We start from the raw sequence: 72089 nt of genomic DNA, 5'->3' as shown, positions 1-72089 counted from the left end.
GGATGGATAAAAGATACAAAGTATGAAATGAGGAAGCATTAAAGAACTTAGACTTATACATATAGTATAAGCAACGAGAATAAGCTAGAATTTGGTAGTAGACCTTAGTAACGATAAATCAAAGTAAGAGTTACGGTATAGTATGACCTATCTTGATATAGTAAAGTCGTACGGATGGATAACGGATCCATGGAATAAGTTATATCAATATTCGTAAGATCAACAAAGGACCGAGCGAAGAACTTTAGTATACGTATAGATGCCTAGAGGGACATCTTTTCAAGCTCTATTCACAGAGTAAAGCCTATAGATTGGCTAAACACTGGAGGAAAAACGAGTGAAGAGTCGCATAGGTGCACTTACAAGGTCAGAATCATACATGCTACATAAAAGAAACTAGAAACAATTACGAGATTGGAAGGATTCCGGCCACATGTCGTGGCATGAGAAAGAGGCCTAAAAGGGGGAATGCCCTAGCCTTTGGATTTATTCACAGAACAACTGCCTATATGGCAAGGAGAGTATTAAGTTATTCAGAAGAGCTATATGTTATGAAAATGATAAGCGCATCAGTCAACATTCGAGGACGAATGTTCCAATGGGGGGAATGATGTTACGCCCCACAATATTACATTGATATTACGTCCTGCAGTATTATACTATAATCATGTTACGCCTTGAAGTATTACATTATGGATGTTACGGTTCGCAGTATTAAATTACGACAATGTTGCACCCTGTAGTATTATACATTTAATTTGTCGTAAGGTAATTGACATCTATCCAAGGAAAAGATTATCTGGAGATTATAAAGATTATTCTATTTCAAACAAGTGAGGATTAAATTTGTGAAAGTGAGAGGGGAAGCAGGTCAAAGAAAATGAATTTTCGTCAAAGTTTTGCATGTTGGGATAAAATACGAATCGAGTGTTAATACACGATATTTACGGACAACTACCATACAAGATACCATGTGACCATGATAGTGGGATATATAAAGTGTATTAAGAATAAGTAAAATTTTAAATAATTTGAGACAATTCTTAATATACGGGTAATTGGTTAATTACCGAGTAACGGGACATTACCCAATTAACTAATAAGTAGATAAATTAATATATTTCAACCTCCAAAAAATGTGGCAGTTAGCCACAAGAAATGACAAAGAGCCATTATCAATGTGTCATATTATTCTATTGTCTGTTCATTGGTCTCAGAAAAAAATACGTATTTGATAAAGTTTATCCAAAAGGCATATTGAGTTTTATGGCATTCCGAGAAAATCTTATTAACATATTTCTTATGCATTCCATGCATTTATACATGTACATTGACCCATGATTCAGACGGCATTATATACGCGTATATATGTACATAAATGTATATATATGTATATGGAATATGGAAAAAGGTTACGGCGTTATATACGCACCACCACCTAATCAATTGGTATACGTTGATGATTTTGCCCACAGTGGCCGAGATGATATGATGGGATGCCCTCAGAGGCCTGATGTTATTATGAAACAGGTACCTATGCATGACATGAAATTGACACGCATATGCATGACACTATATTATTTCATGATTTACAGAGCTATCCAGACTTTCAGGTTGAGTCAGTTACAATATATTTATTCCATGTCTGTTATGTACTTATTTATGTGCCTCACGTACTCGGTACATTATTCATACTGACATCCCTTTTTCCTAGGGGCGTTGCGTTTCATGCCCGCAGGTCCTGATAGACAGGTCGAAAGTCGTCCAAGTAGGCTATCAGCTCAGTGGGAGGTGTTGGTGCTCTCCATTTACTCTGGAGTTGCTTATGTGGTCGGTATGATTAGGACATGTACTGATTAGTATGACGGGGCCATGGCCCGACCTTCATGACATTTATGTACTTTAGAGGCTTGTAGACATATGTTGTGTACGTGAAAGATTGTATGCCCTTGTTGGCCTATGTTTTGTGTTTATAAATCATCATGTTGGCATATTAGGAACGTATGTCAAGTGTATGTGATGATGTAATACAAAAGATATGTTTGGTAGGTACTCAGTTGAGTAAGGTACCGGGTACCCATCGCAGCCCATCGGTTTGGGTTGTAACAACTGCACTGTACAAAGTCATATCTAAATCAACTTCACCTTTTCCAAGGCTTCTCAAACTAGATCACTGCCCAACAACCTAGCCTCCCCATAACCAACCAACCGGAGAACAACATTGCCTCCTATATAAGGTCTCATAAGGAGCCATGTGGTTAATTGACTGATAGTTGTTATTGTAGGAGAACTCTACTAACAGTATAAACGGATCCCACATACCCTCGAAATCAATAACACAGACTCGTAATATGTCTTCCAAGATTTGAATAGTACAGTCAGACTTCTTGTCTGTCTGGCCATTAAATGATGTACTCAGCTAGACCTATATGCCTAAAGGATGTTGCACTGCTCTCCAAAAATGCAATTTAAACTAAGTGCCTCGATCCAAGATAATAGACAGGGGAACACCATGAAGGCGAACAATCTCTCGAAGATAAATCCGAACCAGCTGCTTTGAAGAATAGGTAGTCATGACTATAATGAAATGTGCAGACTTGGTCAATGAGTCCATAATGTCCTACACCGCATAAAATCTCCTCAATCTCTATGGAAACCTAACTACACATTCCATAGTGATGCGCTCCCACTTCCACTCCAGAATATGAAGCCTTAGAACCAAACTATTAGGTCTCTGATGCTCATACTTAACCTGCTGATAGTTCAACACTATGCAACATACTCAATAATATCCTTCTTCAGCCTCCACCACCAATAATGCTACCTCAAATCGTGATACATCTTTATGGTACCCTGATGAATAGAATACTACGAGCTATAGGCCTCCTCAATTATCAGTTCTCGCAAACCATTCACACTAGGCATACAAATCCGCACCTAAAGCCTCAATACCCCATAATTACCATGTTACACCCTATATTTTGGTACATGAAAATACAACATAAATAAATTAATGAGAGCCTGAAAGTAAGGTGTCATGTCTCGCAGTACTACATTACGATGATGTTGCACCCTGTAGTGTTGTACGTTGAATTTGTCATAAGGTAACTGACATCAGTCCAAGGAGAAGATTATTTGGAGATTATAAGGAGTATGCTATTTCAAACAAGTAATAAGTAAATTCGTAAAGGTGAAAGGGGAAGCAAGTCATAGAAAATAAATTTTCGTCCAAGTTTGGCATGTTGGGATAAAATACGACTCAAGCTAAAATACTCGGTATTTATGGACTAGGACCATACAAAGTACTACATGACCATGATAGTAGGATATACGAAAGTGAGTAGAATTTTAAGTAATTTGAGGTAATTTTTAATTATACGGGTAATGGGTTAATTACCTGGTAACGGGATATTATCTAATTAACCAATAAGTTGGATTTAGATTAAAGATTCTTTCCACTCCCATGTGGCAGTACCCCCATTTACATTTGATGACTCTTAATCTCTTACATATCTGTCACACTTACGGAATTAGGTGAATTAAGTTGTTTATGGGTTTTATTTAGTGGTAGTGGACTTATACTTAGTCAATAGTGTTTAACGGCATATTGACATCTTCTAATAAATATGACAATGTAATTCCTAGTGTGGGGAGTGTTCAAAGAATTGCTATGTGGGTCTTCGTATATGTAACAAAGTTTCTATTTGTAGCATTTGATTTCTGCAATAGAAGGTGATGATTATATGTTGTTGAGTAAACGTTATTGAATTATTTATCCAAAAGCTAGACAAATTGCCCATCGTGTACTTGGAAGTGGGGGGTTACCTTTGTCAGAAGTGCTAGCTTCCCTCGGAAGATTGTATGTGCTCAAAATGTATTTCATGTCCTCTTTGGCATCGAGTACGATTTTGGCTGTATATGCATCCAAATGATTTGTTGTGACAAAATAACCCAGAGAAGTTGTTGTGGCAAGTATTTGGCATTCAAGCTACTCTTTTGTGCTTCTATGGAATAGCTGAACATGAGAAAATGATGTGGGTTGCATTGAAGCTTGTAAGTCTTTATTTTATTGTAATTGTTTGGTAATTTAATATTCTCGTAGAATGAAACAGCTAGAGAGCTTGTCCAAGCATAATTCCTTGAAGTTGTCAAAAAGTCCTCGTAACTACCACATAATTGCAAAAAAATGGATGCTTATGTTTTATATGAAAAAGGTTGCTTCCTACAGAATTTTGGAGTAGACCTCTTGTTGTGGTTGGTAAAATGATACACAAAAGACGGGGTGTTAGAGCGATTGTTAAGAGAATCGGTCCAGGTATGTTAAGGTTATCCATTCTTTCTTTCGGCATCATCCATATGATACGAATGAAACGTGCAAATGCACAAATTTTATAAATGACTCTACTCATAGAAGTATTAGAGATATCTATGTTCTTGAATTTCCATATGTCATAATATTTTATCATCTATTCATGAGTCTCAGAAAAATATGAATGTTAAAAAAAAGGTTACTTTATGATATTGCTTAAAGACAAAATGGTCTTATGAAATTCCGAAAGATTTTATTAACGTACTTTTCATGCATTTCATACATGTACATTAACCCATGACCAAATGGTATTATATACGCGTATATATGTAAATATATGTATATGGGATATGGGAAAAGGTTACGGCATTATATACGCACCACCACCTGATCAGCTGGTATATGATGATGATGTTTCCTACAGTGGCTGAAATATGATTCAAACGGTGTTATATACGCGTATATATGTATGTATATATATGTATATGGGATATGGGAAAGGTTATGGAATTATATACGTACCACCACCTGATCAGCTGGTATACGTTGATGATTTTGTCCATAGCGGCCGATATGATATGATGGGATGCCCTCAGAGGCTGATAATGTTATGAAACATGTACCTATGCAGGACATGACATTCATATGCATATGCATGGCGCTAAAAGTAATTTATGATTTACAAAATTATTCAGACTTACAGGTTAAGTCATGTACTTTATATATCTTCCATGTCTCTTATATATTTATTTATGTGCCTTACATACTCGGTACATTATTCGTACTAACGTCCCTTTTGCTTCGGGATGCTACGTTTCATGCCCGCAGGTCCCGATAGACAGGTCGAGAGCCCTCCAAGTAGGCTATCAGCTCAGCGAAAGATGTTGGTGCGCTCCATTTGCTTCGGAGTTGCTGGTTTGGTTAGTATGATTTAAACGTGTATTATTTTGTATGGCGGGACTCTGTCCCAACCTTTATGACATTTATATACTCTTAGAGGCTTGTAGACATATGTCGTGTACATAAAAGATTGTACGGCCTTGTCGGCCTATGTTTTGAGTTTACAAAGGATCATGTTGGCCTATTAGGCCCTTATGTGATGTGTATATGATGATGTAATAAGAAAGATACATTACGTTGGTACTCGGTTGAGTAAGGTACTGGTGCCACGACTGCCCATCGGTTTGGGTCGTGACACACCAATAGTCACCTCCTCAGCATCATCGTGTTGCACCGTGTTCCATATGATAAGCAAGCGGGGATCATTATACACCTTGATGCGCTCAAATAAGGATGACCATTATACAACATAAGCAAGAACCCTGCTCGGCTCCAAAATATCAAACTATGCTGATTTCTGTAGTACTAGTCAAGCATCCGCAATCAATACACAATGCATCTTCCACAAAAAATACCCTTCTCAGGCGATACCAAAATAGTGCTAACATTTGAGATCTCTCCGCTACCTCAAACACATGACATTCGTGTCAAAACTGAACCACAACGTTGACCCATCAAATCCCATTGCCACACAACTCATTGCATCCACCATACCATAACTGTAGAAGACACCAAACTCAAGTTATGGTCAAAACTATCATAACTTTTCGAGACCCATCTGCACGTAATCAAGCCATAAAAGTTAAATCCAGCTATATCATCCAAATAAAAGAAAACTGTGAAGCCTAGAAGTATTGCCACAAAACGCCTCTATGGCCTTATCATACCGAAGCAAACGATCATTTCCCCTACTATGTTGATCTAAGCCACTACTAAACTGACCATACTTCTTCAGGTTTCCTCTTGACTTGCCTTCAAAATAACACCTCTCTTTACCAACACATAATAGATCTCAATCAACACTCATTCCCAGTGACCTCAAATCACAAGACCACATCTTCTTAATACCCAAAACCCATTTTACACCTTCTCAGCACTTAATAGTACCTCCAACTGATACACCCATTCGTAAAAGACCTTCTGTGAATCCAAAGATATTTCTTCTATCTCTCTAGAGCTACATCATGGACTCGATAATAATGTAAAAATGCTCCAAGTCTCTTTTACAATCTACTGCAATTCTCCATCCTTAGCCATGAACCCAGTAGAACTATCCTTGAGTGTTGCCCAGTCTAGCCTAGTCCCGAATATATAGCCAAACAACTAATGCTCTATTAGCACCTAAATACCCCAAATAAAGCAAATGAATGAATCCTTTCCCTTTCACATCACACCCACCAAGGAATATCAAGTCTGAATAATCCTACAACCTCCCTAAATCGATAAGGTGAAAGGTAATACACATCCATCAAGTTCCTTGCTTGAGTTCCCCCAGATGCCTTCCTTCTCGAGTCATGACTAATACATAAATATATCAAAATCCAAAAACTATAAAAACACGTGATCATGCAACCCAATCATCGATGGTAGGCTCCCCCACATGGATTTATGCCAAAATCACATAACCCAAGAACCCACATTGACTTCCCCTCTTTCGTTACCATAACCTCGCAATGTTACTATTATAAGCTCATGTTGCACTAATCATAACACATCCAATATTATCAGTCCCAAATACACACTCAACCTCATGACAGTCGAGCCATCTTCCTCAAGCAATCCAGACCCAAATCGTTGTACATGCCTCCCATTGAAAAAAAGGTAAAACTTTTCATAGGAACTTCACAATAAGTCATGTAGCCCCTAACCTTCTCACATGAGATATTCCACCCGTGTAACCTCATATCAACATCCTCCAATGCCATTTTCATGGGTATAACCACTATGAAATCACTTAATCCTCCTGAGTCCCCACTCGTCCACCAGCCGTATGAATTCATTCATCCCATTAACATTATATGAAGGTCCATCAACACGTTTAAGACTAGAAACCATACTGCACCCCAAAATGATAATCAATTATTTACATTCCCTCTGCAATCTAAGCAAATTCTTTTTGTCATATTTCAACTTTCTAAGAATAGAATCCACCATGCCAAATGGAATGCACAAACTTAGTCATTAGTCCATAATGACCCAAATCACACCAAACTTTCTCAAAGCATGTGGCTACCCTACCACAAAAATCCATAGAGATACGCTCCCACTTCCACTCTAGTTTATCCATCTTTTGAAGGAAACTACTCGGTCTCTGCTACTTATAATTGACCTGCTAACAATCTAACCATCGCGAGACATATCCAACAATAACATTTTTAATCCTCTACCACCAATAATGCTACCCAAAATGATGATTCATCTCTGTAGCACCTGAACAAATAGAATGGCATAAACTCTAAGCCCTCATCCAGGATCATCTCCCTCGAACCATCAACATTGGAAACACTGATTCAACCCTGAAATCTCTACGCACTATCATATCCAATAACTCCTTCTTAAGCGCCACTTTCTAACATTGTATCCGAAGGACAATCAAAAGAAAATGGCCATACTGACAAGGCTTAGTGTGCTCAACAAGGACGACTACATAACAACATAAGAAAAAACTCTTCCTAGTTCGAAAATATAGAATATATCTCGCAACTCCATCAGCCAAACCCCGGATATACATTGCCTAAATGGCTCTCCTGCACTGGAATAAATACCAACTCCCAATCATGAACTGCATAATCCTCCTCCTGAAGTATTCTCTACAACGACACATAAGCAAACACTCTACCATTACGCACCAATAATGCGTTAAGACCCACACGTGAATCATTATAATATATTGTTCATAGCACTGAATCTGTGGGCATCACCAACACTGGGCTGAAATGATTAAACACCCCTCCACTAGGCGATGATAGTAGATTGTCCTCATAACGTAGGGAAAAACATCCCGCACCATATCTTTAATATCACCAAAACTCGTTAGTGCAATATTGATATCGAGTGCTTGATATCGAGTACGAATAAATATGAAAGAATTGAAGATATAGGCTTTCTGTCACGACCCAAACCGATGGGCCGCGACGGGTGCCTGAGTCCTACCTGTCAAACACCCCTAAGCATACGTCTAAGATATGAATCTGAATAACATCTGCTGTATTACGAAAATAACATACGTGAAGGGAACCTACCAACAAGTCATATGTACGTATACATTCAGAATACAGTGAGTGAGCCAGCAAGGCTGCTATAGACAGCTATACATCCAAAACAGAAGGCTGATAAGGCCACATACATCCCAACTAGACACACCGTCCACAGACCTCTAATAGAAATATAACTGTACAAAGACGGGACCGAGCCACGTCATACCAATATAAATATATATATATATATATATATATATATATATATATATATATATATACATACATACATACATACATACATACATACATACATACATACATACATACATACATACATACATACATACATACATACATAGGGCCGTCAGTTTGCCTACCTACACCTACGAGCATGAAACGCAGGCCCCGTGAATTAGGGCGTCAGTACGAAAAATGTACTGAGTATGTAAGGCATGAAAATTAGTACATAAAAGAGATAGATGAAACATGGAATAAGGAAACACATTTTTAAATCTGAATAACTTTGTAAATTCTGAAACGTTTATAATATCTTGCACATGCGTATAAATGTCATGCCATGCATAGGTATGAGTGTACATAATATCATCAAGCCACTGAAGGCATCCCATCATATCATTACGGCCACTTTGGGCAACATCATCAACATATACCAACTAATCAAGTGGTGGTGCGTATATATTGTCGTAACCTTTTCCCATATCCCATATACATATATTTACATATATATGCGTATATAATTCCATATGGTCATGAGTCAAGGAACATGTATAAATGAGTGAAATACATGAAAAATACGTAATAATCTCAATATTCCTTCCAGATAAACTTTTTCAACTACGTATTATTCAGAGACCCATGAACAGAAGATAATAATATTTTTCATGGGAATCAAGAATATAGACACCCCTAGTATCTCTATGAATATAGTAATTTATGGAAACTATGTGTTTGCTCGTTTCTTCAGTATAATTCGGACCATGCCAAAAGAAAGAAGGGATGGGCTTTAACATACCTGTTTCTTGAATTATTTGAACGAATCTGCTTCTGCGAAATTCCTGAACGAAATTTATACTTGGATTTAAAATTGGAATAGAATTTTCTTCTGCTTCTAGCGTTTTTGGCTTGGATTGAAAATCAAATTTTGGACGAAATGTTTTCTGCTCAACGTTCTTGGTTTCAAAACCAAGAACAGATTTGTTGGCTTGAATGAAGACTTCTTAGCTTCTAACCTTTTCAATTAAGAAAGAATTCCTTGTTGTTTCCTTTTTTAAAGTGACTAACGTCACTTTTTGTGTCCCTTTTTTCTAAGACTTGGACATGTATCTTACTTGTGGATAGTTATCATTTCCTAGGTTGCCCCATATGTTAATTAATTGCTTAGTCATTTCATGTGTTGCCACCTGTCTTTTGGAGTATAATTAATTAAGTTTTATTCACTCATTAGTTAACCGGGCAATGTCATGTTGCCCGATAATTAATCATTTACCCGCATAGTTTAAAAATTACCATAAATTACTTAAAATTCTATTTATTTTTTAAAAATACTTCATATATACTTTATATATTATACTACCAATGTCATATGGCACCTTGCATAGTACTAGTTTATAATTATCAGATATTATCGCTCGACCTGTATTTTATTCCAAATTGATCACTTTCAACGAAACTCAATTCCTTTAATATGTGTACTCATTTATCCTTCATAACACTTAATTATCGCTTGTTATAAATAGCGTAAGTACGTTAACGTCAAGATGATCTCATCCTCGAGTCTACGTCGGTTAATTGAAAATAAAATTTTAACGTACGAAAACGCGAGATGTAACACTTTCCTCCGAAATAAAGTTGCACAATGAGGAATCAAGAAAGGGAAGTTCTCCTAACAGCCCTATAGCCTCTCAAAGATAAGTACAGATGTTTCGGCACTAATCCACAAGACTCTATTAGACTTTCTCATGACTAGTGAGGCCTAAGTAAACCTAGCGCTCTAATACCAAGCTGTGACGACCTAGTTCCCACCATAGATTCTGATGGCGCCAAACACTACCGTTAGGTAAGTCAACAATTAATCAACAAGCTTACCGATAGTGCATAACACATATATAACAATGATAAAATAAATAAGCAGAATCATTCTATTATCATAGTATTATACTGATATTATCTTGAATGTTCGAACCTGGGTGAAATATAAATCCGAATCATTATAGAAATACAACTGAGAATAATAGCCCAGATCCCAAAACCTTATGTCACAACTGCATGAGCATCTACTGGAATATACAATACTACTGCAATAACTATTTGGAATAGGAAATAGACAGAGTACAGTAAATAAATAGGAAGAGGACTCCTTTTCTTTTGATCGTGACATCGAATTAAGCTCACCACAAAATCTCCTCATCAGCTGCGCTTACACGCCTGTCTGACCACCAAATGTACTTGTTTTAGTAGCTACAAAATTAGTGCAGAAATGTAATATGAGTACATAAATCAACCATACTCAATAAGTATCTAGTCTAAATTCGAAGAAGTAATGGCGAGGGGTTGATATCAACACTTACTAATTGTCCAGTAATCATAGTAAATAAAAGTAGACAGGTATAAATCATAGCAAATAAAATCAACAAAAATAGATATATGTGTATAAAATGATCCTCTATAAAAGAATAAATGCAAAATCCTCAAATACCGAATACTTCCTCGAATGGAATATGTATGACCAATGTCAAAAGTAAACCTCAAAATCCGAGTAAGCATATTCATATAACCACTAACTATATCAAAATATTACGTAGGATTCAGCTAAGAGAACGACCCTATCTAATAAGAGTGTTTCATAGAACTGCCAAGGTAAATGACCCAATCCCAGAAATGTATCTCATAATCACGCTGAGATGAACAGACCACTCCTATGAGAGTGGTGGTACATGATACTACTGAGGTTGTGAGGCCCAATCCATAGATACATCTCATAATATTGCCGAGGGATGAATGGATCAATCCACAAATGTATCTCATAATCCTACCGAGGCAAATATCCCACTCCCATAAGAGTAGTGCTGAGGCGATCAACACGATCCCATAAGAATAGTGACTCTCTTGACCGGTCATCATCCCACTCACGAATATATGTGGTGTTAAGAAATCAAGAAACTTCCAAACAAATGAGCACAATACAGGAGTGCTCGATAAAAGAAAGTATAATTTCTGCGGCTAATCACATAGCCTGCAAAGTTATATGAATAGTAAATCTCGATACTCTATAAAAGTTCAGTATAAAGCTAAAACATAAATTATAGCATTCGTATCACTAAAACATGGTGTGGGTCTTAGTCTACCCGGACATGATCAAGAATCTAAAATACACACAACCGCTCGTCACCTCATACATGCATAACTCCCATCACACACAGCAGGTAGCACGTGTAGAACCTACAGGGTAATTCCCTCTTACATGGTAAGACATGACACTTACCTTGATCGGGAATCCGATAATCAGTTCCACTCTTCTCTACACGTTAACCAATGCAAAATGATCCAAAACTAGGCAAAGAACGTTCAAACCAATCAAAATATACTCAAAAAGTCATAGTTTAACAATTAGAATTAATTCTCAACCCCCACAAGAAAATTCAACAAAGTCAACCCCCAAGGCTCGCCCACCGGGATTCCAAAAATCATCGAAGATAAATATTACTCATAACACCATGATATCAAATATATAATTTATTCAAAAATCCATACCCAATTTCATGGTCAAAACTCAAAATACCATTCAAGGTCATCTTCAAAAAATCTCACATTTAGAAACACTTACCCTCAATAGGTTGGTCAAATAGCCCTTCACAATTGCTCCAAAATCAGCTCCAACTGATCCCAAATACAAAAATTAGACAAAATCCCGAAATTCCAACTTATAAGGTCTGCCCAGGCATTACACCTTGCCAACATGGCATGTTCCTCACTTTTGCGAAGCACAACTCAAATTTTTCTCCAAAATCCTCCTCGCAATTGTGTGAATAAACCCGCAAATGCATCCCTTACCAAGTCAACTTTACGCAAATGTGACGGCCAAGTGATGGATCTCTCTCTCATCCGACAAAAACCAAAGTCAAATTCTAGCCTGACTTTCGATAGTTAATTTCCACACATACCATAATCGATTCCGATAGCACCCATTTTAGGTCCAATGACCTCATCTCAACAAATACAACTATTCTACTGACATGCCACACCAATACAACCTAAAGCCATAAACCGTGTGATCCGGGCACCAATGCTAGGAACCAATCACCCAAAGGACAACAAAAGCATATTAAATCAACATAACTCCGTCGCGATACGTGATCCAATCCATATATCGGTCCACATGAAATGCCTCGAGTCATAATGCTCAAAATCAGCAAGTATACACAAATCAACATCAAATACATGAAGTGCATGACTATAACCATGGAGAAATGAATAGCACAATATACAATAACCTAGAAAGACCATAACTAAGGTGCAATCAACCATTAAACACCCCAAGAACCATCTCGCATAAATTTCGCCACAAGACCCAAATAGAACTGCATCATGTGTGCAAATAACCAACAGATCACATCTTATCGTAGCATAGAAGAGTAACACATACAACATATCACAACAGTGTTGAGTTAACAAATTCAATCCGGTGTAGAATACACATCCTCATTGTAGACATGTGATTTTTGACCCTCCCCAAGATTTTTTGATATTTTAACATGTAAATACTTAGTTTAGGTATAATATAGTTATTTCAACTAATTTTGACTATTTTACTTTATTTTATCACAAAAAAACAAAAATTACAAAAAAATAGTTCATTTATGTTTTGTAGTCATTTTTAATCTTGAAAAAAAATCAAAAAAACAGTTTCATTTTAGGTTTATCTTTAATAGTTTATTTTAATTAATTCGGAGTAGGCTTACATTTTTATAAATGCCTTATACTATTTTAAATAAGGAAAACTTAGGCCCTTAGTTAATAAAATCTAGATTTTTTGAGAAGGCCAATTTTAAACTAATTCAAAAGAGTTTTGGCCCATATTTAACCACAATTTTGTCATGGAGAAGGCCCAAGTCTGTCGAGGCCCAAATTTTATCTTAACCCATCAGCACCCTATAGCTACACAATAAAAAAAAACTAAGAAAATTAACCTAAAAAGACTACAAAAAACAAGACCTAGACCTATAGGACCCTAGACCTAACACCTAACACCTTACACACAAAAGAATCCGTCGTTTTCATCACAAGAGAACCCCTCCCCCATTCTGGTTCTTCTTCAGCGAAAAGAAACGATACCCCCTCCACCGTTCTGGATCTCATCTTCTCCTTTAGAGAAGAAGAGCCCATTTCAATGGCTTATTCTTAACCAAACACCCCTGAACATCACAACAGTCACACCTCCTTTTTACTTACACCCCCCGAAAGAGGGTATAAGGGAGTTTTTTCCAACTTAAAGTTACAATCGAAATGGGATTAATTTAGTAAAAATTCAGAGTCGCCACTTGGGATGATTTTATGGTGTCCCAAGTCACCGGTTCAAATCCGAAATCGAGGAAAGATTGGCTCTGTTTTTACAGTCTGCGAACACAAAAATCCGGGTAAAGAATTCTGTTAACCCAGGAGAAGGTATTAGGCATTCCCGAGTTCCGTGGTTCTAGTACAGTCGCTCAACTGTTATAATCGGCCTATTATCTGACTTTTAATACATGTTTTAGCCTATGATACGACTTTAACTTTATAACCGCTTTCATTTAATATTAGGAATATTTCAACGTTATTTAAAACACGTCTTGCACCACGTCACATAAATGCACCCGCGGTCCCCGACATATTTTATCTAACATTGTTGAGATTTGGATTTGGGTCACATAAATGCGCACCCGGGTTTAGGAAGATAATTTATTAAAATAACACGCCTAAAGCAACTACGCATTTTTTAAATTTGCGAGAGCCATGGAAATTCAACTAAATGGCATGCCTCGAATTCTAAGGATTCAAGCATTAATTAAGCGAGGGCCATGCATTTTTGAGGTTTTATTTGGCATGGCGCACCTCAATACAATTTAAAGAAAATTTGAAACTAAACTTTGAGGGCCAAAAAAAGTACATTTGGCTTAATACGGCACACCCCCAAACTAAGCTAATCCACACTAGGTAGTTTCAGAGTATTGCTTTTGATCTAGTCCCTCCTAATATAACTCCCACACACATGAATTCCAAAAGCAAATACTTTATATTACTCTCTTATTCCTCAACATTCCCATTTTTCATAATGTTTCCCAAATAAGACCACAATTTCATGGAATCAAAATGACAGATGTACGCCTACTCCAATTAAAAGAAATGAACTAGCACGCTGGAAAATTCAACAATAGGTTACTGTTAACAGTATATAAAGATAACTGCACACACAAAAGGCACTTCTATTGAAAAATTAACCCGGGCATGATGCTGAGAAAGATCACTGATCAACAAAGTTTACTTAAGTCAAATTGTCTGCTGATCAGCGAATCTGTTGGGGTGAGGAACATACGGGAGTGTGAGGGTAAACAACTCAAAGTTGTTCAGCAAATGGCTGAAGAGAACTTATCTTGCACAACTAACAGTCAAAGCTAAAACCTCAGTTCGATATTAAACTATCCAGCAGCCGAACCAATGATAGTCAAGAGTGCAGAATTTGTACCAGAAGACTGCGAATCTGCTGCTTAAGCAGTGCAGAGCAGGGTAGATTTTCAGCAGGGCTAACAGTCTGGACAAATGTCCAAAATGTTGCACGTTATTGGCTCGAATTACTGCTTAAATCGACTTCTTCAGTAGCTCAAAAGAGCAGAATTCTTATAGCAGGAACTAAGCAGACAAATTTTCGAACAAGAGCAAAAAATAGAGCAAATCTGAACATATACAATCTGCAAAACAATTTAACTTCAACACCACTTTAGATCATGATCCAATAAGAATGAATTGTCGTGCAGCATACCAAATTCACAAATTCTTGTAGGCAACAGAGAATCCTACTGCTCGTACCATTTAACATAAAGAACCCAAGAAAAACTAACACGGGTCTAACTCAATACAACACGAACCAATGCAGCTTTACGCCGGGTTTTAAAATAAAACATAACATGATACTACATGGATCACTAAGACTCAACCCAGACCATATTACAATCTTAAGAACATAAAAAGAATTACCAAGACTTAGTTTTAGGATTCAAGTAACATATTTCAAGTACAACCTCAAGGAAAAAGGCAAAATGCTCAACGTAACTGCTTCATGAGTACAGCAGATGCATTATAGTTACAACATGAAGATCATAATGCACTTCGACATGAAACAAAGATGCAGTTTGATGCAAAGTAAGATCATGTTCTTTTTTTGAAGAAAGTAAGATCATGTTCTTTTTTGAAGAAAGTAAGATCATGTTCTCAACCAGCGGTCATGGCCGGACTCAAATCTCAACATGAAGATGCTACCAATTCAAATATTCTACTCAAATTTCTCAGGTAATAACACTCAATAAATTAGGACTAAATTAGAAATGACAAACTCTTTTTCCAATTCCTAGAGCTTCAAGGTTGAGCTCAGTTCACACAACTAGACCTCAACCTTTAGTTTTAAGCCCAAACAATGTCAATAAACAGACGCGAACCAAGTTCTCAGCCACATCATATCAAAGAAAATAGACATAGCTCAACAGACATTACACGGAAAAAAAAACTCTCAGCTATTCACAAATTAATAAGAAACTAAACTCGAATTCACTGATTCAATCCCACAAAACTTAAATAACAACAACAAGAAGATGCAAACTCAGAAATTCCATAGCTCAAGAACAGTTAAAAAATAGAGTTACATGGGAGGAAGAAAACCAAACCTGAAATTGCAAACTTTTTTTAATAATTACAGCCTTAATAAAACACCTTTTGCCTCTGAATACTAGCGAAGTACAGCAGCAAATCAGCAGGACAACAATAGAAATGGAATCGACGAACTTCAACCTCACGAACATTCAATATACCTCAGTTCATTTCCCTTAATTCAAAGATGAAATTCAGTAAGAAAACGAACTCAACCTTCGAGTTCAAACCAAACTCATTAGTGAAAAATGAATGTTTCTGAACTTCCAAACGCAGAAATCAAAGAGGCTCAGATTAAACACAAAAACAAAAATCAGATTTTTTTTTGTATTTTTCTATTGTAACTGTAATTAAAGTGATATGGTTTTCAAAAATCAGAAAGAAAAAGAAGCTTTCTCAAAGCCCTATGTCCTAAGTGACCTCCCTTCCCAAACGAAATCCCCCAGAATCAATCCCCCAAAATCCTCTTTATCCAAATCGGATGAGGTCCCTTTTGAAAATAAACCCCTGATGAATGTGGGGATCAGATTGAATGAAATCAATCCAACGCCTCACCCTCATCCAACGAATCGTTCTCAGAACCTTCCAATCGCGTGTTACATCTCAGCAACGGGCGAGTGAGAGGAGGGAGAATCTTTGGTGTCAGAAACCGTTAGAAATGGCAAGAGGAGAGAAGGAGGAACGCGTGGTTGGGGGTTTGGATTTACTCGCCATGGATTTGGCGAGTTGAAACGCGGCTTTGCGAAGAAAACGATGAACAATGCGCGTGGAGTTAGGGATTCCGATTTGTTGGGTCTTATCTGCGTGTATTATTATATGTATTTGTGAAGCGGGTCGGGTTTAGGGAACGGGCGAGGGTCTGGGCGAAAATATACTTGGGCCTGGGGAGATTGAATTTAAAACAACCCAAATATCAAATTTTGTATTCCTTTCCAATTTCTTTTTATTTTCAAATTCTTTTAATTAATTACAAATAAAAATAAAACCTGAATAAAAATATCTTAAAACTTGATTATCCTACCAAATTAAAATGATTAAATCTAAATAATAATTACCACAACTAATTAAGTACCAAATTAAAGAAAAACTACCAAAATTCAAAACTAATAACTTAAAATGCAAAAATAAGTTATTTTTTGTGATTTTTCCATTTTTATAAAACACTAAATTACTAATTAATTCAAGAATGCAAAATTAGATCCTAAATGCAAATGCAGTGTATTTTTGTATTTTCATGAATTAAATAAAATAAACATGCACAGACAAATGCAAACAATAACAAAAAATGCTACGAAAATCTACGAAATTGCAAATAATGGAAAAATTTATTTTTCTTGAATTTATTGGAATAATTCGTATAGGGCAAAAATCACGTGCTCACAGCTGCCCCTCTTTGCCCGGAAACACGAAGAGTTTTCGTGAAAAGATAAAGTGAGCGGATATGAGCGATTTTTGCCCGTTTGAATATTCCGTGGGAAGCATTTTTGAAAGATTTGATCGCACCCTACTTTCGAGGTTGCCTACATATCCTTGGCTAAAAAGGAATCAAGTCAGTGTAGTTCAGGAATGTTTAGTAGTTGGGACTACCATGAAGCTGTGATTTCACTGTTGTTGTTGTTGCTGCTACTGCTTACTGAACCCCTCATTACACCAGGATAAAATAAAAAGAAGCTAGACTAGACTATGATCTATGTATTACAAAATCCTTATTGCTCTTCTAACAGAAATATAAAACGCGAAACCTTTTTTTTTTGGATTTTTGAGTTACAACACACTTTTTCAAATATAAAGTAGAAAGTACAATAACAAAAGACTCGGCGTTACTATACAAAACTAAAAAGTAAAAGATGACATAAAATGAAGAACATACTCAAAACATAAAAACTAAAACAAATCTCCTTAAGTAACTCCTGAATGGGCGATCCTGACTGGATGATCACGGAGTGTCTGTCATGCTCAAACCTCGGTAAGTAGATCCATACCTGTATAAAAAAGAACTCAAACCAATACTAGGTGAGACAATAACACTCCTTATTGGACACATGCAAGACATAATTGAGGCTATTTTTGTAAAATGACTTATTTGGCCAAAACGTGGCCAGAAGTGCAAAATTTGGCTATGACCCAGCAAAGCCAAGAACCTAAGATTTACTAGGAAAATCGGACCCTATGTGGGTTGCCTACATATCACGCCCTGAAAGACGAGAATCAGGTATGCGTAGTTCGGGGTGATTGGATACGGACGAGAATTGTTTTTAAAAAAAAAATAACTAATTTAAAGAAAACATATATTTTTGTCTTCTCTTTGTTTTTTGAAAAATGATGAAACATGTAAACTCTTTTTTTTGGATTTTATTTTCCTTTTTTTTATTTTTTGAATTTCGAAAAATGATGATAAAGTAAAAAAAAAATTCATGTTTTTTTCTTTTTCTTAACAAAAAAGTGAAAGAAAACATAACTGGGTCCTACTTGCTTTATTTTCACAATTCACCCTCTCTTTTTTTCCTTTTTTTTATTTACCCTCAACTATTATTGGTCCGCCAATTGACCCTTTTACCCTTGAAGATTGCAACATGTAGCACATTAGTATGCATCAAGATGGTCTTTTATTTTTTTAGGTACACCTGTCCTAGACGGACCCAACCCCTGTGTTGAGTCCCCAAAGTCCAATGCATATGATGCAAAAAGCGTTCCTACTAGGGATCCGGCATAATGCTGAGTTATTCTAGGTTCAAAACCTGGGTATGTGTTCTAGACTGTATACCCGAGCGGACAACTCGAGCCGAGGAGGGGGCTACGTACCGAGAACCAAAAGGCCATCCGGCTTAGTAACCTGTCCGAGCCTCTTTCTTATTTCACGGTATGACACTAACAGAATAAGGAGTCTCGACCAGCGAGCACATCCCCGAAGATGAGAAGAGAAGGGTTTCGTAGCAGTTTATATACAGTTCAGATAATATTAAAGCGGTAAAAGCATCATTTAACACATTAGGCACAAGCATGTAATCAGATAACAGATAAAGCCAAATACAACAATTCATCTAAGCTCGAATTCTGAACCCTGAACCAGAGATTCTGGGTTCGATCCCCAGTGGAGTCGCCAGAGCTGTCACACCTCCTTTTTACCTACACCCCCCAAAATGGGGTATAAGGGAGTTTTTTCCAACTTAAAGTGACTCTGATTTTACAGTCTGCGAACACAAGAATCCGGGTAAGGAATTCTATTAACCCGGGAGAAGGTATTAGTCAATCCCGAGTTCTGTGATTCTAGCACGGTCGCTCAACTATTATAATTGGCCTATTATCTGACTTTTAATACATGTTTTATCCTATGATACGACTTTAACTTTATAACTGCTTTTATTTAATATTACGAAGATTACAACGTTATTTAAAACACGTCTTGAACCACGTCACATAAATGTACCCGCGGTCCCCGACATATTTTATCTAACATTGTTGAGATTTGGATTTGGGTCACATAAATGCGCACCCAGATTTAGGAAGGTAAGTTATTAAAATAACGCGCCTAAAGCAACTACGCATTTTTTAAATTTGCGAGATCCATCGAAATTCAACTAAATAGCACGCCTCGAATTCTAAGGATTCAAGCATTAATTAAGTGAGGGTCATGCATTTTTGAGGTTTTATTTGGCATGGCGCAGCTCAATACAATTTAAAGGTAATTTGAAACTAAACTTTGAGGGCCATAAATTGTACATTTGGCTTAATACGACACACCCCCAAACTAAGCTAATCCACACTAGGTAGTTTCAGAGTATTGATTTTGATCTAGTCCCTCCTAATATAACTCCCACACACATGAATTCCAAAAGCAAATACTTTATATTACTCTCTTATTCCTCAACATTCCCATTTTTCATAATGTTTCCCAAATAAGACCACAATTCCATGGAATCAAAATGACAGATGTACACCTACTCCAATTAAAAGAAATGAACTAGCACGCTGGAAAATTCAACAATAGGTTACTGTTAACAGTATATAAAGATAACTTCACACACAAAAGGTGCTTCTAATGAAAAATTAACCCGAGCATGATGCTGAGAAAGATCACTGATCAACAAAGTTTACTTAAGTCAAATTATCTGCTAATCAGCGAATCTGTTGGGGTGAGGAACATACGGGAGTGTGAGGGTAAACAACTCAAAGTTGTTCAGCAAATGGCTGAAGAGAACTTATCTTGCACAACTAACAGTCAAAGCTAAAACCTCAGTTAGATATTAAACTATCCAGCAACCGAACCAATGAGAGTTAAGAGTGCAGAATTTGTACCAGAAGACGGCGAATCTGCTGCTTAAGAAGTGCAGAGCAGGGTAGATTTTCAGCAGGGCTAACAGTCTGGACAAATGTCCAAAATGCTGCACATTATCGGCTCGAATTACTGCTTAAATCGACTTCTTTAGTAGCTCGAAAGAGCAGAATTCTTATAGCAGGAACTAAGCAGACAAATTTTCGAACAAGAGCAAAAAATAGAGCAAATCTGAACATATACAATCCGCAAAACAATTTAACTTCAACACCACTTTAGATCATGATCCAATAAGAATGAATTGTCGAGCAGCATACCAAATTCACAAATTCTCGTAGGCAACAGAGAATCCTACTGCTCGTACCATTTAACATGAAGAAACTAAGAAAAACTAACACGGGTCTAACTCAATACAACACGAACCAATGCAGCTTTATGCCGGGTTTTAAAATCAAACATAACATGATACTACATGGATCACTAAGACTCAACCCAGACTATATTACAATCTTAAGAACGTAAATAGAGTTACCAAGACTTAGTTTTAAGATTCAAGTAACATATTTCAAGTACAACCTCAAGAAAACAGGCAAAATGCTCAATGTAACTGTTTCATGAGTACAGCAGATGCATAATATTTACATCATGAAGATCAGAATGTACTTCGACATGAAACAATGATGCAGTTTGATGCAAAGTAAGATCATGTTCTTTTTTTGAAGAAAGTAAGATCATGTTCTTTTTTTTGAAGAAAGTAAGATCATGTTCTCAACCAGCGGTCATGGTCGGACTCAAATCTCAACACGAAGATGCTCCCAATTCAAATATTCAACTCAAATTTCTCAAGTAATAACACTCAATGAATTAGGACTAAAGTAGAAATGACAAACTATTTTTCCAATTTCTAGAGCTTCAAGGTTGAGCTCAGTTCACACAACTAGACCTCAACCTTTAGTTTTAAGTCCAAACAATGTCAATAAACAGACGCGAACCAAGTTCTCAGCCACATCATATGAAAGAAAATAGACATAGCTCAACAGACTTTACACAGAAAAAAAAAACTCTCAGCTATTCACAAATCAATAAGAAACTAAACTCGAATTCACTGATTCAATCCCACAAAACTTAAATGACAACAACAAGGAGATGCAAACTCAGAAATTCCATAACAGTTAAAAAATAGAGTTACATAGGAGGAAGAAAACCAAACCTGAAGTTGCAAACTTCTTTTAATAATTACAGCCTTAATAATACACCTTTTGCCTCTGAATACTAGCGAAGTACAGCAGCAAATCAGCAGGACAACAATAGAAATGGAATCGACGAACTTGAACCTCACGAACATTCAATATACCTCAGTTCATTTCCCTTAATTCAAAGATGAAAATCAGTAAGAAAACGAACTCAACCTTCGAGTTCAAACCAAACTCATTAGTGAAAAATGAAAGTTTCTGAACTTCCAAACGCAGAAATCAAAGAGGCTCAGATTAAACACAAAAACAAAAATCAGATTTTTTTTGTATTTTTCTATTGTAACTGTAATTAAACTGAGATGGTTTGAAAAAATCAGAAAGAAAAAGAAGCTTTCTCAAAGCCCTATGTCCTAAGTGACCTCCCTTCCCAAACGAAATCCCCAAGAATCAATCCCCCAAAATCCTCTTTCTCCAAATCGGATGAGGTCCCTTTTGAAAATGAACCCCTGATGAATGTGGGGATCAGATTGAATGAAATCAATCCAACGCCTCACCGTCATCCAACGAATCGTTCTCAGAACCTTCCAATCGCGTGTTACATCTCAGCAACGGGCGAGTGAGAGGAGGGAGAATCTTTGGTGTCAGAAACCGTTAGAAATGGCAAGAGGAGAGGAGGAACGCGTGATTGGGGGTTTGGATTCACTCGCCATGGATTTGGCGAGTTGAAACGCGGCTTTGCGATGAAAACGATGAACAGTGCGCGTGGAGTTAGGGATTCCGATTTGTTGGGTCTTATCTGCGTGTATTATTGTATGTATTTGTGGAGCGGGTCAAGTTTAGGGAACGGGCACTGGTCTAGGCGAAAATATACTTGAGCTAGGGAGATTGAATTAAAAACAGCCCAAATATCAAATTTTGTATTCCTTTCCAATTTCTTTTTATTTTCAAATTCTTTTAATTAATTCCAAATAAAAATAAAACCTGAATAAAAAAATCTTACAACTTGATTATCCTACCAAATTAAAATGATTAACTCTAAATAATAATTAGCACAACTAATTAAATACCAAATAAAAGAAAAACTACTAAAATTCAAAACTAATAACTTAAAATGCAAAAATAAGTTATTTTTGTGATTTTTCCATTTTTATAAAGCACTAAATTACTAATTAATTCAAGAATGCAAAATTAGATCCTAAATGCAAATGCAGTGTTTTTTTGTATTTTCATGAATTAAATAAAATAAACATGCACAGACAAATGCAAACAATAACAAAAAATGCTACGAAAATCTACGAAATTGCAAATAATGGAAAAATTTATTTTTCTTGAATTTATGGGAATAATTCGTAGAGGGCAAAAATCACGTGCTCACAGCTGCCCCTCTTTGCCCGGAAACACGAAGAGTTTTCGTGAAAAGATAAAGTGAGCGGATACGAGCGATTTTTGCCCGTTTGAATATTCCGTGGGAAGTATTTTTGAAAGATTTGACCGCACCCTACTTCCGAGGTTGCCTACATATCCTTGGCTAAAAAGGAATCAGGTCAGTGTAGTTCAGGAATGTTTAGTAGTTGGGACTACCATGAAGCTGTGATTTCACTGTTGTTGCTGCTACTGCTACTGCTTACTGAACCCATCATTACACTAGAATAAAATAAAAAGAAGCTAGACTAGACTATGATCTATGTATTACAAAATCCTTATTGCTCTTCTAACAGAAATATAAAACGCGAAACCTTTTTTTTTTCGGATTTTTGAGTTACAGCACACTTTTTCAAATATAAAGTAGAAAGTACAATAACAAAAGACTCGGCGTTACTATACAAAACTAAAAAGTAAAAGACGACATAAAATGAAGAATATACTCAAAACATAAAAACTAAAACAAATCTCCTTAAGTAACTCCTGAATGAGCGATCCTGACTGGATGATCACGAGGTGTCTGTCATGCTCAAACCTCGGTAAGTAGATCCATACCTGTATAAAAAAAAACTCAAACCAATACTAGGTGAGACAATAACACTCCTTATTGGACACATGCAAGACATAATTGAGGCTATTTTTGAAAAATGACTTATTTGGCGAAAAGGTGGCTAGAAGTGCAAAATTTGGCTATGACCCAGCAAAGCCAAGAACCTAAGATTTACTAGGAAGACCGGACCCTATGTGGGTTGCCTACGTATCACGCCCCAAAAGACGAGAATCAGGTATGCGTAGTTCGGGGAGATTGGATACAGACGAGAATATTTTTTTTTTAAAAAAAATAACTAATTTAGAGAAAACATATATTTTTGTCTTCTCTTTGTTTTTTTGAAAAATGATGAAACATGTAAACTCTTTTTTTTGGATTTTATTTTCCTTTTTTTTTATTTTTTGAATTTCGAAAAATGATGATAAAGTGAAAAAAAAATTAAAATTTTTCATGTTTTTTTCTTTTTCTTAACAAATATGTGAAAGAAAACATAATTGGGTCCTACTTGCTTTATTTTCACAATTCACCCTCTCTTTTTTTCCTTTTCTTTTTTTTTATTTACCCTCAACTATTATTGTCCCGCCAATTGACCCTTTAACCATTGAAGATTGCAACATGTAGCACATTATTATGCATCCAGATGGTCTTTTATTTTTTTAGGTACACCTGTCCTAGACGGACCCAACCCCTGTGTTGAGTCCCCAAAGTCCAATGCATATGATGCAAAAAGCGTTCCTACTAGGGATCCTACATGAGGCTGAGTTATTCTAGGTTCAAAACCTGGGTATGTGTTCTAGACTGTATACCCGAGCGGACAACTCGAGCCGAAGAGGGGGCTACGTACCGGGAACCAAAAGGCCATCCGGCTTAGTAACTTCTCCGAGCCTCTTTCTTATTTTAAGGTATGACACTAACAGAATAAGGAGTCTCGACCAGCGAGCACATCCCCGAAGATGAGAAGAGAAGGGTTTCGTAGAAGTTTATATATAGTTCAGATAATATTAAAGCGGTAAAAGCATCATTTAACACATTAGGCACAAGCATGTAATCAGATAACAGATAAAGCCAAATACAACAATGCATCTAAGCTCGAATTCTGAACCCTGAACCAGAGATTCTGGGTTCGATCCCCAGTGGAGTCGCCAGAGCTGTCACACCTCCTTTTTACCTACACCCCCTGAAATGGGGTATAAAGGAGTTTTTTCCAACTTAAAGTGACAATCGAAATGGGATTAATTTATTAAAAATTCAGATCGCCACTTGGGATGATTTTATGGTGTCCCAAGTCAAGGGTTCAAATACCGAATCGAGGAAAGATTGACTCTGTTTTTACAGTCAGCGAACACAAAAATCCGGATAAGGAATTCTATTAACCCGGGAGAAGGTATTAGGCATTCCCGAGTTCTGTGGTTCTAGCACGGTCGCTCAACTGTTATAATTGGCCTATTATCTGACTTTTAATACATGGTTTAGCCTATGATACGACTTTAACTTTATAACTGCTTTTATTTAATATTACGAAGATTTTAACGTTATTTAAAACACGTCACATAAATGCACCCGCGGTCCCCGACATATTTTATCTAACATTGTTGAGATTTGGATTTGGGTCATATAAATGCGCACCCGGGTTTAGGAAGGTAAGTTATTAAAATAACGCGCCTAAAGCAACTATGCATTTTTAAAATTTGCGAGATCCATGAAAATTCAACTAAATAGCACGCCTCGAATTCTAAGGATTCAAGCATTAATTAAGCGAGGGCCATGCATTTTTGAGGTTTTATTTGGCATGGCGCACCTCAATACAATTTAAAGGAAATTTGAAACTAAACTTTGAGGGCCATAAATTGTACATTTGGCTTAATACGGCACTCCCCCAAACTAAGCTAATCCACACTAGGTAGTTTCAGAGTATTGATTTTGATCTAGTCCCTCCTAATATAACTCCCACACACATGAATTCCAAAAGCAAATACTTTATATTACTCTCTTATTCCTCAACATTCCCATTTTTCATAATGTTTCCGAAATAAGACCACAATTCCATGGAATCAAAATGACAAATTACGCCTACTCCAATTAAAAGAAATGAACTAGCACGTTGGAAAATTCAACAATAGGTTACTGTTAACAGTATATAAAGATAACTTCACACACAAAAGGCACTTCTAATGAAAAATTAACCCGAGCATGATGCTGAGAAAGATCACTGATCAACAAAGTTTACTTAAGTCAAATTGTCTACTGATCAACGAATCTGTTGGGGTGAGGAACATACAGGAGTGTGAGGGTAAACAACTCAAAGTTGTTCAGCAAATGGCTGAAGAGAACTTATCTTGCACAACTAACAGTCAAAGCTAAAACCTCAGTTAGATATTAAACTATCCAACAGCCGAACCAATGAGAGTCAAGAGTGCAGAATTTGTACCAGAAGACTGCGAATCTGCTGCTTAAGCAGTGCAGAGCAGGGTAGATTTTCAGCAAGGCTAACAGTCTGGACAAATGTCCAAAATGCTGCACGTTATCGGCTCGAATTACTGCTTAAATCGACTTCTTTAGTAGCTCGAAAGAGCAGAATTCTTATAGTAGGAAATAAGCAGACAAATTTTCGAACAAAAGCAAAAAATAGAGCAAATCTGAACATATACAATCCGCAAAACAATTTAACTTCAACACCACTTTAGATCATGATCCAATAAGAATGAATTGTCGAGCAGCATACCAAATTCAAAAATGCTTGTAGGCAACAGAGAATCCTACTGCTCGTACCATTTAACATGAAGAAACCAAGAAAAACTAACACGGGTCTAACTCAATACAACACGAACTAATGCAGCTTTGCGCCAGGTTTTAAAATCAAACATAACATGATACTACATGGATCACTAAGACTCAACCCAGACCCTATTACGATCTTAAGAACGTAATAAGAATTACCAAGACTTAGTTTTAGGATTCAAGTAACGTATTTCAAGTACAACCTCAAGAAAACTGGCAAAATGCTCAACGTAACTGCTTCATGAGTACAACAGATGCATAATTTTTACAGCATGAAGATCAGAAGGCACTTCGACATGAAACAAAGATGCAGTTTGATGCAAAGTAAGATCATATTCTTTTTTTTTTTTGAAGAAAGTAAGATCATGTTCTTTTTTGAAGAAAGTAAGATCATGTTCTCAACCAGTGGTCATGGTTGGACTCAAATCTCAACACGAAGATGCAACCAATTCAAATATTTAACTCAAATTTCTCAGGTAATGACACTCAATGAATTAGGAACAAAATAGAAATGAGAAACTATTTTTCCAATTCCTAGAGCTTCAAGGTTGAGCTCAACTCACACAACTGGACCTCAGCCTCTAGTTTTATGTCCAAACAATGTCAATAAACAGACGCGAACCAAGTTCTCAGCCACAGCACATCAAAGAAAATCGACATAGCTCAACAGACTTTACACAAAAAAAACTCTCAGCTATTCACACATCAATAAGAAACTAAACTCGAATTCACTGATTCAATCCCAAAAAACTTAAATGACAACAACAAGGAGATGCAAACTTAGAAATTCCATAGCTCAAGAATAGTTAAAAAACTGAGTTACATGGGAGGAAGAAAACCAAACTTGAAGTTGCAAACTTCTTTTAATAATTATAGCCTTAATAATACACATTTTACCTCCGAATACTAGCAAAGTTTAGCAGCAAATCAGCAGAACAACAGTAGAAATGGAATCGACGAACTTGAACCTCACGAATATTCAATAGACCTCAGTTCACTTCTCTTAATTCAAAGATGAAATTCAGAAAGAAAACGAACTCAACCTTTGAGTTCAAACCAAACTCATTAGTGAAAAATGAAATTTTCTGAACTTCCAAACGCAGAGATCAAAGAGGCTCAGATTAAACACAAAAACAAAAATCAGATTTTTTTTGTATTTTTCTATTGTAACTGTAATTAAAGTGATATGATTTTCAAAAATCAGAAAGAAAAAGAAGCTTTCTCAAAGCCCTATGTCCTAAGTGACCTCCCTTCCCAAACGAAATCCCCCAGAATCAATCCCCCAAAATCCTCTTTATCCAAATCGGATGAGGTCCCTTTTGAAAATAAACCCCTGATGAATGTGGGGATCAGATTGAATGAAATCAATCCAACGCCTCACCCTCATCCAACGAATCGTTCTCAGAACCTTCCAATCGCGTGTTACATCTCAGCAACGGGCGAGTGAGAGGAGGGAGAATCTTTGGTGTCAGAAACCGTTAGAAATGGCAAGAGGAGAGAAGGAGGAACGCGTGGTTGGGGGTTTGGATTTACTCGCCATGGATTTGGCGAGTTGAAACGCGGCTTTGCGAAGAAAACGATGAACAATGCGCGTGGAGTTAGGGATTCCGATTTGTTGGGTCTTATCTGCGTGTATTAGTGTATGTATTTGTGGAGCGGGTCAAGTTTAGGGAACGGGCACGGGTCTAGGCGAAAATATACTTGAGCTAGGGAGATTGAATTAAAAACAGCCCAAATATCAGATTTTGTATTCCTTTCCAATTTCTTTTTATTTTAAAATTCTTTTAATTAATTCCAAATAAAAATAAAACCTAAATAAAAAAATCGTAAAACTAGATTATCCTACCAAATTAAAATGATTAACTCTAAATAATAATTACCACAACTAATTAAATACAAAATTAAAGAAAAACTACCAAAATTCGAAACTAAAAACTTAAAATGCAAAAATAAGTTATTTTTTGTGATTTTTCCATTTTTATAAAACACTAAATTACTAATTAATTCAAGAATGCAAAATTAGATCCTAAATGCAAATGCAGTGTATTTTTGTATTTTCAGGAATTAAATAAAATAAACATGCATAGACAAATGCAAACAATAACAAAAAATGCTACGAAAATCTACGAAATTGCAAATAATTGAAAAATTTATTTTCTTGAATTTATGGGAATAATTCGTATAGGGGAAAAATCACGTGCTCAGAGCAGCAACCACCCGTCAATATAATTCCCAGCGCCGCTGATCCCTACCTTTATCTTTGATTCGCTAACTACAGAGTCAGGGAAACAGGTCTCCATCGCTGAAGCAAGCTCTAGCTCATGCCTTGTCTTTTCCCTATTAGAGATGGCGGAAACTATTAGCCTCGAAGAGACCAAAAATGAGGTCGCACATATGTCCATTCCTAGTTCGAGTTGAAGCTTCTGTTCGAGACTCCAGGTCGAGTTCTGGTTGAAAATTCTGCTCTTCGACTTTGTTGTTCTTTCTCGTTCGATTTCGGAATCAAGGGTTGTGTATTTGCTGATTTCTTTCCACTATTATACTGAAGAAAAACTCTCCTAACATGTTCACTTTGTTTCTCCCCTCCTCATTTAGGATTATTTAGATGGAATCTTCCTCTGTTACTTGCGTTCTATCTTACTTCTATGTTTACATATTAATGACTTGAATCTGCTTGATTTAATCATTTCGGATTGTAATTCGATTTGATTCTGTGATCCCTGAATTGGCATTTGAATTGACTGTATTGATTCGCTGATGGAGATCTGAAATTGAACTCTACATTTTCCTACATGGCACTTTGGGTATTTTGTTGCAAACTGGAACCTTTTTTTTAGCCTACTTAAAGATTTGAGAACTCACTGTCGAAGAGTTATATTTGGATTGTCTTTTTGTTCTCTGCACTTGTTGACATTTCATATGTAATGTTGGAGATTACCTTTTTTTTAAAAACAAACCAGCTATACTAATTAATTGACCACAATAGAAGCACTGTTCTTCAATGCTCATGACTGTCCTTAAAACCGTTGCTACCATGTTTGTCCTGTTCAACTGAATTTTAAATGAATTTGTGTTCGTCTGTTTGATCTGTGTTTTCCAAGATTTTGTTTTGAATGAATGTCTTATGAGGCCCTGAGATTTAGGCTCATTAATTTTAAAGTATTTGAGTTGAGATGAACATGAATTGACAAAGCCTGGATACCACTTGGGCGTGGGTTTAAAATCATATCTTATTTTCTATTGCTACTTTATTGTGTGTTCGTTAGGAGCATGTTTAGGCAGAAACTTAGGAAACTAATCATTAACACCGTAGTTTGATATAGGCGCGATTAAAAATAAGTCAACGTGGTTGTGGGTACGGTTCCAGTGACATGGTCGTGATACATATTCCCTAATCCAGGTGTACATTTCATGTGACCCGACTTTAATTTCCAATAATATTAAATAAAAATAAATATGTCGTGAACCACGGGTGTATTTCATGTAGCATGGTTTACGATGTGTTTTAAAAAACAAACAAATGTGTGGCGATCATGATTTTTTCTAAAAAACATTAAAAACGGTGAGAAAGTTAAAAAATGCACGCAGGTTTAAAATGTGTAATTAGTAAGATAATTAGGCCAATAATAATAGTTGAGTGACCATGCTAAAACCATGGAACCCGGGAATGCCTAACACCTTCTCCCGGGTTAACAGAATTTCTTACTCGGATTTCTTTGTTCGCTGACCATAAATAAGAGTCAACTTTCCTCGATTCAGAATTTAAAACCGGTGACTTAGGATACCATGAATTACCCCAAGTGGCGACTCTGATTTTTTAAATAAATAATCCCGTTTCGATTGTCACTTAAATTGGAGAAAACTCCCTTATACCCCTTCCGGGGGTAGAAAAAGGAGGTGTGACAGCTCTGGTGACTCTACTGGGGATAAGAACCCAGAACATCTTGTTCAGGGTTTAGAATTCGAGCTTAGAATATATGTTATAATTCGCTTTATTTATTATCTGATTTTTTTACATGTTTGAACCTAATGTGCTAAATGTCACTCTTTTACCGCTTTGATATTGTTGAACTGTATACAAATTGTTACGAAACCCTCCTCTCTCTGAGTCTTCTGAATCATCTGGGAAGGGCGCACTTCATGTAGCGTTTCTTCTGTTAGAGTCATATCCCAATTTTAGAACGAGGTTCAGACAAATGGCAAAGCCGGTGAAGCTTCTGTATTCCTGATACGTTGCCCCCCCCCGGCTCGAGTTGTCCGCTCGGATAAGCCAGGTCTAGAACAAATAAACCCAGGTTTTTAAACCTAGAATAACATAGCCTCATGCCGGATACCTAGTAGGAACGTTTGTTGCATCACGTGCATTTGACTTAGGGGGTCAACACAAGGGTTGAGTCCGTCTAGGACAAGTTACCCAAAAATAAAAGACTATCTTGATGCATCCTATGTGCTACATGTTGCAATCTTCAATGGTAAAAGAGTTATTTGGCAAAAAAAGAAAAAAAGAGGGTGAAGTGTGAAAATGAAGCAAGTAGGGCCAAATTATGTTTTCTGTCATATTTTTGTTTAAAAAAAACATGAAAATTCAAAAAAAGATTTTGCACTTTTTTATCATTTTCCGAAAATCAAAAAATCAAAAAAAAAAGGTAAAAAAAATCCAAAAAGAGTTTACATGTTTCATCATTTTTCACAAAAAAACATATTTTTCTCTAAATTAGTTGTTTTTTTTTTGTCCGTATCCAATCTGCCCAAACTACGCATACCTACTTCTAGTTTTGTACAATAATGTCATGTCTTTTAGGTGATATTAGAATTTGCCATAAGCTATGTCGGTTTGTTAAGTCTTTTGTTATTGTATTTCCTATTTTGCATTTGAAAAAGATGTGTTATAAATTAAAAATCCCAAAAAAAGAAAGAAAGAAATTTTGCATTTTATATTTCTGTTAGATGTTTTCATTAGAATACTAACTCTAGAAGTTCAAAAAAAAAAATCTTTGTGGTTTTTCATAGGAAATTAATGTCTAGAACTCAAAATAAAAATCGCTTTATATTTCCTTTATCATATTAAGACTAAAAAATTTTAAAAAAAAATTCTTTTAATACCTCTTTAGAAGTTTTCTTCAAGATATTAATTCCAAAACTCCAAAAAAAAAATCTTTTGAGATTCTTCTTTGGGAAATTTATAAAAAAATATATTATTTTTATTTGTACTAGAATTTTAGGACATTATATGTAGAAGAAGAAAAAAAAACATCCTTCATCTTGTGTTTATCTTAGAATTTCTCATTAGGTAATCAAAAACTGAAATCCAAAAATATTTTTTTATATTGTTCATTTCTCGTTTCGAAATCCTTTTTCAGGGATATCAAATAAAAATTCAAAATATTTTTCTTTGATTTATTCATTAGATTTTCTTCCTAAAAAAAGAATCAAAAAATATTTTTCTCTTCTAGGGTTTTTTCCTTAATAATTCCCATAGAGTATTTGTTTCAAAAAGAAAAAAAATACATACTCGTTAAGCTTGAGTTTAGAAAGGTTATAGAACATTCAGTCTAGAAAATTAAAAAAAAAATTGCTTCTTTTGTTTCTCTTTTCTCATCAGAGTAGTCATTAAGGTAAAAAGAAAAAGGGAACGTTAGATTACCTAGGTAACCTACATAGGGTTCGATCGAATCATTTTTTTTATTAAAAAAAAGAAAAAAATGGAAAAAAGGAAAAAAAGAGAGATAAAAAGAGATAAAATTATGAGATGTGAGAAATGAAAGGAAAGACAAGAGTGATATTTAGAAAAAAAAAAAAGAGGAAGGAAAATGAACAAATTGGGATGATGGCAAGTGACCTTGTGACCCTCGAAGTAATTTTTGAACCGTTAATTGTTGCTAAGTGCATTGCACACAATGTGATATTTGTGTTGATACCCAATTTTTTCCTATATATTTTTTAATATGCAAAATACTTTCAAATAACATATATGTATATATAAGCATGTCCAAATGTTTTATTATTTTTCCATAATTTTTAAAGGTTTAAATTGATTTATTGTCCCCCTTTATCCATATAATCCCAATAATTATGTCCAAAATTATAATTTCTGATGATTCATTTATTGGATCATTATATTTATGCCAAAATATGGCGAAGGCAATTTTTCATATTTTTAAAATTTTATTTAGTATATTTTAAAGCTAATTCCATATAATTGCAATATTAGCCTTTTTAAGATTTAATTGTGTTTTATATTCATAAAATTAAGCCCTATATTTTTAAATTGTTATATATGTCTTATAAATCATTTTAGTGCTTTCAATTTATTTTCAGAAATTTACTTACTACTTCTTATAATTTAAAAAGGGAAAAATTGGCTATTTAAATAACAACCCATTTGTATTTAATTTTTAGGCTAAATTTAACCCCAAATCAAACAAATTTCCCCGACCCAATTTCAATTAAACCCGACCCCAACCCAATTTCAACTAACCCAAACCCGGATTCCCCACCTACCCTTTTAATATAGGTCGTTGATCATTCAGATCAATGGCCACCATTCACCCTTCCATAATTAAACCCAAATGACCCCTTACCCTAACTCACTTCTTACCACCCACCGCCCTTGAATCCCTCTCCTCTCAATTCTCTCTGCAGCCTCACATGAACCCTAGCCGCCGCCGCTACCCTAATCCACCTCAATCCCCACCTAATCCATGGTCTCCCATGGCCGTTAGAGATGTATACCAGCCTCCTACACCCTATGGTGGCCCGTTTGTTTGATTTCATGGACAAATCACGAAGAGATCTGGTCCAGTCCTTGCTCAACGTATGTTCATGGACTTTCAAGTCAGATCCTTGACTTTTCCGGCTAGATCGGTAATATTTCAAAGTCTTCCTCACTTTTCTGGGTTCTCTGAAACCCTAACTTTTAATATCTTTCAATTTTCTTCAGATCTATCTTAGATCTGTGCATATTATGAACTTCTTAAGTGTTTTCTCAAAGGTTCTCCGATTTTCTTTGAAAGTGACTCTTCGTTTTCTTTCAACGATTAGGGTTTTCTCTTAAATTTTTAAAGATTTATTCTCTAATTTTAATGTTGTTTATGATTTTACTACATTTAAACAACTTGTTTATGCTTTCCTTCTACTTGATTGAACATGTTGGAAACCCTAGGTCTTTTTTAGTCTTATCTAGTTTCTGAAACGGTCCTTGTTTGTTTGAGTGTATACTTGTTCGATTAAGTTCTTGTTCCTGTTTGACTTATTTGATTCCGAGTTTTTACCATCTTTTAAACTCGACTATTGTTGAAAACCCTAGGTCTTTTGGTCTTATCTGAGTTCTGAAACTGTTTGTTTGAGTATATGCTTTTTCGATTAAATTCTTCGTTTTTGGCTTTCTTTTCTTTGTGCGACTTATCTGATTTTGAGTTCTGAAACTGTTTGTTTGAGTATATGCTTGTTCGATTAAATTCTTTGTTTCTGACTTTCTTTTCTTTGTGTCACTTATCTTATTCTGAGTTTTTATCATCTGTTAAACTCGAATATTGTTGAAACCCTAATTTTTTGAAAAAGTTTTCCTCACTTGTTACTGTGAGACCTTTATTTGTTTTTGACTCTCTTCTTCACCTTGGCTCTACGTGTGAGCCCTGACTATTCGACCTTGTCGACTACTGGATCCTAGCTTTTTCCTACTACTACTGTATGTTTGTGTTGTTTCTTTTGCCAATGTGTTTGGCCTTGCATGTCTGATACTTCTGTTCATTTTACTTATATGTTGAAATGCAGAGTCATGACTCTTTCTTGAATGATCCTGATTCCCTCAATATTGCGACTGATTGCAAAAGTTTTCTTATGAATCCTAATTTTACTCGTTTGTTTAAATTAATTGATTCCCCTCCTTTAATTACTGTGATGTTTTACCTTGCTGAATTCTTTCCCAAAATTAAGCATATTTTTCTACTTAAACTCAATCATTTACATCATACTTTTACTGCCCCATTGTATGGCAAGAATCAATCTGTTTCAAGCTGATTTCTTTCCTTAATTAATTCTGTTAGTATCCGTTAAGCAGTGATTCCTTAATTAAAGGGAATTACTTGTGCTAATTGATTCTTATTGTGATTATTTCCATGTCTGTAACAAGACTTTACTTATTACCTTATTCTTCACTCGTTTTCAAAACTATAAATACCCTACCCCCTCTTCTTTCAAAGACACGAATAATTTGAGTTCAGAACACACACTTACACTCAAAAACTATCTCCTTCTTTACTACTACTTCTTCTATTGCTTTGTCTAGTCGACTGAAAGCCAAGGCTAGACTGTGGAATCTTGCTTGCTTTACCTTTATGCACTTTGCTTCTCTACTAGTATGTCCTAGTTAATTTTATAAGCCTCAACAACAATATGCTTCTTTAGTTGCTTCAAATTCTTTCACTCTTGCCTACTTCTCATGTTTCTGCAGTCAAGTTACATTATTAGCATGCTGTAATATGTTCCCTTTACCCTTAGATTAATGCTTCCCCTATGTGTATTTCAAAGCATACTTTGTCTTATGAACCCCCAAACCCCCATATCCCCTCTATGTGTTTGTGTTCCTTTGATTGGTTTGTGGTCATGCCAGCATTAGCTATTGCTGTGCATGGCCAAACCAGACCCCTACTGGGTTTATGTGCTTACAGGCAAATGTATCCCCAAAATCCCTTGACCCCTTTGAATAACTACTGATTCTGTGTAGTTTTGACTTTTACTACTACTGATTTGAATCACCTCTGTCACTAGTTGCTTTCAAAATGGACTGTCAGTCCAGCTTTTAAAAATAATTCTCTTTTCCAAACTATGTTCTGCACTTCCACTATATTCTTAGAATCTAGGTTTTGCCCCTCTTGTGTGAGCCTTGCCTTGGGATCCTTGAGCTCTCTCTGAACTTGGACACATAAGGGCCGACACTTCCACATTGCACTCATTTTATTTGGTTATGTAAATCTGGGTGTGAGCACTGCCCGAGATCCCTTGAGGTTCTTAGGGAACTCTGACACACCCAGGTATGAGAAAAGGCTTTGAAATTCTGGCATTGAAGTGGTTCATTTCATAACTCAGAGAGGAAGTCAAGATCAGGCTTCCTTTGGTTGTAATTTCTTATTTCTACACTTCTTTTGTAATTCAATCTTTGGGTCTGTAATAATTTGTAAATAATTATGGGGTGATTAGTGAAAAGGATGGGTAGTTGTATCTTGTGGGTATATTGGGTAGATAGCATGCCTATAGGGTCTATTTTGATTTCAAATATGGTCTGTTATATAACATGCCTATAGGATCTGCTTTGGTTTAAAATAAATTCTGCATGCTTTACTTTTTACAATTAGAAACCATGTCTATAGGGTCTAAATGGCTTTAACAGTAGAGATCATGTCTATAGGGTTAAAATCTGCTTTATAATTAGATTTCATGCCTATAGGATGTAAAGTAATTAAAGTCTAATTTTTTATTATAGCATGTATCCAGATTCGTTTCCCCTTAGAGATCATGCCTATAAGTCTAAAGTCAACTTTTAATAATTAGATATCATGCCTATAGGTTTTAAAATCAGCTGTAATAGCAATCATGCATATAAGGTCTAAAACCAGTTTAGTTAAAAATCATTTTGACTCGTGCCTGTCTTATTCAGATTAAATAACATACTCTTTTCGTGTTAATCAATATCATTAGAAAGCATACCTCTAAGATCCATATCGCCTGTTTAAAATTAACCACTGCTCTATTGCATTCTTAATCAATATAGATATCATGCTCATAGGACATCACTATTACGCCTAGGCAAGCCTTAGGTAACTGTTTAAATAAAACTGGAATTGCCTTTGTTAATTACGAACTGCTACAACCAGCAGGCAGGCCTGATTCGAACTTCTCTTCTGAGTTATGTAATGAATTTGGTTCTGACTCAAACTCTGCTTTAGGATTTTAAAATTTAGACCTTAACTGTGTTTAAGTCATGCTATTTATATGCATTGTTTGCGGAGTTATATATATGAGCCCTCTAATTATTTATATGTTCCCCTCAAAATGCAGTCCTACGTGTTTTGTATGTCGCCTTAGCCTTTTTACTTTAATAACCTAAGAGTCAGCCTAAAATCCTCCCTCTTATAGGAATAGTAGTCCTAAATTCCTCTGGGACTTATAGGAATGGGACGGGTAATAGCATGCAATAGAGGTCGAGACCAATCCGCGCTTTAATACCTTAACGGGGTGGGAAGGGTAGATAGGGATATGATGACCGGTGCGCTAATACCACGTGTATCCCCTCTTCCGAGGAGTGTCATACCGGATATTGCATTGAGGTGATCCATATTATAAACAAATGTAGGACCCCCTTTCATTTTTACAAGCGTGTCTAGCTTATAACTCTTTTTCCAAAACCCTGCTTTTAATAATTGTTTGCACTTATGTATTTAAACTTAATTTCCCTATTACTTGAGTTTTTATTTTATTACTTGCTAATTGCACAAATTCACAAAAAACTATCTGGCGGGAACAAAACTAGTGGATCCTGAGGGGTGCCTAACACCTTCCCCTTGAGATAATTTCAAGCCCTTATCCAATCGCTGGTTATCAAACATGGTTGCGAAAGAACTCTATGGGTGTCCTAATGCACCTTAAATCATTAGGTGGCGACTCTTCAAATACCCAATTCCTAAAAGGAAAGGAGTCATTACACCCCATGAATGTCGAAACTCGGAAACTCCTCTCCGTTAGAAGGAGGAAAAAAGGGGCGCGACAACATGGCTACTCTGCTGGGGATATTTAGGATTTTACCATTTTAGACTGTTCTTGTGAACTTGTACCTCCCTTATGTGCAATTACTTGTTTAAATTTCTTTAAGCATTTAATTTCTTTTTCAAATGCGAAACTGACATGTCTTCCTTGTTTCTTTCCTTTATTGCCGCTTTAAATTATTAAACTGCTATATTTATCATTTTCTTAATGTGCAAATATATGTCAACATGGTTTTAATTATTGCATAATCATGCTCAACATCATACTCCACTCGTGCCAAACAAATACTATAGCAACGCTTATAATGAGTGGTTGCGCTCTTCCTATATCATAACCCCCTAAATTCGGAAAGGCATATTTGCGGCAAAACTAGTCGATCAGCGGTGTAGTCGACAGTTCCGTGCCTTCCCCCATGAGTTTTCCGCTTAAGGGTACCAGTCTAAAACCCCATAGAAACTTACTCTTTCAAATTTTGCATGCATCATGGTCAAACCTAGTCGGGTAAGTTATGTTGTCCACATAATGATCCTTTAAGATAGCCTTGTCCAAAGTCCACTGGGTTTCCCTAAACCCAAACAAACATAATCACTTTTTTTGCATTTATTTGGAGAACTAAATGATTCATGTTAATTGTTGATATTAAATAGTCAAGTCTGGTGGGAGTAAGGGCCTAACCTTATTTGTCTTGCAGAAAAATGAGGCACGAGGTCCCCAGTTTCGGTATGATTAGCACGCCCCCACTCTTTCTAGACTGGTGGAGAAGTCTTCTGTCAAATGACCAAATCAATGAGTGAAAAGAGAGGGACGCCAAAGCTAGTGAAAAGTTGGAATATCTGGAATACAGTCTACTGAAATTGGAAGGAAAAGTGAGGAAGAGAGTCATCGATTGCCAGAACGCTGAGGAAAATGAAGGAGAACACCTGACAAAGACATTTTTACTGGTGAACCTACGCGAACTAGAGGATTTCATCAACGAGATTCAACCTGAGGAAGGCCCTTCTGGGACAAGTAGATAGGAGTTTATCTTTTTCGCTTTATAAATGTAATAAGGCCAATGGCCATTAGTGACTTTTTATTTCTTGCTTATTTAGTTTCGTTTTGGGATTCGTCAATTTTTATCAATAAAATGAGGCATTTAGCATTTTATGTTCTCCAAATCAATTTGTCGCTAGGCCTACCTTGGGCGCAAAGAGGTTCCTAAATTAGGACGCGCTTAACATTCCCACACTATGTGTTTAAATATTGTAATACTTTTTATAATCCTCATTAACTTGATTACCTTTTTTTTGTTTTGTTTTTGCTTTCTTTCTTTTTTCCCTTCCCCAAGGTTAGTTCGTGCATTCTGGCATCATCATCGTATTTCACAAGATCCAGGGGCCCTCCACTCACTCCTCCTCTTAGTCCTGTTAAAAGAAAGAGAACTTGTTTTTAGAGGACAGTGATATGGACTGTTGTTATTCTCGAGGAAGAGGGGGAAGAAGGCCCTTCCATACAGGCTGTAAGCAGAGGGGTACGCCTCAATAATTGGACCATCACGACAACCAAAGCCCGACGAGCTTTGGGGTAGCAAGGCTAAAACAAGCATCATTCACTGTTTTTATTCATTAAATGATTTGTTTTCGCATTTTCAATTCCCACAATAAGATCTTCGATGTTCAAAGCAGTTTATCAAAAGCATTTATAATTTTTATATGAATTAATATTTATTGCTATCATTTTTCTTTCCCTACTTTACCAATACAATATTATTATTACTTATTTTGATGAACCAATGACGTGACATGCAATGAGACAACGCAACAAACGGACATTGATTCAGAGGAAGATGACATTCCTGACGAGATTATCAAAGAAGTTGAGAATTTTGAGAACAGACCTAAGTCCAACCTGGACGAGACCGAAATTATTAACCTGGGAGATGCAGAAAACATCAAGGAAACACGAATCAACGTTCACCTATTGCCATTAGAAAAGAAAGAGTACACAGAATTTCTAAAGGAATATGAGGACATATTCGCCTGGTCATATGATGGCATGACTAGTCTGAGTACATCTATTGTGGCTCACAAACTGCCGACCGATCCGACATGTCCGCCAGTAAAATAAAATCTCAGAAAGTTCAAGCCTGATATGAGTTTTAAAATCAAGGAAGAAGTCACCGAGCAGGTCAAAGCTAAGGTTCTCAGGGTAGTAGAATACCCGACATGGTTAGCCAACATCGTGCCAGTGCCAAAGAAGGATGGGAAGGTCAGAGTCTGTGTCAACTACCGGGATCTCAACCGGGCCAGTCTGAAAGATGACTTCCCTTTGCCGAATATACACATCCTGATTGACAATTACGCTAAGCATGAGCTGCAGTCATTTGTAGATTGCTTCGCTGGTTATCATCATATATGGATGGATAAAGAAGATGTTGAGAAAACGGCTTTCATTACGCCGTGGGGAGTGTACTGTTACAAGATGATGTCGTTCAGCCTGAAGAAGTCAAGGGCCACCTACATGAGGGCCATGACTACCATTTTCCATGATATGATACATAAAGAGATAGAGGTATATGTAGATGATGTTATTATCAAGTCCAAGAAGGCCACTGATCATATAGAAGATCTGAGGAAATTCTTCAATAGACTACGGAGGTACAACCTGAAACTAAACCCCGCAAAGTGTGCATTTGGGGTTCCTACTGGGAAACTACTTGGGTTTATTGTGAGTCGCCGAGGAATAGAACTGGATCCATCAAAAATCAAAGCCATTCAAGAATTACCACCGCCAAAAAACAAGAAGGGTGTAATGAGTTTCTTGGGAAGACTTAACTATATCAGCCGATTCATAGCACAATCTATAGTTATTTGTGAACCAATCTTTACGATGTTGAAGAAGGACGCCGCTACCAAATGGACTGATGACTGCCAAAAGGCCTTCGACAGAATTAAGGAGTACCTGTCAACACCACCAGTCTTAGTCCCGCCCGAGCCAGGTAAACACTACTCTACCTTGTAGTGTTGGATGGAGCTTTCAGATGCATTCTGGGGCAGCATGATGAAACGGGGAGGAAGGAGCAGGCTATTTATTATCTCAGCAACAATTTCACCCCGTACGAGGCCCGATATTCTTTATTGGAACGTGCCTATTGTGCTTTGACCTGGGTAGCTCAGAAGCTGAGGCATTACTTATGTGCCTATACTACATATGTCATATCAAGGATGGATCCTTTGAAGTACATCTTTCAGAAACCCATGCCCACTGGCAAGCTAGCCAAGTGACCAATCCTGTTGATTGAGTTCTACATTATTTACGTAACTCATAAAGCAGTCAAAGGACAAGCACTGGCAGACCACCTCGCTGAGAATCCCTTGGATGGAGAATACGAACCCCTGAAAACGTATTTTCCTGACGAAGAGGTATCACTCATAAGAGAAGACATTGCATAATCCAATGACTGTTGGAAAATGTTTTTCGATGGAGCAACAAATTTCAAAGGAGTCGGCATAGGAGCAGTCCTAGTATCAGAAACCGGTTAGCATTATCCAGTGTCCGCCAAACTTAGCTTCCCATGCACCAACAATATGGCCGAGTATGAAGCCTGCATCTTAGGACTCAAAATGTCCATTAACATGAACGTTCAAGAGCTGCTAGTAATTGGAGATTAAGACTTACTTATACATTAGGTACGAGAAGAATGGGCAACCAAGAACTCCAAGATACTCCCATATATGTATCATGTAGAGGAATTGAGAAAGAGGTTCACGAAGACGGAATTCCAGCATGTTCCCAGGGTCCAGAATGAGTTCGCCGATGCATTGGATACCTTGTCATCTATGATATAGCATCCAGACAAAAATTTCATCGATCCCATTCTAGTAAAGATCCATGATCAACCAGCTTATTGTGCCCATGTTGAAGAAGAAGCAGACGGAAAGCCTTAGTTTCATGATATCAAGGAATATTTGGCAAAAGGAGAGTACCCAGAGCTTGCAAATCCTACACAGAAACACACACTACGAAGGTTATCCAACAACTTCTTTTATAACAGAGGAATGCTGTATAGGAGGACTCTTGATTTGGGATTACTAAGATGTGTTGACGCAAAGGAAGCGTCCAAGTTGCTAGAGGAAATTCATGTTAGGACCTGCAGTCCACATATGAACGGTTTTGTCTTAGCAAAAACGATACTCTGGGCTGGTTACTTTTGGATGACCATGGAAACGGGCTGCATCCAGTATGTCCAGAAATGCCACCGCTGTCAGATACATGCAGACATGATAAAGGTACCTCCAAATAAGTTAATGCTACAAGCTCACCATGACCGTTCGCCGCTTGGGGGATGGATGTTATTGGACCAATAGAGCCTACTGCTTCCAATGGACACAGGTTTATCCTGGTAGCCATACACTATTTCACCAAGTGGGTAGAAGTAGCATCTTACAGAGTAGTGACTAAGAAAGTCGTGGCAGATTTTGTCCGCAACTGCATTGTTTGTCGATTCGGAATTCCAGAGTCAATCATTACTGATAATGGCTCCAACCTCAATAGAGACTTGATGGGAAAAGGGTCGTTAGTGCCATCGAATAGCACTAGTATGTATAACTAAACACCATCAAATTAGAAAGAACTTTCATACAAGAATAAGAAATCACAAGTATAACTCAAAACTTTAAATGATCACCATATTATCAAATAAAAGAATCATACAACTTTCACATCATTTTCCCATAGCTTTTAGTTTGGGGCATTTCACACTATTCATTATTTGTTCACAATATCACTGCTATCTTGAGCGGAGTCCGATCTCGATCCGATTGGCTAGGTTGCCTCATTTGAGACATATGCTTCAATCACAATCTCATTTTCCTTCTTTCCTGGAATTCATTCATAGTACCTTTCCAATACCACCGCTATCTTGAGCGGAGTCCGATCTCGACCCGATCGGCTAGGTCACCTCATCAAGGCTTGTTCCCTTATGATAAATCAATTCATTTCTCATATATCGTTTCATGGGCCACTTGGGGCCATGACTTATCAAATCATTCTTGGCACTAGGCCGCATTTTACATCGTTCCCAATTTTCAATATTAGCTTTACCAGTTAGGACAGTAGGTGCATAGAAGAGCAATTTAAATTGTTAACACAGAGGCTTGTATAATTAACTATTTTGGATACAGTCTCCGAATCAGGTTACGACTCGAGCTAATTTTAATCCTCAAGTTGTCCATTTTCAAGCTGGCGACAATGGCTCTTACGTTGTTCGGTCGTTGAGACCATTTAGTGTGCGGCCCGGAGGCTTATTTGGCTGGAGACAATGGCTCTTACGCTTTTGCACGTAGGCATTTTGTAGGCTTTGTATTCCTCTCATTAAGGTCTTTTTGAAATAATTTTGCGTGACCCGTCGTCGGTTCGAGAAGAACCTCGATTTGAAGTCGTTAGCGGCGATGTTAGAGCACCTCGAAAGGTTTTTAGCTCGTAGTCTGAGTAGGTCAAAGCCTTGTAATTTAGAGTTAACATGGTCGAAGCTCGTTTGATTGTTAAGGGAATCCTATTTTAACCGATTCTTTCTGAAGTATATTCGAAGTTGTGGCCTGCGATTTTGTTTAGCGACGGTCGCCCGTCCCCGAGTCGCGTTAATTTGTCTAGATCAGCCATTTTGACCGTAGTCATATGTGTTTGGCCGGAGTCATTTTCGATCCTGAGTGATAGTTTAGGCATCTACACCGAGGGTATGCCCTTTGGGGATTCTTACGAATGCGACGTATAGCCTAAACTTCGGGATTTTGAGTTTTATGCTTTTAGAAAGGTCTTACAATTGCTCATGCCTGTTGAGGTCTTACAGTTTGTCATGCCTATTGAGGTCTTATAGTTTTGTCGTGCCTGTTGAGGTCTTACAGTTTATGTTTCTATGTAGAATAGATCTGGTTATACCGAGCCTACCCGCTCGGGGTCTTACAGCCTTGGGTTTCCTAGTGTAAGGCAATTAACGACAGTTTCTGAGTAATCGAGTTTGCTTGGGCTCGAAGGTCATCATTCGTGAGCTCGGAGTTACCTTGCTGGGGCTTTATGAGCCTGGAGTTCCGACCCTGGGGTCGTGCGAGCGTCAAATTGTCGACATCAAGTCTCTGAGTACTTCGGGACACATTCGGTGGAGGGATCCTTGCCGAGAGTATACTGAAATTTCCTCTTTTGGAGTATGAGACGCTGAAAGATGCTCTATATTGCTTGGCGTAAATACATATCATTTCGTTGTTGTGAGCTCGGCCGCCGTGGGTGCAGTTCCTTGGACCGTTTGGTCTGGTAAATGATTCCTTATTGAAACTCGGTCTATTGTTCCTCAGACCTTCTGAGCGGTCGGCGCTTTTTAAAGAGGGGGGGGGTATCCTTCATAATTTGATTGCAAAAAGAAGGATTGTGATCTTGTTGGATCCTCCTCAAGGGGTACGCTGCTCTGCTAAGAACTTGTGGTCGTGCGTGCCATGCATTTTCTGCACTAGGTTGTGATTCCTTTGAGGGGGATTCGGTCGAATATTTCTTAGTCGTTTGGCGTCCCTGGTTTCGCTTATGGTGAACACGATGTTTGGTATAGCAATGTTGAAATTGTACTCTGATGGGAGAGGTGCCCCTGCCGGCCGTGCGTGCTCATCGAATCTGGCTTTGTTAAAGATTCCTCGAGGATGTTGCCCTCGGGCCATTTTCCGACCGTCGCGAGGTAGATTGCATCTTGGGGCATTCCTCCTATCCGTGGCGCATGGGTGGTACCTCCTTCTGTTTGGCATTAGTTTCTTTGTCGGGAGCCTGCTTAGGTATATTGAGCCCGAGAAGGCACCCAGATGGTTATCCACGACCCTGATTCTTGGTTGGTGCCGGGCACGGGCATCCGACTAGATCTTGGCTGGGTATCTGATCAAGTTTCATTTGACCTGCCCCGAAGTCGTTGGGGTTGGTTTGTTTAGGCTTTGGGTGAAGTCCTGTGTTTCCCAGTCACCCAAGACCGGGGGCGATCTCGTTTGTTCCAACGGGGAATGAGGTGCGAATTCCCGTGGCATTTCATTTTCCCTTTTTTCGGCCCTGGATGTGTTGGGCTCTTTCGTCGTTGCTTCGATGGCATCGACGCATTTCTCTATTGAGGAATCTGTCGGCACGGTGAGTGAGTTTGTAGGGTCAAGTGCTAGGTCACGACGCCACATCATGGTTCCTTTTGAGAGTGTTTCCCCGAACCTTTTCATTAATACAGCCTCGGACACATCATCTTGAGGGTCGTTGCCTTTACTCACACACATATAAGCAGTGATGTGATCGTCGGGATCTGAGGTCCCGTTGTACTTTGGGAGTTCTGGCATTCCGGACTTCTTTGAAATGGGTTCCGGGACCGCTTCCTCGGGGGATGACCGTCGCATGAACTTCCACAAACCTGACTTGATCCTTTTGGAGAGATCCCCAAGCATATTTGCTATGGCAGGGTCGGTTATCGATCCGTTGTTGCTTGATCTCTCGGGTACTCGTTCGGCGAGGGGAGCTGTTTTCGGCGCTACTGTATTGGGAGTCTCCGGGTGGATTTGCAACTAAGAAATAGCCAACTGATGTACCTTCAATATTTCAAAAATATCGTGAACACTAACTTCCTATGCTTCCCGAGCCGGGGTATTCTGGCTTCCTGTCGGTTGATACGCTGTATTTTCCCGTCGGTGTGTGAGGCTTCGTCGGCCTACTATGCGTCTTGCGAACCCGTGTCCACTAGAATCGGCCCAGATGCGTTATCGGGGTTCTGCGACGTCGCACCAACGACTGGAGCAGCCACACCGCTTTCGCCGTGATTTTCGAGGTAGTTGTTCTCAACTCTGTTTGCGGAGGCAGACATTTTGACCTGAAATCAAGAGATATAGGACAATAAAAAGTGTGAAAGATGACTTGCGTTTGAGCAATGAAACCAACAAGAAAATAATCACTATTATTTTTAGCCCCACGGTGGGCGCCAAACTGTTTACCGTGAAAATGGTAACAACAATTAAATTTGTAAATGGGATTCTAAAAATACGTGATCTATTTTTATGCTAGTTGTTAGAGCAGATGATGCTAGGAATGTGAAGTTTAATGATGAAATGCAAGCTAAAAAGAGGCAGTAATCAAATCGAGAGGCCTACTGCCCAGGTATAGGACTAGTCGATGGGGGACCTTGGGGTCGATATCTCGGTCGAGATCAAGCTATCGGGGATAGTCGGGAATGGGATAACAGTTAGGTTATGATCAAACAAAGCTCTATATGGCCACCAAGCGATAAATAAGAACAAGTAAGAAAGCGATAAATGCTAAAGTTGCCTCGAGCCAGTGAGAGCGAGCGAGATATAGAGATATTATTGATCTTGTAGAGAAATAGTTGGAGCAACATCGGCCCTTTACAAGGTGGTGCAGGTTCCCTTTATATAGGAGGTGAACCCGACTATAGTACATGGGAATTAATTGTAAAGTATGGAGACGTGACGACTAGACGCGACGCTTCGTCGTAAGCTCCGGATAGGCCGGCCCTGTCAGACTTAGTCGTATGCCTAGGGAACATCCCTTTTTGTTCTAGCCTCATCCTCCGTCTTGTTCGAGTCGGGCCCCGACGAGCCCCGAGGGAGGGAACTTGTTCGTGGCTTCACGTCCTCTGGACGCATTCTTCCGAAGTGGCTTAGTAGCGAGAAATAAAGTTGTGCGTGGTGAAATCTGGGAGGCCTATTTCTCCTCGACAAAATGCTTCGAAGGGTGATCCCGGAAGCCCAAGATCTTGAGCCAGTCACTTCCCTCAAGATCGGTCAGTGCCCTGCCAAGGATAATGTCGATCGAAGTCCCGACGAACGCAGAAATCTGCCAAGGAATGAACCCGGGGTCGATCAGGTCTATTCGAGCGGCTCGACATCAGCCTACGCGTGAGTTATAAAGCTAGCCGGTTATCACATCTCATTTCTTTTATCACACAACGTATCTTACACTATGTTTGGGATCCCCATTTCTATAAAAGGGGAGTCACTAACACCTTGTAAAGGAGAGCTCCAACTATTCTACTCAAGTGCAATAATATCTCTCTCTCTTTCTTATATCTAACTCGCTTGCTCTCACTGGCTCGAGGACATTTAGCATTTTTTGCCCTCTTACTTATTCTTTATTTATCGCTTGGTCTTGGCCATATAGAATCTTTGTTGGATCATAATCTAACTGTTATCTCATTCCCGACTATCCCCGATAGCTCGGATCGACCCGAACAATGACCCTGAAGTCCCCTATCGACCAGTCTTACACCCGGGCAACAGGGTTTATCGGTTCATTTAACTCCCCAATTTAGCCCGTATCCTCACCAAAACACGCCCAGACAGTAAGCCTTTAGGTTTTGTTATCGCCCCGTTCTTTGCTTGCATTTCATCATTGAACTTTTATTCTTAGCATGAATTGCTCTAAACAACTAGCTCGAGAATATATCACGTATTTTTGGAATCCTATTTACAAATTTTATTGTCGTTACCATTTTCACGGTAAACAGTTTGGCACCCACCGTGGAGCAAAAAATAATAGTGATTATTTTCTTGCTCGTTTCATTGCAAAAGCGCAAGTTATATTTCACACTTTTTCTTGCCCAAGATCTACGCTTTCTGGACAGAACACCTTGGCTTGACTAATGAAATGGGATGCCGGACCTCAAAGGCGATAGAGAAAAGGGCACAACCGACCTAGAGACCGGTGTCCACATGATTATTGGGGGCACCAACGTTCCCTGAGGACCCATGTCCAAACGAACGAGAACGTCTGCTACAGAAGAGGGACTGGCCCAAGAACACTTACCAAAAAAACCCTCATATTCCGCGAAGAGGATCTCGAGGCTATGATGGAACCGCACAACGACGCTCTAGTAATCTCGTTTCTCTCAAACAACACCAGGATAAAGCGCGTGCTCATGGATCCAGGCAGCTTGGTCAACATAATCGGGTAAGAAGTAGTAGAACAGCTAGGGCTGCTCAACCACGTTGTTCCCACCCCTCGAGTCCTCCACGTCTTCAACATGATCGGAGAAGAAATGAAGGGAGAGATCACCCTCCTGATCAACACGTATGGCACAACCCAGAACACCGAGTTTCAAGTCATCGACGACGACATGAGATACAATGCCTTACTTGGAAGGCCTTGGATACACAACATAAGGACAGTTCACTCGACCTTGCACCAGGTGAAAAGGTTTCCCACAAGGGATGGCATCACAACCATACATGGAGAACAACGGGCAGCAAAGGAAATGTTCGTAGTCTACCACAGGACGCCAACCACCACATGCCCGGCCTCGTACGAGGAGGGAAGTGTACAGACCCTTGAAGACGATGAAGAAGACTTCGTCGCCCCTCGAACCTTCGTCGCCCCCGAGGAATCGGATGCGACCAAGTCAACAGTCAAAGAGCTGGAGCAGACCGTTTTGATCAAACACCTCCCGGATCGTAAGGTATACCTAGGAACAGGGCTTACCCCCGAACTCAGGATAGGGTTTATTCAATTCCTTAATGACAATATCGACAGTTCGCCTTTTCCCACTTAGATATGACAGGTATCCAACCGGAAATAACCTCCAACAGACTAAGCGTTGACCCCAAGTTCAAACCCATGAAGCAAAAGAGAAGGCCGCAGTCCGAAGTAAAACATGCCTTCATTAAAGAGGAAGTGTCGAAACTTCTTAAAATCGGATCTATTATGGAGGTAAAGTATCTCGAATGGCTAGCTAACGTAGTGTTAGTTCCAAAAAAGGGTAACAAGCTAAGGATGTGCGTAGACTATAAAGATTTGAACAAAGCATGCCCCAAAGATTCCTTCCTGTTGCCTAACATTGATCGCCTGATCAATGCTACGGCCGGCCACGAGGCCCTCACTTTCCTTGATTCCTACTTAGGATACAATAAAATCTAGATGAACCCCGAGGATAGGGAAAAGACCTCATTCATCACGAAGTACGGTCCATATTGATATAATGTAAAGCCCTTCGGACTAAAAAATGCGGTAGCAACATACCAACGCCTAGTTAATAAAATGTTCAAGCACCAATTAGGTAAATCAATGGAGGTATATATTGATGATACGCTAGTCAAATCCCTACGCACAGAGGACCATCTGACCCATTTGCAGGAAACTTTCGACATCCTTAGAAGCCACAACATAAAGCTCAACCCTGAGAAGTGTGCCTTCGGAGAAGGCTTGGGCAAATTCCTGGGCTTCATGGTTTCAAATAGGGGGCTCAAAATCAATCCCAACAAAATAAAGTCCATCGAAGAAATCACGGTGGTGAACAACGTAAAGGCCGTTCAACGGCTAACAGGGCAAATCGTGGCCTTGGGCAGATTCATATTGAGATCAACAGACAAAAGCCACAATTTCTTTGTCCTAATCAAAAGAAAGAAACAACTTCAAATGGACTCCAGAATGATAACATGCCCTAGAAGAACTGAAACGGTATATATCTAGCCCGCCTTTGCTGCATATACCAGAGGAGGATGAAACGCTATACCTATACCTGGCAGTGTCCGAAATAGCAGTAAGCGATGTACTGGTCCGAGAAGAGAAAGGTACACAATTTCCTATTTATTATGTAAGCTAAACCTTGGGGAAAGCCGAAACCTGGTACCCCCATCTGGAAAAATTGGCTCTCGCACTGATAAGCGCCTCATGCAAGCTGAAGCCTTTCTTTTGGTGCCACCGTATCTGCATCCTGTCGACTTTTCCCCTCCGAAGTGTATTTCACAAACCTGAGTTATCGGGTCGATTGGCCAAATGTGCCATTGAACTCGGGGGGTATTATATTGAGTATCAACCTCGGACAACCATCAAGTCCCAAATCCTGGCGGATTTCGTGGCCGACTTCTTGCCATCCCTCGTGCCCAAGGTAGAGATGGAGCTTCTTGTAAAATCAAACACGTCCTCCGGGGTATGGACCTTGTTAACAGATGGTGCCATAAATGTAAGAGGATCCGGACTTGGTATTGTTCTAAAGACGCCCGTCGGCGGCATAATCAGGCAATCCATAAAAAGAACAAAGCTAGCTAATAATGAAGCCGAGTATGAGGCTACGATTGCAGATTTGGAGTTGGACAAAAGCCTGGGAGTCGAGACTGTCAAGGCAAAATGTAATTCGTTCCTCGTGGTAAGCCAAGTAAACAGAAGATACGAAGCCCAAGAAGACATGATGCAGTGGTATTTGGACAAAATCTATATCACATTACGTTCCTTCAAAGAATGGACATTGGTTCATGTGCCCCAGGAGCAGAATAGCGAGGCCGATGCCCTCGCAAACCTGGGGTCTTCCGCTGAAGAAGAAGACTTACTCCCCGGAACAGTCATCCAATTGTTAAAATTTGTGGTCGAGGAAGGTCACGCGGAAATTAACTCCACCAGCCTGACATGGGATTTTAGAAACAAATACATCATTTATCTAAAGGACGTGAAACTACCCACAGATCCAAAAGAATCGAGGGCTATGCAAGCTAAAGCGGCTCGGTTCTCCCTCGACGAAAATGGGGCTCTCTACAAGAGAACTTTTGATGGCCCCCTGGCGATATGCTTGGGACCGGGCGACATAGATTATGTGCTCCGAGAGATCCACGATGGCACTTGCGGAAATCACTCCGAGGCCGATTCTTTAGTCCGAAAGGTGATTAGGGCGGGCTACTATTGGGACAACAAGGAAAAAGATGCCAGAGAATTCATCCGTAAATGCGACAAGTATCAGAGGTTCGCTCCCATGATCCACTAGCCTGGCGAACAACTGCATTCTATTTTATCACCATGGCCATTCATGAAACGGGGGATGGACATCGTCGGCCCTTTACCGACGGTGCCATGTAAGGCTAGATTCATTATATTTATGATTGATTACTTCTCAAAATGGGTGAAAGCGCGGACCTTCGAGAAAATAAGAGAGAAGGAAATCATCAATTTTATATGGGAACACATCATATGCTAGTTCGGGATCCCGTCCGAAAAAACATACGACAACTGGAGGCAATTCATTGGGAGCAAGCTAACACAGTTCCTTGAAGACAACAAAATCTAGAGAATCCTATCGACGTCATGCCACCTGTGTGCGAATGGACAAGTCGAATCTACGAATAAAACCATCATTCAAAACTTGAAAAAGATGTTGGAAAGCGCCAAGGTAAAATGGATAGAAATGCTGCCCGAGGTATTGTGGACATATCGGACAACTCCAAAATCGAGCACCGGGGACACACCCTTCTCTCTAGTATATGGCGCCGAAGCATTGATACTAGTGGAAGTCGGGGAACCAAGCATCAAATTCCGGCACACTAACGAGGGATCAAACAACGAAGCCATGGCAACGGCCCTCGAGCTGCTCGACGAAAGACGGGAAGTGTCGCTAGTTTGGATGGCCGCCCAGAAGCAGAAAATTGAAAGATACTACAATAGAAGAACGAATCTCTGATACTTCGGAATCGAAGACTTGGTCCTAAGGAAGGTTACTCTCAACACCAGAAACCCTAATGAAGGGAAGCTAGGCCAAAATTGGGATGGGTCGTACCGTATCCTTGGGATAGGTAGCAAAGGATCCTATAAGCTTGGTACCATGGAGGGCGAGCAGCTTTCGATTAACTAGAATGCATTGATGCTTAAGCGGTATTACTAATAGAGCATCCAGTTGTGAAACCCCACAAATATCCTCAAGCCAACGTCTCACTCTTTTCCTTCGACCGGGTTTTTTATCTCGAAAATGAGTTTTTAACGAGGCAACATCCACGCACTTCCAAAGAAGGATTCGAAGAGCCTATCAGACTTCCTTTGCAACCAGACTCGTCCTGTGAAAATGACGAATAATGCTCCGATAGGAAAGAATGTACCGGATCGAACGGTCCGAGGAGTCACGCCCGCACAGGCCAAGTTCGCAAAAAACAAAATAGCATGTATTTATGCCAAGCAATAAAGAATATCTTCCCGCATCTCATACTCCGACAAAGGGGATTTCACCATACTCACGGCGAAATCCTCTCCACCAAATGTGTCCGGAAACACTCGGAGACTTAGCATCAACAATTCGGCACCCACACTACCCCGGGGTCAGAACTCCAGGCTCATAAAACTCCAACAAGGTAACTCCGTGCTCAAGAATAACAGCCTTCAGGCCTAAGCAAACTCGATGACTTGGAGACTGTCGCCAATCGCCATGCATTGGAAAACTCAAAACTGTAAGACCCCAAGTGGGCAGACTCGGTGTAACAAGATCTATTCTATAAAGCAACACAAACTGTAAGACCTCTACAGGCATGATAAAACTTTAAGACCTCAACAGGCATGACAAACTGTAAGACCTCAACAGGCATGACAAACTGTAAGACCTCAACAGGCAGGAAAATCCCGAAGTTTAGGCTATATGTCACATTTGTAAGAATCCCGAAAGGGCATACCCTCGGTGTAGATGCCTAAACTATTACTCGGGATCAAAAACGGCTCCGGCCAAACACATATGACTACTGTCAAAATGGCTGATACAGTCAAATTAATGCGTCTCAGGGACGCTCGACCGTCGCCAAAACAAAATCGCAGGCCATTACTTCAAATATACTTCGGAAAGAACCAGTTAAAACAGGCTTCCCTCAATAGGCAAAAATGAGCTTCGACCATGTCAGCTCTAAATCACAAAGCATCGATCTACTTGACCTACGAGCTAAAAACCTTCCGAGGTGCTCAAATATCACTGATAATGACTTGAAATCGAGGTTCTTCCGAAACCAACGACGGGTTAGGCAAAATTATTTCAAAAGAACTTAACGAGTGGAACACAAAGCCTACAAAAAGCCCACAGGCAAACGTGTAAGAGCGATTGTCGCCAGCCAACATGAGCCTCTGGGCCACACACTAAAAGGTCTCAATGACCAAAACAACGTAAGAGCCACTGTCGCCATCTTGAAAATTCACAACTTGAGGATTAAAATGAGCTCAAGTCATAACCCGATTCGGAGACTGGATCCAAAATAGTGAACTATACAAGCCTCCGGGCCACATTTTTAAAGGTCTCAATGACCAAAACAGCATAAGAGCCACTATCGTCTGGTGCCCTGCTAATGATAATGTCGACCGAAGTCCCAACGAATGCAGAATTCTCCCGAGGAATGCACCCGGGGTCGATCAGGTCTATTCGAGCAGCTCGACATCAGCCCGCGCGTGCGTCATAAAGCTAGCCGGTTGTCACATCTCATTTCTTTTATCACGCAATGTATCTTACACTAAGTTTGGGCTCCCCCTTTCTATAAAATGGGAGTCACTAAGACCTTGTAAAGGAGATCTCCAACAATCCTACACAAGTGCAATAATATCTCTCTTTCTTTCTTCTCTCTAACTCGCTTGCTCTCACTAGTTCGAGGCCATTTAGCATTTTTTCCCTCTTACTTGTTCATTATTTATCGCTTGGTCTTGGCCATATAGAAGCTTTGTTGGATCATAATCTAACTATTATCTCATTCCTGACTATCCTTGATATCTCAGGCTCTACCCAGACATTGACCCCGAAGTCCCTCATCGACCAGTCTTATACTTGGGAAGCAAGGTTTCTTGGTTCATTCGACTCCCCGATTTAGCTCGTATCCCCTCGGTAAAACACACCCGGACAGTAAGCCTTTAGGTTTGGTTATCTCCCCGTTCTTAGCTTGGATTTCATCATTGAACTTCATATTCTTAGCATCAATTGCTCTAAACAACTAGCTCAAGAATAGATCACATATTTTTAAAATCCCATTAACAAATTTAATTGTCGTTACCATTTTCACTGTAAACACAAGACCTCTAATTTCGCCATATACAAGTTCAAAGATCAAGGTAGCCATGATTAGCAAAGACTTGGACACAAGAGTTGTTGACCCGTCGAGGGACTTTGAGGAGTCGGAGTGTAAATTGAAAGGGGAAGTCCAAATGTTGAAATAACAGATGGCAGAAATATATCAATCTTGGATCAAGGGGCATCCTCCACCTTCATTTCCCACTAACTATACTGAAAACTCTGCGACTATCCCACCACTATCACAATTCCAGATTCCCACTGCTGCAGATATCTCCCCACAACTTTTTCACACTCTGCCCCAGAACCACCTCGCATCCTGCTCCTTTGACCACTCATGTTTTGATAGCTCATCCACCTGCTACCTTTCCTCGATACTCTAACGAGACTATGTTCAATGTCCCCGATGTCAAACACTATGCCCCAGAAGCAACTTTCAATGTCTCGGATCCATACTCTCACGCTCCTTATTTTGAGCCTCCAAGTGAAACTAAAAATCCTGTTGCGACGGTGGAGAAAAATTAAATATCTAGGAAGGTGAAAATCTTAGAGCAGTCTTTAAGAAACATGCAAGGGATAGGGATCCATATAAGCGTGTCTTACAAAGACATGTGCTTGTTTCCTGACATCCAACTACCCGTGGGGTTTAAAATGCCAAAATTTAATTTGTATGATGGGCGTGGACATCTAGTAGCCCATTTGAGGGGTTATTGCAATGAAATAAGAAGTGTTGGAGGGAAATATGAGCTGATGATGGCGTATTTCAGTAAAAGCCTGACTGGGGAAGCTTTGTAATGGCATACTTTTCAAGATATTAGTAAGTGGCATACATGGGGTGACATGGCTCAAACTTTTGTTCGGCACTATCAGTACAATATAGGCATTACCCCAGACCGCTCCTCCCTATCTAATATGGAAAAGAAACCGGAGGAAGGTTTTAGGGAGTTTTGGTTCAGATGGAATGAACAAGTTGCTCGGGATAGTCCTCTATTTATAGAAAAGATGTTGCTGAGCCCCGCCAATGATAGGATCTAGTAGGTATTCCCGTTCAATGCTTTCAGCCTCAATATTGATCCCATGGATATCCTCGTGCTCCAAATAATCCTCCCCAATGCTACTTCTCTCCACAAAATCCGCAAAGTCATACCTCACCTTCCCAATACCCTATCTACAATGCATCTCCATATGCTCCACAAACACGAGACTCGTGATGGCCTGCACCATTTCTGCAAATATCTTACCCGCCTCCTCAAGCATATCAACCACCTACCCGCAAAAGGCTTCAACCAAGGCCAGAGTACAAAATGAGAAGGTAGCAGCAAAGAGAAAAGTCTTTCACTCCTATTGGAGAATCATATGCCAGTCTGTTCCAAAGGCTGAGGCAATTGGACATGTTGAAGCCGATTCAAATAAAAATGCCGAACCCTCTTCCAAAAATTTTGATTTTTCTCAAAGGTGTGCATATTGATCTTACGCCCCAGGGCATGACATAGAAAAATGTTGGCACCAGAAAGGAACAGTCTAGAAGCTTATTGATGCATGTGACATTACCGTGAAATATCCAAATGTAGTAGATACTAGCCAAAGTCCATTGCCTGTTCATAATGAGACACATATGGTGGACATGACTGTGTGGAAAAGGAATATGAGAACTCTTTTGAAATCCTCGGAGGGCCACTTGTCACAAAGCTTTAAACAATATCACCTTGGTTCCGGAGATTGATCATAAAAACGAGCCGGCAAAAGCACCCAAAAGCAATTTGCCAAGGACAATGCGATGAAGACTTGTGAAGGTTGTAGTAATGTTGATGCGGAACTCAGTGGCTAGGATGTCGAGCTTGGTGATTGGAAAGATGCTCCTTTCTTTGCTAGCCAGGGAGGAGTCTTGGTGGTTTATTTTGTTGTCATTTCTCTTGTCCGGATTATTTTAGGGTTGTAATCCGGATATTGTCTTGTGACTCTCAAACCCTTCTATCCTTTTATTTTGCATAGTTCGTTTAGTCATAGTAACTCATTTAGTGTTATCTAGGTTTGTTCCAGTGTTGTAACCCTAGTTTAGTTTGCTTGTTTTGTTGTTCGGACCCCTTCACTGTTGGTTTAATGTAATTTTCTATTTTCTGTTATTTCTAGTCATTCTTTGTTTAGTTCCCATTTTCTTTTATAGTTCTTTTCCTGCTGACTCTAGTGACATGACATGCACGTGTAATTCTCAGCCTGGTCTTAAAAGTTAGTTTAGTCATGAAGCAATGAAACAATTTTGATGATGATAGGAACATTTGAGGGAAATAAGTAAAGTCATTTTGAGATCACTTCAAGCCTGAATTGTGTGAAACTAGGGCAGATAGAACATAAAGAAACACAATTGAAGCGCATCCTGCCGTATCAGGTTGAAGCTAAAGGCAAGTTTGCCCCAAATTAGTAGGGGACGTTCGTGGTAATGGGAGTGTTGTCCAATGGTGCTTTTTATTTAACAGATGTAGAAGGCAAATGTGTAGATATGGTTATCAATTCTGATGCAGTCAAAAGATATTATGCATGATTTCTTTGGTTTGTTCAATTATGTTGCTTGTATTTGGCATGCTTTGAAGATTGGAATGACGAAGGCATCTTATTCTGCTATCTAAACACTTTATCCTTTGTTGCCCCTTTTGAGACTTATTTATTTTCTTTCATATCCCTCTTTCGGAATCAGAATCAGGTTTAGAAATATGATACAAAATAAAAAAAAAGGGTGAGAAAAGAGTAAAAAAGAAGAAAGAGAAAGAAAAAAATGGAAAAAGAGTAAAGAAAAGAAAAGAAAAAAAAGAGAGAAAAGTACAAAAACAAAGCAATTCCTATGACATGAACTATGTTCGACCTGATTTCTTTTAAGGATATGTAGGCAGCCTCACAGTTTGGTCCCATCAAAATAAAAATTCAAAAGTCCCCAAGCAAAGAAACTAGGGCAGAAGTTGTGGTTGTTGTAAGAGATCTGATTCCAAAAGATGTAATTTTGAGCCCTTTTAAGCTGTTTTTGAGCCTTTATGATATCATTTCTTTCTAATCCCAACCAAAAGCCTACATTACTGTCCAAAGGAAGACCTTCCAATCAATCTTTGAGTAGTTCCAAGTCAAGCGAGTTAGACATATGATTCTCATCAGGGGCAGCACTCCGTTCTACACAAGGAAAGAAAAAATGAGAGAGTCTTATCGGTGAAAACCTTCACAAGGACCACAAGGCGACAGTAAGTTGAGAGAAAGAACAAAATGAGTGAGGCTTGATGGTGAAACTCCTTTGGGCAGTACAAGTTGAATAAGGACCGTGAATCAGATTGGATAATCAGAGCATTGAAGCCCAGTTTCACGACTCAGAGGTACAACAAGAGTTGAACATCAGTCTTGCTTGACAGATTAGGCCGCTTAATCCAAAGGTGTATGTCATTGTTGTTAGAGTTGGTATCCACATATGATAAGTTTCTACTTTGCGATTTTCTTGTTAGGTATCATCTCTTTCTATTGTCCCTTACATTGTTCATTTTGTCTTGTTTACTTCCTCTTCTTGAGTCTATTTGGTCAAAACAAGTGAGAAATAACTTAACAATCTGCTACCTACTTTACAATTGCACAAAGTGGAGTCTGGTTAGCACATCAAAGCGACATAAGTCAAGAAAGAGCAGTTTTCTATGATAAAGGTGACATAGAAAGTGTTTAATCAATGAACAAGCAATGTTTTTAAAGTTGAAATCAAAGTAATCATGGAAAGTGGGGGAGGATGTAAGGCCCTGTGAAAATTTCTACTCAAAACCTGAAAGCGGTTCAGACCCTTTGGATCGATCTGTGCATTAAAAAGTTAAGGAACAATGTTTTATAGAAAAGTGTGTTTCTGCGATCCATTATGCGATCGCAGAATAGCTATGCAAACCGCATAGTCGCCACAGAGTCAGAAAGTTTGATGTTAATTTGAGGTCAACTATGCGGCCAATTATGCGATCGCATAATTAATATGCGGGATGCATTGCCATCGCATAATCCCCTTGGAATTTTTGTGATGGGAAGTTCTGTGGTGCATTATGTGACCGCATAACAGGTGTGTGGGCCGCATTTCTGTCACATACCCGAGCAGTTTGTTCAGGTTTTTGTGGCCATTTTTGCATCCATTCTGCGGGCCGCATGTCCATTGTGTGATCACAGATCGAGTCGGGGCTCCTATTTTCTAACTTTTAAAACCCGATCCCATCCCATTCAAAACACCCTATTTGACCCCTTTTAAGATATTCTTCTGCAAAAAGAGTTAGAGGAGAAGTTCTAGAGAGTGAGGGTGATCTTCATCAAATCCCCACTCAATTCTTGCCTAAACCCTTCCAAAATTGTGATTTCACCCCTAGGAGACACACTTCCTAGTTTGAGTCATTTACGTTCGGCCCTAGGAGACGCACTTCCCTGTCTGGTTCATTGAAGTTTTACCTGTAGGAGACGCACTTCCTAATCAAGGTCTTTCAAGTTATTCTTTTAAGAGACGCACTTCCTAAATTGAGAGTTCATTCTTAGGAGACGCACTTCCTAGTTTGGTTCCTAGTTTGATTCATTCAAGTTACACCCCTAGGAGACGCACTTCCTAGTTTGGTTCATTCAGGTTTTATTTTTAGCAAACGGATTTGCTAGTCAAAGTTTTTTGGTTTTACTCATAAGAGACGCACATCATAGTCTAGTTTTTAGTTTACTATCATCATTGCATCAATAGTATAAGTGGTTTACAATATTTCTAACAACTCACAAATCTTCCTAGTGCAAACAGGGGCAGAAAATTTCGTTTTTTTGTTTGTTTTGATTGCAGGCATCCACCTGGAGAACAAGGGAAAACGATTCAAGTTTCGAAGGAAGACAGTTCAAGTTTTGGCAATCAGGCACCCACATGGAAAACAAGGGAATTCCCTTTATAATGCAATTCAGGCCAGCAACAAAAGAAGCTCGCACCAAGAATACGAGTCAATAGTCCGAGATGATCAATAGAAGTTAGTCACAATCTAGAATAAAAAAAAATAAAGGCAAGAAGTGAATCCAAATGCAGAAGTTGATGAAAGGTGTGAGTTGCTCAAGACATGACTGAAGTCACAAGCATGGTGTGTCCGAGTTTGATCCAAAAAGCTGAAAAAGAATGAACTAGCACCTGCAACTAGCAAATGTCAAGGTTCAAATCCAAAGTCTGTATGAAGAACCATTCAAGACTCAAGATCAAGCTTCAAAATACTTATAGATAGGAATCTTATAACTCATAGTTGACAGACTTAGTTAGTCCTTTTCATTTTTTGATTTTGATGTAATAACAGGACCGCGGACCGGAACCTCGACAGAATGGCACCTCGATCGGCTCTCCACCTCGGTATACTCCATCATCTCACTCACTTCTGAACTACACGTGGCATGATTCCTTTATAGCCAAGGATATGTAGGTAGCTCAAATACCAGGGCTCGGTCACATTCTCCTTTCTTTTAGCTTTTTGTCTCTTTAAATAAGTGTCGGGGCAAAAAACCCGTCTAGTCTTTCGTTGTCTAAAAATACTTCGTATTTCCAGTCAAAGAGGGGCAGCTGTAGACATGTGATTTTTGACCCTCTCCAAGATTTTTTATATTTTAGCATGTAAATACTTAGTTTAGGTCTAATATAGTTATTTCAACTAATTTTGACTCTATTACTTTATTTTATCACAAAAAATGAAAACTACAAAAAATAGTTTCATTAATGTTTTGTAGTCATTTTTAATCTTGAAAAATACCAAAAAAACAGTTTCATTTTAGGTTTATCTTTAATAGTTTATTTTAATTAATTAGGAGTAGTCTTACATTTTTACAAATGCCTTATACTATTTTAAATAATGAAAACTTAGGCCCTTAGTTAATGAAATCTAGATTTTTGAGAAGACCAATTTTAAACTAATTCAATAGAGTTTTGGCCCATATTTAACCACAATTTTGTCTTAGAGAAGGCCCAAGTCTGTCAAGGCCCAATTTTTACCTTAACCCATCAGCACCCTATAGCTACACAATAAAAAAAACCTAAGAAAATTAACCTAAAAAGACTACAAAAAAACAATACCTAGACCTATATGACCCTAGACCTAATGCCTAAAACTTTACACATTGTGAGCACGTGATTTTTGTTTGTTTGATTTTACCTGTTTTGAAATATTTTAGTGTGTGTGCAAATAATTGTATTGAGTGTGTATTTAATTTTTAATTTTGATTTTTTGCTTAGTTTTGTTTTTAAAATTTAAAATAAAAAAAAGAAAAAGAAGAAAAAATCAGCAATTATTCCGGATTGGGCCAATTTTAATAAATTGGCCCAAACAAACAACGTTCAAACCAAGCCTGCCCGGTCCAGGCCACCTGATGCCCAGGATGTCCAAACGACGTCGTTTGAGTCATGCCTGATCTGGGCCGTTGATCTCAGATTGATCAACGGCCAAGATCAATTCCCCATAACCCACCAATAAACCCGACCCGTCTCACCCGGACTGACCCCAACCCTCAACCCTCAAAACGACACCGTTCCATTTAAGCCTTCAGATCCAGACCGTAGATCTAGATTGATCTAACGGTCGAGGTTCACCCACCCACTAACTATATAAACCATTCACCATACCCTGCCCCCCTAGCCAACACCCCCGCCTTCGTCTTCACCAAACCCATCCCCTTCAAACCCTAGCCGCCCCTGCACACCTTCACCAGAAACCCGGCGGCCTGAACGCCGGTGACCTCCACCTGAACACCATAGAACCCCCATGCCATCCTGAACCTAAATCTACCAACCACACCCTTCGAATCCTACCCCACCTGCTCGAATCTTCATTTGAAGATTCGAGTCGGAACCTAATCTACACCAATCAACCCAAGCTTCACACCAGACACTCCCCAGACCCCCCTCGTGACCAAACCATACTTGGTTTGGTCCGAATCTGATCAGGGAAGCCTGAATCCCAGATCTAAGTTTGAAAGGTTTTGTGTCCTTCGTCACTGGTTCATACCGGTTCAACCGAAGAGATTAAGGTCTAATGGACTTCAATCAAAGTGTTTCTCATCTGAGAAACACTTCGATTAAAGTCCATTCAGCCTTAAGAAAGTTTGTCCAAATCCAAGTTCAAACTGTTAAACTTTTCAAGTTTTAAGGTAAGTCTGCTTTCTTTTCCTTTATTTGTTTTTAGTCCGTATGATTTGTTTTAAAAGACTGTTCATATTTGCTTTAATTTTTTTTATCAACTTTTGTTTGTCCACTTTGTTTGAACATCTGTGTTTGTCTGAATCCCTCTCTTCCTATTCTGATACGGCATGCGTATTGATGGTATTCCAAATTTGTACTGACTAACTGATTCCTCGAAGTACCATTCTATTTTAATCAGTATAAGTCGAGTCATGTGTCCCATACTTCTGAATGTCTGATTTTTGGCTACGATTGTGTACGATAATGCTAATATAGTCGAGTCGACATGAGTCGTCAATTAGTTTCAACTGTCCGAGCATAGTAAATCGATTGGCTTCTGTTGAACATTTGTTAAATCAATTAAGAACCAATTTTGTTTACTTATAGCTGTTGATTTGGATTAGTAATGTAAAAGGGATGTTTGGTTTAAATGCTGAATTGGAGGGCATGTGCACTCTTGCACAGCATTTGCATTGGTGCACCTCATGTGCATTGGTGCACCTCATGTGCATTGGTGCACCGCATGTGCATTGTGCACAGCCTGGGGCCTGCATAAAGGTCCTTGTTTAATTTTAAAATGGTTTGACAGCATATGCTGTCAATATATTCTACTGCCCATACTTGCTTTTAGATAATAAAATGAAAAGTGAAATCTGCCAGGGAATGTTGATGGGGTTTAATACTTAATTAGCTAAGTTTGGAATTGAAAATAGAAGGCACATGGGAAGGGTACTGTGATTTCTGAAAACAGGTTGTTAAAAAGAGTAGGATAGAGACTTATAAAAAAGGGGATAGACATACAGAAGGGAGAACCGGGAGAGCTGAAAAGGAAAAAACACAAACACAGAGGGAGAATTAGAGGCAGAGGGATTAGAAGATACACATACACTGTGAGAATAGAAAAGAAAAAGGGAGAGTTGACAGAAATAGAAAGAGAGCAAGAAAGAGATAAAACAGATTAGGAAATCAGAAATTTGGTTTCGTTTATCTGAACTTCATCTATTGTCAATACATTAGGCAGTGTTGCTCCTCCTAAAATTCAATCGAGATTATTGTTAGTGTTTTGTGGCATTTGGTATATTCCGGAATTGGATTGTCTGGAGCGTTGTTGCCATCACACTGTGTGCTTGTTTCATCGAGTTGTTTCTCCTTCAACTCTAGTTCCATCTCGCAACAGAATCCTTTCTGTTGTGCTTTTCTGATTGCTGCTGCTGTCTTGCTCGCTATTGCTGCTGCATTTTTGTCCTGCTGCTACTGTTAATTCTGCCCTTTTGCTGCTGCTGATTCCCACCTTCTTCTTCTTCTCCTTTGCACTTTCAGCATTTTCAGGTACACATTTCAAGTCCCATATTGATGTAATTGGAACAGTTTGAAAGCATGAAATGAAAAAAGTTGAAGAAGTTCAAACATTTGCTGTAATATTCATAGTCCATTAACAGGCCTTGTGGAAATTGATTTAGCTTATGTTTCAATAGTTCAAAGAGTATACTGATAGCCGACTGAGTTTCACCCCTTTGTATTTGAGCTCGACAATTGTCTGTTAGTATAAGTATGCATATTTCGACTTTACACAATACTGTTTTCTGTTTCATTTAGTTTTTTTTTAGTAAGACTAGTCCATATAAGTTTGGTTAAGTTCAATACAAGAAATGCTCAGATTAAATGTTGTATTTCGCTAACTCGTATATGATTCCTTGTCAAATTAAAGCATTTTACTTCGCCAGTTATCCTTTAACCTAGTTCAAATAAGTTCAGTTAAGTTCAAATTAAGAAATGTTCGGATTAAGTATTACATTTCATCTAACTCATATGTAATCTTTTATTCGACCAAATCATTTTTCGTAAAAGGCAGGACGTTTCTTTTACTTTAAAGGTAATCAATCAAAATTGACAGGAGTTTGATTTAAGCTGAAGTATATACTTCAATTAGCACACACACTTTCCTTTCTTCTATCTCTGGAAATAAAAATAATAGAAATGTAGTCACTGTAGGATACCCTTCTAAAAATAATAAGACAAGCCTCGCCAAATAAAAAAAAAAACAATTGCGGGGCCCTCAACAACTGATGATGATTATTTAGAATTCAAGATAGGCCATTTAATAAATTTCATGGCCTTCTACAAAGATAATAATGCGTTAGACTCTGTTGGCGCGGCTTAATTAAATCACATTCTTAAATTCGGGTGCACATTGATGTGACCCAAATCCAAATCTCAACGAAGTCCAAATGTATCGACAATCACGGGTGCATTGATTGTGACGTGGTTCGAGATGCATTTTCACGACGTTGCAATTCTGTAAAATAAATGATAATAATAAAAGCGGTTAAAACTTAATAAAAGCACATAAGTCACAACATGTATTTAAATCAGATATTTAGCCATTATAACAATTTAAGCGACCGTGCTAGAACCACGGGATTCGAGGGTGCCTAACACCTTCCCTCGGGTCAACAGAATTCCTTACTTAGAATTTCTGGTTCGCAGACTTCATTTGGAAAAGTCGAAAATTTCCTCGATTTGGGATTCAAGATAAACCGGTGACTTGGGACACCAAAAGCTAAACCTTTCCCAAGTGGCGACTCTGAATTAAATAAATAATCCCATTTCGAATATTGTCACTTAAATTGGAAAAACTCCACCCGCGCATTTAACCCCTTCGGGGGCGGGCGCGCAAAAAGGAGGTGTGACAGCTCTGGCGACTCTGCTGGGGATTGTGACCCAGAACCACTGGTTCAGGGTCCAAGAATTCGAGCTTAGAATAATTGTTATATCTGGCTTATTATCTGATCTCTATTACATGTTTTGCATAAAAGTGCTAAATGTTGTCTTTTACCGCTTTTGATATTATCTGAACTGTATATAAACTGTGCCGAAACCCTTCTTTTCTTACCTCCGGGGAGAAGCTCGCTGGTCGAGACTCCCTATTCTGTTAGTGTCAATACTTGAAATAAGAAAGAGGTCGGACAAGTTACAAAGCCGGACGATCTCGCGGGTCCCCGGTACGTAGCCCCTCCTCGACTCGAGTTGTCCGCTCGGGTACACAGTCTAGGGCAAATACCAAGGTTTAAACCTAGTATAACGAAACTTCATGCCGGATCCCTAGTAGGAACGCTTATTTGCATCATATTGCATTTGACTTAGGGGACTCAACACAGGGGTTGGGTCCGTCTAGGACAGGCAACCTGAAATGGAAAGACCATCATGCTGCATTCCTATCTGTGTTATGCATTTATTTGCTTCGGTTCCGCATGTCGACCGGTTCTTAAAAAAAAAGAAGGGAAAATAGCAGCGCAAGGGAGATAATTACTTATTTTTGGAAAATAAAACCAATGTCCAAGTAGTATCAAAACCTCGCCGGAATTTTTCTAAAAAAAACTGTTTTGTTTATTGAGAGTTGTTAAAAAGAATATATATATACAAAAATTTTTCTTTTATCACTTTCAAAAATCAAAAAAAAAGAAAGGGTATTTATTTTAGAAGTAAAAAAAAAAATCGAAAATTCATAATTCAAAAAATAAGTTGTTTCTTTCGTAGTACCCCTTTTATGAATTCAGACTAATAGTCCAAATCTTTCTTAAAAAAAAAAAATAATAATAATAATATAAAAAAAAAAAATAGTTTCTTTAATCTTTATCTCTTTTCAAAAAAATATAAAAATACGCATTCCTGATTTCTAGGTTTATTCGATTTTTTCCTATTTTTACGATATCCCGAACTACGCCGGTTTGATTCTCACCGGATGTGAGATACGTAGGCAACCCTCGTCGGGTTCAACCCCCATTTTGCTAAAATAGCCAAAATCAAAAAAAATATGTTTCAAATTTTTAAAGAGTCATAAATAAGTCAGGTGATGCTGTTTTGTCATAAATAGCCGAATGTTCCCGAAAGGGACGCCGGAAGGCTAACTTTGCATAAACAGCCACCTTTGGGTCATTTTTAAGGTTTAGTCCAGTTGACCCACACAACCTTAAAATCTTCGTCCCCTAGGCGTTGAAGGGTCGTGTTAGCAATATTGAGTTTCCTAATTTTAAAAAAAAAAAAAAAAAAGGGTCGTAAATGAATAGGGTGACGCTGTTTTGACATGAATAGCCGAATGTTCCCGAAAGGGACGCCGGAAGGCTGACTTTGCATAAATAGCCACTTTTGGGTTTTGCTTAGCATTTTTAGACCCACACAGCCTTAAAATCTTCGTCCCCGAAGTGCTTAAAGGCCGTGTTCAAAGCTTGGTCCCCTCTGTAAAATATTTTGAGTCAGTCATTTTTGTTAAAATCACCTTAATAAATGTGCAGGATGAGCACGATGCAAAATGAACATTTTTCAATAATGACCAAAATCCCTGTCAAGTTACGGCTATGGTGGAATGATCTAGGTGTTGAAGGGCAAAATGAGGTTAAGAAATATCTGAAAGGTCTTGTGGGTCTGTTGGAAATCCAGCCTCGGGGAGATATCATAAGAGCTTTGGTTACCTATTGGGACCCGGCGCACAATGTTTTCCATTTCTCTGACTTTGAGCTCACCCCAACTTTGGAAGAAATGGCCGGATACATCGGGAATACTGAACTTCCGTTAAGGGAAAAATACGTGGTCGCCCCAAGAGTCGTCACGGCACATCGATTCCTAGATTCATTGAAGATACCCAGAACAGTCCACAACCCGGATCTAGCAGCCGGATTCTGTACTCCATGCTTCATATATGATAGGTACAGTCATGAGTGGGGATTCAATAATCCAATCAACAAACTGTGCAGCAAAGGAGTCCGGCAGAAGTGGGACGAGCACAGACGGGTAACATTCATGATGATGTTCCTGGGCCTTCTGGTATTTCCCAGGAGTCTAGGTTCATTTTCCAAGTTTGCTTTTTCTTTTGCAGAATGTAGCTTGTAATAGAACATTTCAACAATGAAGAGGTTGTTTCTTTTACGTCCATTTGTGTTTTTCGAACTACGTAATGATCTGATTCACGTAGGCATCGTGATACGTAGGCAATCCTCATCGGATCCGGTTGCATTTCTTTTACTGCAAAATAAAAAAAAACATAAAAGAAAAACAAAAAAAAAAAAAGAAGAAAAAGAAATAAAATAAAAGGAAAACAAAAGGGGGAAAAACTAATAAGAGAAAAATGCCGGAATGACGCATGCTCTCGTAGCAAACATATAATAATCCACTTAACTGTATAGGTGCATCATGCCCAACGTGAGATTAACTATCTATTATTTGCTGCAGAATTAACCGTGCGTTTGTCATTGAGCGATATTTCCAGGGTTTTTGAAAAGACGGTTGGTTTGGTGAAAGTCTGGCCTCGCACTCATACTTCACAAGGTCAAGGAGAGGTGTTCAACTACCTATTGTTGGGACCAGAAGCAGTACTCACACTTACTTCACCAGGTCAAAAGGAAGTGTGGAAATGTCTTCGGGAATTCCATTGCAAACAGTCCCCGTCTCTGAGGAGAGCTCAATCTCAGCCGTCCTCACACCTGAATCCGCAACTGCGGAGGAAAATAGGATCCTACGGCTCCGCATGTTGGAAATGCTGGATGACTGGAACAATGGGAAAGAGCCGCCAAGTGTCGTCCCCGGATTCCCTGAACTATTCTCCAGGTCAAGTGGGACTTCTAATGTTCCCATAAATTACCCCGCTACCCCATTTGGGTACCCAGCCACCTCCGCCTTCTCTGCAGGATCACCTTCTGAGCCTCATCCCCGAATGTCGGCCAATGATGCAAGCATGAACATCTTTACTGCATCGCCTTGCCCAGCTACGGCACAGCCTGCCACGTACAAGCCAAGCCTTGACTCATCCTCTTTTACATTCCAAGCACCGTCGTTCTCAATGGAACCAAATAGGTTCGCTACCAGTACTAATCCTCTACCACCTCAGTGCGAGCTTGTACCAGGGCAGGATCAGAACCCCAGAGTTGTAGAACAAAACGAGATGTCCAAAAGGATGAGAAGCCTTGAGCAAAGTCTGAAGAATATGCAAGGATTGAGCGGGCAAAAGAGCGTCTCTTACGCCGACCTATGCATGTTTCCTCACATACACCTGCCAATGGGTTTCAAGACCCCCAAGTTTGAGAAGTACGATGGGCACGGTGACCCCATTGCACATCTTAAGAAATACTGCAACCAATTGCGAGGAGCCGGCGGAAAGGAAGAATTGCTAATGGCATACTTTGGGGAAAGTTTAGTAGGGATAGCCTCGGAATGGTATATGGATCAGGAAATGTCCCGATGGCATATATGGGATGATCTCGCCAGAGATTTTGTAAAACAATTCCAGTATAACATCGACATTGCGCCAGACCGAAACTCTCTTTCAAATTTGAAGAAGAAGCCTTCAGAAAGCTTTAGAGAGTATGCTATTAAGTGGCGTGAACAGGCATCGAGAGTGAAGCCTCCCATGGATGAAGTGGAAATGGTCACTACCTTTCTCCAGGCTCAAGAGTCTGACTATTTCCAGAACATGATGTCGGCCATGGGTAAGCCATTCGCGGAAGCAATCAAGATTGGAGAGATGGTGGAGAACGGTTTGAAAACGGGAAGGATTTTGAGTCAAGCAGCCATAAGGGCAACCTCCCAGGCCGTCCAAAGCGGGTCTGGAGGAACAACAAGGGGGAAGAAGAAAGAAGAAACGACTATGGCAGCCTCTGAAGCAAGGGAGTATCGTCATCCCAGGCCCCATTTTCCGGGAAGAGCCCCACAACACTACTACCCCCATTCAAATTCGGCATATGCTCATCAACCTTATATGGTCATGAATGCCCAACCTTATAACCATCCACCGCAACAAGCCAACCGAGGCCCAGCTCCACCTCCCAGAAATCAGCCTCACTACCGTAACCACTATAACCCACAACCCCCGCAAAATAACTACCGCCCCCAAGAGCCACCTCGACGGCGGACTTTCACGCCCATCGGTGAGCCATACTCAACTTTGTTCCCAAAGTTGGTTCAGTTGGGTTTCTTGCAACCCATCCCTCAAACAACGCAAAACCCGACATCTCCTTCTTACAAAGCCGGAGTCAGATGCGCCTATCATTCAGGGGCCGAGGGGCATGATACAAACGACTGCTGGTCATTGAAAAGAGTGGTCGAAAATTTGATAGAGCAGGGGAAAATAGTGCTAAGGGACGAAGAGATCCCGAATGTAACAAACAATCCATTGACCGCTCACAATAATGGGCCATTGATCGGCATGATTTGTGAAGACAAAGAGTTCGACCCTGCTTTGAAAGCCATAATTGCCATTGTCGACACGGGGAAGAGGCCTGAAATAGACCAAAAATCAGAAAAAGAGGAGGAGGCCAAGGTCGCAGAGAGCAAGTCTGAAAAGAAGGTGGAAAAGAAAGTAGTACCAGCAAAGGGCGGAGTTCTTTACGTACCACGGGGTCAAGCTGAGAAGACGCAGAAATCCGGGATCAAAAAGACAAAACCTATGTACGTGCCAAAAGGGGCCTATGTGGTCCGGGGGACGATTCAACCACCTCGGCTGAATGAGCCAGTGGTTATCGGACGCGTTCCACAAAAGCCAATGACCAACCCGACCACAGTGCCGTGGAATTATAAAAAGACTTTGGTGATGTACAAAGGAAAAGAGGTCGTGGGAGAACTTCCAGAAAATACTTTCATCAGAGGGTACTCAAATACCCAAGAACTGAACAACGCCACACAAAGGCGCTTTCCTCCAAAGAAGCCTGTGAGTGTTGAAGAGGCGGAAGTGTTCTTCCAACAAATGAAGATGCCGGATTACGAAGTGATAGATCAGTTGCGCAAGCACCCTGAGCAGGTGTCCATGCTATCATTATTGACAAGGTCGGCTGAGCATCAAAAGATCTTACTGAAGACCCTGAATGAGGCATATGTGCCGGTTGAAACCTCGGTGGAGCAATTGGAGCGGATGACAGAAAGATTCTTCGCCGTCAACCAAATCTCCTTCAGCAAGAACGATCTACCCCCGGAAGGAGCAGCACACAACAAGGCATTGCATTTAACAGTCAAATGTGAGGACTACTATGTCAAGCGGGTAATGCTGGATGGGGGATCAGGTGTTGACATTTGCCCGCTCTCCACGCTGCAAAGAATGGAAATTGAGACTGGAAGAATCCGACCCAACAACGTCTGTGTAAGAGCTTTCGACGGCATCAAGAGAGACACCATGGGAGAAATAGACCTGCTGCTGGTCATAGGACCAGTCGAATTTCGAGTCACTTTCCAAGTGATCGACATGGACACATCTTACAATTTCCTCCTTGGCAGGCCTTGGATCCATGCGGCAGGAGCCGTGCCTTCTACTCTTCACCAGATGGTGAAGTTCGAGTATGAAGACCAAGAGATCGTGGTCCATGGGGAAGACGAACATGCCATTTATCGGGACCCATCCATCCCGTATCTTGAACCAAGAGAAGGGAGCGAGCATACGGTCTATCAAGCTTTCGAGGTGGTATTGGCAGAGCAACACGAAGAGGGAGTACCTTGCCCCCAGCCCTTCTTGTCTAACGCTTCGGTTATGGTGGCAAAAGAGATGATCCGACACGGATTTAGGCCAGGGAAAGGGCTTGGACGAACCCTTCAGGGAATGACGGAACCCATTACTTTACCAGTCATCAAGAAACCTTTTGGACTAGGTTTCAAACCTACTCCAGCAGACGAAAAATGGGCAAAGAAAAGGAGAAATGAGGGCTGGAAGTTGCCTCAACCACTGCCGGATTTACATACGACTTTCGTCAGGCCAAGGTACGCTGAAGAAGAAGATGATGAGGTCTTCACAGCTGAGGAAATCGAGGAAATATGTGGGGCAATGAGGGAGATGCTCTACGAGGTCCACATGGTTCAACCAGGCGAAGGCATGAGCATTGCTGAGATGATGTACATGGGGCCAAACGCCAAACTCCAAAACTGGGAGATCACGCCATTCCCAACTAGACGGAAGTCCGGGTAGACCTGTCCTGCCACCTTTCCTGTATCACAAGTTATCTCCGGACATGACTTGAACGTTTTTTTTCTTTTCAATTGTTATTCCTAGTTGTAAACGTTGTTGTCTTCCAATTTTCCAAGAAAATATACAAAAAAAATCATCATTGCTTTCCTATTCTTTCTTTGTTCTGATTTTTATTAGTTTTCCTTTCATCTTCCTTTTCAGTCCTAATAATGCGGCTTTAAATATGACATGCTTGCGGACTTCACGCCTAGATCACAATGAGCTATTTAACTGCGAATTAATGAACCCAGAACCAGAATATGATGCGGAAGAGGCTTTTAGGGAGATAAACCGAGAGTTGGAATATTTTGAGAATAAAACTAAGCCGAATCTAAATGACACTGAACCGGTAAATTTAGGAACCCCGGAAGAAATCCGGGAGACCAAGATAAGCATTCACACGGACAAGAAAACGAGAGAGGCGATAATTCAACTTCTTTTCGAATTCAAAGACGTGTTTGCTTGGTCATATGATGACATGCCGGGACTAGGTGTCGATCTAGTGGTTCACAAATTGCCGATTCATCCTGATTGTCCTCCGGTTCAACAAAAGCAACGAAAGTTCAAAACCGAGGTCAGTGACAAAATTAAAGAGGAGATCACCAAGCAACTGAAAACAGGAGTGATTCGGGTAGTCCAATATACAACATGGTTGGCGAATGTGGTTCCAGTACCGAAAAAGGACGGGAAAACTCGGGTATGTGTAGATTACCGAGATCTGAACAGAGCAAGTCCCAAAGATAATTTCCCGCTGCCCAACATCCACATCCTCGTTGATAATTGTGCCAAACACGAGATACAGTCTTTTGTAGATTGTTATGCTGGGTATCATCAGGTACTGATGGATGAAGAGGACGCCGAGAAAACCGCTTTCACCACGCCTTGGGGCACCTACTGTTATCGGGTCATGCCATTTGGTCTAAAGAATGCTGGGGCTACTTACATGAGGGCCATGACCGCCATTTTCCATGACATGATGCATCAGGAAATAGAGGTGTACGTGGACGATGTAATAGTCAAGTCCAGGACGCAGGATAATCACATCCAAGACTTGAGGAAATTCTTCGAGAGGCTAAGGAAGTATGACTTGAAGCTAAATCCAGCCAAATGCGCTTTCGGAGTTCCGTCGGGTAAACTTTTGGGTTTCATCGTAAGCAGGAGAGGTATCGAGCTAGATCCGGCTAAGATAAAATCTATCAAAGATCTACCTCCCCCGAGAACGAAGAAAGACGTGATGAGTCTTTTGGGCAGGCTGAACTACATCAGTCGATTTATTGCCCAGCTGACAAGCACGTGTGAGCCCATATTCAAGTTGTTAAGAAAAGATGCGGCGATTAAGTGGACAACAGAGTGTCAAGAAGCCTTTGATAAAGTCAAAGAGTACCTTTCGAATCCCCCAGTCTTGGTCCCTCCAGAAACAGGGAGGCCACTCTTCTTGTATCTGACAGTCTTGGAGAACTCTTTTGGCTGCGTCCTCGGGCAACACGACGTAACCGGGAAAAGGGAGCAGGCGATCTACTACCTGAGCAAGAAATTCACCAGCTACGAGGCCAAATACACTCTGTTGGAAAAGACATGCTGCGCTCTCACATGGGTTGCTCAAAAGCTGAGGCATTATCTCCAAGCCCACACTACATTCCTCATAAGCAGGTTGGATCCCTTGAAATATATATTTCAGAAACCAATGCCTACTGGGAGACTGGCTAAATGGCAAATCTTGCTTACGGAATTCGACATAGTTTATGTCACTCGCACGACAATGAAAGCCCAGGCGTTAGTAGATCATTTGGCCGAAAACCCGGTCGATGAGGAATACCAGCCATTAGATACCTACTTTCCAGATGAAGAGGTAAACACCGTAGAAGTGATCTCGGAGGAAGCTCATGTTTGGAAGATGTTCTTTGACGGAGCCGTGAACGCCAAGGGTATAGGGATTGGGGCAATTTTGATCTCACCTGCCGGTCAGCATTATCCCGCCACAGCTAGACTTCGTTTCTTCTGCACAAATAATACAGCTGAATATGAAGCCTGCATTATGGGCATACATATGGCAATCGATCAGGATGTCAAAGACTTAATGATTATGGGAGATTCTGACCTGATCATCCGGCAAGTTCAAGGCGAGTGGGAAACTCGGGATGTCAAGCTTATCCCATACCGACAACATGTAGAGGACCTCAGTAAGCGCTTTACCTCAATAGAGTTCAGGTATATTCCGAGGTGTCACAATGAACTGGCAGATGCACTTGCTACTCTGGCTTCTATGCTACCCTACCCGGGCAACGTCCACGTCGATCCTTTGGAAATCCAAATCAAGGAAAGACACGGTTACTGCAGTGTAATCGAGGCGGGATCAAATACGCAGCCTTGGTACCATGACATCAAGAGGTTCCTGAAGACGCAAGAATACCCCGAGCACGCAACTGGAGATCAAAAGAGGACCATTAGGCGACATGCAAGTGGTTTCTTTTTAAGCGGTGAATTGTTATATAAGAGGACTCCGGACCTCAATCTCCTAAGATGTGTCGATATCGAGGAAGCGAGAAAGATCATGCACGAAGTACACGCAGGTGTGTGCGGACCTCACATGAACGGGTATGTCTTAGCGAAGAAGATCCTTAGAGCGGGTTATTACTGGATGACCATGGAAAAGGATTGCTTTAGCTTTGTCCGGAAGTGTCATCAGTGTCAGGTGCACGGTAATTTGATTCATGCACCTCCCACGGAACTGCATCCCATGTCCGCACCTTGGCCATTTGTCGCTTGGGGCATGGACGTCATTGGACCAATTGAACCAAAGGTTTCGAATGGACACAGGTTTATACTGGTTGCCATCGACTACTTTACAAAATGGGTAGAGGCTGTCACTCTCAAGTCGGTCACCAAGAAAGCTGTGGTGGATTTTGTACACTCAAATCTT

This window comes from Nicotiana tabacum, chromosome 6 (assembly GCF_000715075.1).
Source record: "Nicotiana tabacum cultivar K326 chromosome 6, ASM71507v2, whole genome shotgun sequence".
Classification (NCBI taxonomy): Eukaryota; Viridiplantae; Streptophyta; class Magnoliopsida; order Solanales; family Solanaceae; genus Nicotiana; species Nicotiana tabacum.
The sequence above is the reverse complement of the archived record's forward strand: the minus strand, read 5'-3'. Positions refer to the sequence as shown.